Below are 54,519 nucleotides of genomic sequence, written 5' to 3'. Positions count from 1 at the left end.
CTTTCTCTCTCACTCACCCGCGCGCGAGCTTCTCCTCTGTCTCCCGCACGCTCCCTCACTCCTCTCTACCTCACTCACTCTGACCCGAGTCCGACACCGCCGTCGCTGCCGCCGTCGCCGGCGCCGACTGTACCCGCGCGCGAGCTCCTGCTTCTCCAGAGCTTCTCCTCTCTGTCTCCCGCACGCTCTCTCACTCCTCTCTATCTCACTCACTCCGACCCGAGTTCGAGGCCGCCGTCGCTGCGGACGCCGCCATCGCTGCCGCCGTCGCCGGCGCCGACTGTACTGCTTCTGCCGTGCCTTCTCTCCTCAGCATTGCAACGACATTGTTCCATTAGGTTAGTGGTGAGAGGTTTGAGAAAAATCTAATTATTTTTGAAATAGAGTTGATTGTTTCTAAATAATTATGTTATTTTACAGTATTTTATCTATATTTTGAAGTATGCACAATTTTAGATCACATTTTAAGCCCTATTAGGTTAGTAGTAGAGCCCAACACCGAGAATAATGTCGTAGTTGGTTTTTTTTGTGAAGGATAGTGTTTTTTGGGTCATTTAAATTGAATTCATACTGTGGCATCTATAAAACTTAGGATAGTATTTTTTGGATCATTTAAATTGAATTCATACTGTAGTTGATTTAATTCGAACTCTCATATGTAGATCGAAACCAACAAATGATGCTCCGTAAGTTATTAGTGTTTCTAGGGGAAGTGAAGTGCTTTGGGTGAGTTTAGCAACTTATTTGCAGTATCAATTCAGCATTTTAATTTGGTATAATTATGTTTGTTTACAAATTTTATATTTTGTTTAAGTTAGGATGTCGCGTAGTAATGTGGCTATTGTTGTTCATTGGAATGGAGAAATATTTGCGCATGATAGCAATCCAAAGTACGTTGGCGGTCGTAAGAAATTAAGTGGTATTCCAGTGGATATTACATTTACAGAATTCGAGAGAAAAATATATAGNTGTATTTCAGATCTTTCTACATTGAATTTTTATAGTATTATCTAAATTTATTCATATTAAAATGTGTTGATATTGGTATAGCTCATTTTGTATGTTTAAAGTGTGGTTGAAGTTGGTGTAGATGATTTTATGTATTTATTTCTGTAATTGAAATGCTTGAAAACATTGCTTTTTTGTATTGTGTGGGAATTTTGCATAGTTGCTGTGGGGGGGGGTGGTGTGTTGCTTGAATGCGGTAAACCATTTACCGCATTTAAATGCGGTAAACTATTCACCGCATATAAAGCCGGTAAACCATTTACCGCATATGAAGGCGGTGAGTAGCTCCCGCTTTCCCAGTGGGGAAACACAATGAAGGCGGTGAATGGTTCACCGCCTTCATAGTGTTATTAAATCCTCCTAAAAGCGGTGAACCATTTACCGCTTTCACATGAAAGCGGTAAATGGTTCGCCGCTTTTAACCTCTCCTGCCAGCTCACTGCCCACGTGGCAGTTTGGAGTCTATTTTCGTAAATACAAATTTCAGAGGCCTATTTTTAGAAAAAAATTGTTGGAGGAGATTAGTTGGATAAAAAACCCGTTGGTGGGCAATATCAGATATGGATGTTACCGCAGATTTGATCCGAACCCGAATTAGAACCGGAGGATTCAACCGAAAGTAAGATTGAAACCGAAAAATGGTTAACATTGATGCGGTTAGGATCGGCTGGTAGTGTGGCCCACGAAATTAGGAAAGTGGCTGATCATGCATCTAACTGAAAAACGTAAGGTAAAGTTATAAATAAACAGAAAATGCTTGATAGAGAGGTATTTTTTCCGGCGAACAAGAAGACCACTTTTCATATTCTTCGTACTTTACTATTTTCTAGGAGTAGTCTACTTGTAATCTTTTTACTTTTCCGCATCTACTCTCTTATGTTAAGGGTTGCTGCCTGCAATGTGGGTTGGTGAGGGAAGATTGGCACCGGCGGCAGATGCGAGGGTCGACGCANTCGTGTATACCTAATGAAGACGGTGAATCGATTCACCGTCTTATCTTGGGCACAGCAAGAGGGGTTGCCTTTGCACTAAAGGCGGTGAATCGTTCACTGCCTTATTGAGACAGTGAACGATTCACCGTCTTCTCTAGAGCACAACTAGGTGAACGATTCACCGGTTTTGAACTAAAGGCGGTAAATCGTTCACCGTCTTATGAAGACGGTGAACGATTCACCGTCTTATCAAGGACACCATGCCCTAGACTTGAAAAGATTTGTGCATCGGAGTAGGGATTTGCTGTAAAGGCAGTGAATGGTTCAATGCCTTCTGAAGGCGGTGAACCATTCACCGCCTTCACAACAAATATTACAAAGACGGTGAACGATTCACCGTCTTTTTGAGAAATTCCTAACGTGGCGCCCACGTAGCAAAAGAAGGATTAGTTTTATAAATAAAATTTTGATAGAGTCATTTTGCCAATTTCGAACTTTTAGAGGGTCATTTTATAAAAAAAGCCCGTTTGGCATATCAACGGATTCAGATACTCAAAATTTTATTCAAATTCGAACTCAAATGATTTTATTATATTCAATGCTAAATTGATATAATTTCAAATACAAATATTAAAAAAAAATCACGAATTTAAATTTGAATATGAATTTTATTTGCACCCGATCCGAATGTTTGTACCCGATCCGAATCCGAACCCAATCCAAACCCAAATTTTACACTATATAATATATATTATTATTTGATATTATATTTAAATTTATATTTTAAAATTTTAGATTTAATGTAATATATTTTGACATAGGGTAAAGAAAAATAATTGTTCGGATTCGGATTTTTGAATTGAACTTCAAATTTCAAAGTTTTTAGCTGATTCAAGTTTAGAGATGGATTTTTAAAATTCATCGAATTCGGATTTGAATTTCAGGTCCAATTTTTGAAAACGTGCCCGAATACGACCCACTGACATCTCTAGATTCAAGGGATGTGACTAGCTCACCAGAGACAGCAACTCCCACAGTAATAAGTCTACAAGTACTACTGTTCATCATCATTCTATTACATTCACCACATCTTATGGTAACAACGTAAAAATTCTAAATCATAAATATGTTAAATTAGTGTGGTTGACAGCAACTGGTGCATCTAAAATTCTGAAGATGGCAAAGGATTTGACCTTGCTAATGACAAGATTACTACTATCAAATTGGAAAACAAGTTTTAAATCCCCTCTAATATCTGCAAAAACACAGGCCCAGAGAAATCCAAGCAACTAGTATTAAGAATTTCCCCAAAAAGCACAGGTACAGTTCCAGATTCTTCCAAGAGTTAAAACAAATGCAAACAAAGAGCAGAGTTACAAGAAACATTTAAGCAATTATTATTTACATAATCAGCATATGCACTAATAACCCAGAAAAGAAAATACTCTCTCAACTAGAGATTACGATATTACCAAGTCTGATCAAGTAGTTAGGCTACTCCTGCGCACACATCGAGCTACCAAATCTTGTGAACAAAGATTGATACAACCAAGAAAACCACACACCACGGATGTAATCAATATAGCATAATTAGCATCACCTTAGCCTGTCATCTCACCAGGAGAAAGAAGAAAGTATCTATATCTTGTATCAAATTCTCTACCAACTAACAATAGTACAGGCATCTAGGCATGCATAGAATAGATCTTCAGTTCTCCTTGAGGCCGCGATTGCTCTAACTAATATCTATCTCCATGCAGTACTTCCGCTCACGACGATGAATCATGACCGTTAGCAGTGATGGCAGCTGATTGTTGCTCACCCACAGCTGCTGCAGCAGCAGTTCCAGTCTGTACGGGGAGAAAACTCCTAACAGAAGAGATGAATCTAGAGAAAATGAACATCAACTCCTAACAGAAGAGATGAATCTATAAAATCAAAAGGTTAAATTGTGTGGGTAGTTCCTGTACTTATATGAATTGTGACACGGCCACTATTTTACGCTTAAAAAGATTAATTCCTAGACTTACCTAATATCTTTTAGTAACATCCCCGGGTTTATTAGCTGTTAACAATTGTTATAGCTAGTGTGCACAGCTTCCAGTAGACGTTAGAGAGATCTTAGAAGCAGATGGGTACTCAGGGATGTCAAGCAAGTTCAGGGCATTCAGGAACTTCTTTATCTCCCAGAAATAAAAAAAAGTAGACTGAAGATACTTGGAAATAACAAGAGCAGGTGAATTGTATGCAAGATGAGAGAAGAAGACTTGCCCTATCCACTGGTTCTGGAGGCAAAGTCTGGAGTGGAACAGGCGGGCTTTTTGAGAGATCCCTCATTGTACCTTGCCAGAACACCAACAAGAGGAGATATAACATATATGCAAAAAAATATAAAGGTACGCAATATGTATGTACTGTCACCAAATGCCCGAATATCAAAAACCATACAGTAATGTAGTCAAGCGTAAGGAGACCTTCAAATTAAGTAGAAAGAGTATTAGCTTTGTTGATTAAGGTGTAAATTGCAAACCCAAGAGTCTGCATTATATAATTAGTTTAAGTTCATTGTGTGGGTTGGTGAGCTAGCAACCTATATCATGCTGCACAGTCGATCACTACATGCTAACTACAAAAACATGTTCCATGCATCATGATCAATCAATAATTAGTGCTCCTCAATCAATTTGATATCTATAATATCTTTACTTGAGACTTTATTGTTTAGTAGTTAAAAAAGAAAGTGAAATTCTATCTACCAAACATCCCTGAAAAGAGAAATTATCATAATTAATCCTAAATTTGAAGAGGCGAAAACATTGACCCGGTTTCGATCAAACCAGGATTTTGAGTCATTTGTTGGCAAATTATCTACAGTGGAAGGAAAAACGAAACAAAAAAAGCACAGGCAACAAGTGAAAAACAATGTTAACTCTCCAAGTATTTGGTTAATTTACACCAACAAGGCCCGAAACTGCAGACACTTTTCATTACAAGTGATCATATAATAACTAAACCATGCACATATTAACAAGATGAGTAAAAGCACTAATTGTCCTTGTTTAGTTGACCAGTTATTTCTGTAAACATCGAATCCAACCGCGAATTGTCAACCACTAGTTGGAGTCAAACTTGGAGCATGTCATCACTAGAGGTTTAATCCAAAAGTGAATCAAAATCTAATAGACAAAAAGGAAAGAAAAAAAAAAACACAAAAACAAAAATGAATGAAAGTATACCTGTCAGGTGATATGGGAATAAGAACGTAGGAATCCTCCAAAGAGAATACTTGAAGTTTCTTACTTGATGGAGCAGAGTCACCTAAAGAACTTCCCCACTCAAATTGCCTCCAAAGTTGGCACACTCTGCCAAAACAAGCAGATGCAAAGCATTGTTTTTTTCGCATGGATAAGAAGAGTTGACTTATCCCAACGTTAATATCATCCTAGTGTTCTTGTTGGGTCTTCTAAATATATGCCTTAGTGTCGGAGAGTTGTTGAAGGAGAATATCTTCTTTATCATTTGAGTACTTTGTAATTTAGATGTGGTTAGCTACTGATACATTGGTGGCATCGGCAACATATGATTGCTTTTCCTACTAAGTATGTGTGTGCAAATGTCAGAGCCTGGCATAATGTTTCAGATGTCAAATGCGTTGCTTATGTTAGCTTGGCATGTGAGATCATTTAAGCACTTAATCTCAAATTACTGAATTAGTAAAAAGAAAACAAAGATATATACACCAACAATATATTTGCATTTACTGAGTCACGACGTAAAGATTAATATAATATATGCATGATAGAAAGAACTGGAATGAAAAGCCAGGTAATACATGCCAGCTATTGGATGTCTCATACATAAAAGACAATATTCTTCTAAAAAATTCTATACAAAATGGATAATAGGAGATATCTATATTTGACTTATTTATGGTCCAACATAGAGATTCATCCTCACTGGCTAATATGGCAAAATTGCGATAAAGTTCTCATAATCGAAGCATGACGCACTGTCCCCTCATAAGGGCAGAAGATTGTGCAACTCAAAATTTATTTACATTAGTACATACCAACTCCTACCGAGAAGAAAAAGACTATAATATACCAGTGCCAGATAACAGCCAAAGATTCTTGATGCTCTGCAATAACTCCTGAATATGAGAAGGTAGATATTAAATAATGAAACAACTTTCTGATATGAAAAAGAATAACAAAAGCTAAGAAATTCAACTTACATTTTAATCAAACCTTCATGCTATTCCATAGGAAAGCAAGTACTGTACAAATATGATAAAATGGTAGTCGCACTACATGAAGAATAAATGCCATATACGGCAACAACAAAGAACTTAAGATATATCTGAGAAGATAACTCTCTCGTCAAAAGCCGGCAAGATCTATGGAACACTATAGCCTTAGGTCGAAGCATCTTACGATCACTTCCTCAAAATGAGTTTAAGCTCTTCAGCATGGATCATCAATACTTACACTTCACATTTATTGCAGCAGCCATTTTCCTCAACTTTTGAGAAATTTCAGAGAATGATGGCCTCCTAGCAGGATCAGAGGCCCAACAACGTTCCATCAGAGATTTCCATTCAGGATCGCACCAGGTTGGGATTTGAGGACGTAAAGAGTTATTCACGATCCCCCCTATAGAAAGCATAATGATGAAAGTTTCCTCATTAACAGCTTGTTAAAAACTTAAATGAACACAATATAAATAAGATAAGAATACTTTGCAATCTCTTTAAACAGTTATCAGAAAACATGCAGGATGTAATCATGCTAAATCTACAAGCCCTCAAAACATAACTCATTTGCATTTTGTTGCATAAACAGCTTGATTTTTTTCCCCTTTCCTAGAGCATAGTCTGCCTATCTCATGTTGCATCTCGAAATACGAGAGTTGGACTTCATTTAGAATCGACTGATTGTCGATTGGGTAGGCTTCGGAAGAGCCGAAGATGTCTAAAATCCAAAAAGTGCATTAGAGTTGGATCCGCGAGAGCAAACAGTGCGAAATCTGCACTTGGCAAATTTTGCTCTCGGAGACCGGTCCCTGGCGGGAGAGACCGGTCCCCGTAAGCTAAAAAAAAAAAAAAGAGACAGAAGACTTTGCGCGCGATATTTGCTCTCGGGGTCCGGTCTCTCGGGCAAGGACCGGTCCCTAAAGGTCCGGTCCCTCAGTCGAGGACCGGTTCCCGTACGCACAACTTGCGAAAGAGAGGAAAATTTGGCTAAGTCCTGAGAGTTCCACTCTCGAAGACCGGTCCCTGGCAGGGAGAGACCAGTCCCCATACGCGTAGAGGCTGGCAGACAGCCTCTGCTCACAAAGACTACTCTCGGAGACCGGTCTGTCCATTGAGGGACCGGTCCCCGTGCGCGAAAACTGCCCAGGCAGGGCAAGTCAAGAGAAGTAAAGTGGAGGGGCTAAACTGCAATTGTGACTTGAGTTGGGGGTATAGAAGAGAAAGCACTTTCTCTTTCTCTCATTTCACACCCAAGGCCTAGCTCCCTCTCTCTCTCTAAACTCTCTTTCTTTCTCTCTAGAAGGTGAAGAAGGAGGAGGATTTGGTGGAGGAGCAAGCTAGGAGAAGGATCTTTGGCATCTTCTTCTTCCTCTCCACCATTAGAGCAAGCTTCTTGAGGTAAGCTTTGAGAGCTTTCATGGTAGATCCCTCTAGATGGATTTTTATCCTTTAGAAATGGTTTTGTTGGAACCCTAGCTCCTCTAATAGATGGATTATGCTTGAATCTAGAGCTCCAATAGGGGATTCTTGCATTGGTTAAACTTAGGGCTCCAAATTAGGATTTTTGAAAGTGAAGGGTTTTGATCTAAATTGATCATATGTAAACCTAATTGCTAGGTGTCTAAACGCGTGGGAAGCGACGGATTAAGCATTCGTCAAGCGGGCGCGAAGTTATAGCCGAAACAAGTGTTCGGGGCTTCGTGTTGACCCGAAGAGTGAAAGCGGCGACCAAGGATCGCAAAATCGAGTACCTAGCATCGCGATATTACCCAAGAGGTGGGGAGTGTCCATCCCGAAGCAACTGGGCTTCTCTCTATGTCTAAGTATTTCTATGTTGATTACATTTCATACATATATAGCATCATGCATGGTAGGGTGTTTAGATGTTACTTTACTACTCTTGCATGTTCCTTTGTAATGCGGCATAGTAGGCCTGGCATGTGAACTTAGGAATGCATGAGAATGAGCTTTGTGACATAGAACCCTATAGAGATAAGTTAAACAATAACTTGATCTTGCATGGTTGAATATGAGGACATATGACTAGTATAGTCGGGATGATTGCATTATGGCAAGTGACATGTACACCAAGTAGATAACTTGATGAGTGGCATATGTATACCAAGTAAACAACTTGACGAGTGGCATTAGAATTTAGTGTTAAAGAACACTTGTGGCATGGTAGTCCTAGTGACCGGATCTCCTCATTAGACGAGGAATGGATTATACTCACACGTCTGTTCAGCGCTTGTGACGGTCGCTCCGCACAAGTAGTGCGCTCCGGAGTTTGGCACGTGAATCGATTGGGATAGCCTATGTAGGGTCCCAAGGGATAGCCTATGTGGGGTCCCGCAGACAGTCCTTCGGGTGGTTCGAGTCCCCCTTCATAGACGGATTTGAGATGTGAGTTGAGGGCGCGCCTATGGGCCAGCCAGATGATTGGGTAATAAACTCAAGAGAGAGAGTTATGCATGTTGGGCATATTGTGCATATTGAGCATTGTAGAGTTGTATTCATACTCGATGTTGGTATTATAGCATGTTAGCAAATGCATGGCTATCTTGTTCATTCTTGAATCTCAAGGCATAGTAGAATATTGCAATTCTTTCAATATGCATCGTTTACAGTTTTAGATATCTATCTATCTATCTACCTATCTGCTTATGCCTGCTTAGACCTAGTGGGGAGATCGGCGGAGTCAGCGGCCGAACCCACTGGGAACTATATTTATATAGTTCTCACCCCACTTTGTTGCAGGGCCTAGCGAGAGAGCGCCGGCAGAGGATCGTGGTAAGGGCATAGCGCCCTAGTCAGATAGCAGCTTCCTATGCATTAGAGTATCCTGTGAGGAGATGTATTTATACTTTGGGAGTTGCTTATGTATTTTGGAGGATTATTGTATATATATCCATTTTGCAAGTTACAAAATGTAAACTTGATGTAAAAGAATGGTTGAATGGATGTAATAGATAGACGTATCTCTCTTTAATTACTAGTATGCCATACTTGTATCTTGCTCTTACTTATCTGCACTAGTTGTGCTCTTTGTGATCATGTATGTATTGAATTTAAATTCCTGGACAAATTCTTGTACATGATCTATAGTCGAGCCTTGGGCGGGCAGGGGAGGTGCTGTCCGTCCGGCCTCTGTTCGACATGTCCGAACCGGACCAAATTAGTAGCGGGCTCGGGGCGTGACAGATGGCCTCCCGGTAGGATCAGAGGCCCAACAACGTTCCATCAGAGATATCCATTCAGGATCGCACCAAGTTGGGATTTGAGGACGTAAAGAGTTATTCACGATCCCCCCTATAGAAAGCATAATGATGAAAGTTTCCTCACTAACAGCTCGTTAAAAACTTAAATGAACACAATATAAATAAGATAAGAATACTTTGCAATCTCTTTAAAAAGTTATTAGAAAACATGCAGGATGTAATCATGCTAAATCTACGAGCCCTCAAAACATAACTCGCATTTTGTTGCATAAACAGCTTGATTTTTTTCCCTTCCTAGAGCATAGTCTGCCTATCTCATGTTGCATATATAGAACCTTCCGTATTTCTCATTTGACGTAATGTGTTTCATCCAAAAAATTATAGCTATAGTAATGACAAGAGCTAAGACCTTAAAATATCAAAGATAAGCTCTAAAATCACCTTAAACAGTAACTGAAGATACAAAAAAAGAAAACCAGGTGTCAAACTCATTACTTGTATAAGCTGTTTAAGCCCACAATGAATTTCCAGAACACAACCCAAGAGGTTTTAGTTTTTAGCAATCCAAAATAAGTAGTTTGAGTTAAATTGAATGTTGTAATCCTACCAATTATGGAAGCACATCGCATATCAGCATACGGCTCTTCCCCAGTAAGCAGCTCCCACATGACGATCCCAAAGGAGTAAACATCGATCTAACAACAAAAAGAATACAACGAGAAAGAATAATGTATTCTTCATATATAAGACACTAAATTGCTACTTTGACTCAGTAATTAAGAGCATCGACCAGTATCCTAATAAACGATGAAAGCAATGCATTCATCGCCATGATTAATCTTACTTTTTCTGATACCATATTACTTTTGCCACTTAAAAGCTCAGACGCCATCCATGGTAAAGTTCCACGAACACCACCCGACACCAAAGTATGTTGCTTCACCTTGGATAGACCTAGATCACCAATCTGAAAAGGGGCAATTTACATAACCAATCCATAATTATTGTTATAACTCTTGCTTATATATGAAACAAATTTCTACCAAACCGTCCCTAAGATTAATCGAAGAATAAATTGCTCTCATTATCCACAAAAAGCTGCATACTAAAGTTGCCTTGAAACTCACCCCAGAAGATGGACTAATACAGACCAAGTACATAAATGCTGAATTCAAGACTGACAAAAAACTGAAGTTGGTCATACCTTGCAGACAGGTCGATGTGGATCTCGCATATTCACTAGTAAATTTTCACATTTTAGGTCAAAATGAACTATGTTCTTCCCATGCAAATACTCCATCCCAAATTGTCATGCCCTGGACTTCAGCGAAAACTCGCAGTAACGTGCACAGACCCGCCGTGTACACCAACCATCACAATGTACACCAGGCGTCTACAAAGAGAATCAACAATGTAGTAACAAAATCTTAACTTAACTAGGTAATCAGAGCACAATTAGAAGTCTAAACTTATACAACCCAAAACTCTAATACAACAGATAAGGATAGAGTACAATTTACATGATTTCAACATACAATACTGATCAAAACTGCATAAACTTGTAAGGGTTTGTCTATTTAACGTCAAGGAGGCTCTAGCTAGCCGTTGACCCCTCGCCAGGAACCCTAGTCTTTCCCGCTGCGGAAGACTCTGCAAAAACATCAACAAAGAGGGTGTGAGAATTATTAAACAATAGTTCCCAGTGGGTAAGCCGCCGAGAGTGGCGAAGTACACCACTAGGTCACTGCGACATAAGTGGATGATGATGGATAAGCAAGTAAATGCAACAAGTACTAAAGTAGATCAATCATGACAGTCATCTCAAGATATATTTACTAATATGTTTCATGTACTGGTTCATGGCAATAGGTTTTATGATCTTGCCACTCAACAGTTTAACTAGTTATATGTTAGACTGTATACCAAATATCATTAACTAGTTGATGACATTATGAAGTTATTTCTACACTAACCAAAAGTGTAAACATACTGTCATTATACTACTAATTAATCAGAATGTCAACTTTCTAGTAAGTTCATACTAGGTTTACTCGACTAATGACATACAGTCTCTTTACTACTTTGTCCGTCTAAGATCCAAGTAACTCATAATAACCCAATTCATAAGAGACTTACACAAGGTAAAGTCCTAGCCGCGCCGTGCCTAATGGCCCCATGGAAGTCAACACTACCCACGGCAATCCACTTCGGCGCTCAAATCGTACATAAGCGAGCAATCTGTCGCTAAGCCACTCCGGAGCGTTGGCTTGGGGGGCGCGACCCCCACAAGCATGTGCGAAAGAGCACAATGGCATGCAAGCTGTAATCTATAGCATAAGTATCACAACGTCATCATGTCTCTGACATGGAATCTCAACTCGACGCAAAGTCGACACTGTAGTACTCAAATCATAGGTTACTATCAACTACTTGTTGACATACTTTGACCAATAGCTAGTATAACTTAAACAAGTATATATATTTTACATCATGATGGGTTATACCCACACATACTCCATAGAGTCCTCTCCCTATTCTCTATACACAAGGGAAGTAGTTTTCTAAGGTCATGTCAATTGACTCGTGGCACATATTCTATAATTCCACATCATCACTCTTTACTAGGAGTAAACAAGTAATATGCAATTACTCTACTGAATTATACAGATATGTCATCATATTCAACTCTAGTTATTCACTAGATTATGTTCATACTATAACAACCATGTTGTGTTACAATACCAGTTCTAACTACATAATTAAATCATAATTATATAATCCAACACTAGAAATCATTCTGTGATAACAATAATCAANTACTAGGAGTAAACAAGTAATATGCAATTACTCTACTGAATTATACAGATATGTCATCATATTCAACTCTAGTTATTCACTAGATTATGTTCATACTATAACAACCATGTTGTGTTACAATACCAGTTCTAACTACATAATTAAATCATAATTATATAATCCAACACTAGAAATCATTCTGTGATAACAATAATCAACTTGGCAGTACATGTATACGAAGCCTCTTTAACTGTACTGTTAACATGGTTTACATATCATTACATAAACATGTAGTTCACATATATGATATGCTGAAAGTTCAATCAACTTGTCTACCGTGTACAACTAGTGTAATTTAGTTCAAAGACACATTATCTCAATACATCATTCATTCAGCTGTTCAATTGACCAAAAGTCATATTTTTAATTTTACAGTTATTCCACTTTGAAGGAGGTTATACTTAGTGTCCACCCAATCATCCAGTGTCCACCCAATCATCCTTTAACATAACTACATGCTAATCAAGCGAGCAGTTTATATAAACCAGACAATTCCATATAGATAGAGGTTTTATCATATATGATCTATTCGACATTCAGTGCATGTCCCTATACATTCATATATCCATACATGCATGTGAATATGTCACCATTCCAATTCATAATGTCAAAGAAGACATAGAGGGAATTCACTCATTTCGGGAAGGTCCGACCCACCAAATAGTCGACACCTCTTGTCGAGTTCGGGAATGAGATATCCGCGGCTTCTTGCTAACCTAACAAGTAATCCAAAATCAATTAAGAGTTCAACTCATTACTTTATGTCAAAGTGCCTAAGAACCCTGCAATTCACCTAGTTGAAGCAAAATCCGCACTTGAAATGGAGCCAGGGGTAAGATCACCTTGCTGTAGGTTAGAATATGCCCAATCCTAACCTTTAGTATCCACCAAACCTTCAACTGAAAGGTTCCACACTCTACCGAGAATCTGCTGCGAGCAAATACTCAAAATCAGCATTAATACGCTTATATAGTTGCGCAATTGAGGTTAGAATCTCACTTAAGTTCAAAGCAGGGTCCAACCTCTACTTCGACTTGAGTTACAGCACCCTAATCCAGCTTATCACTACTATTAACTTCAACTCGAAATGGATAACCAATTGCTGCGACATAAACCCTTCAAAGAGGTCAATTTTCACCTTGTACGATGCTATAACTCGAATCTCTGTTTCGCTTCAGGTTAATGTACCAATTTCAATCTTCGAAAGCTTCTAAAAATCAGCTGAGAGAGATCAAACGGTCCGCTGTGAACCTGCTGCGAACAATCACCAAAACAGCATTAGTACAATTATACAATTACATAGTATAGGCTGAAATCTTACTTAATCAGATTTCCAGCCAGGAAATCTACTTACCACTAGCTGAAACACCCTCCAAACCAGCTCCCGAGGTCACAATCTCAGCTCAAAGTGATTTTCATAGCTGCTGTCAGCTAATAACCTAAAATCAGCATCAATACTCATTGCTAAACCTTGTATAGCTTCGAAATAGAGTAATTAGTTAACTAATCACCTTTGCCAAGCCTCAATTCAGCTTCTCCCTGAACTAAAGTAGAGAAATCACAGCTAAATAGCTCTTCTCTGGCTGCTTTAAACCTTCCCAATCCTGCGGGTAGCAAGGAACAAAAACCATCATCACTTCATCACTAGCATCAAGCTAGAGAGGGAAAATAAGTTAGCTCACCTCACTAAACTTCGACTCAGCTTCCGACTGAGTTTGAGCTGCGCAAACGCCTCACCCAAGACTCCTTTCTACCCTCTCACAGCTGCTCCAAGACTCCTGAACAAGCAAACGCAAAAGAAGGGAAGCAATAGGCTTAAATCTTTGATTTCCTCTCAAGGAGAGAGAAAATCTAGAGAGAGAAAGTGGATGAGGTGAAATTCCCTTCCTCTGAGCTTCCTTAACCCCCAAGTAACTTCAGGGGTCGAACAGGGCCTGAGGGGATAAGATCAATTGCCCAAAAGACCAAAAGAGACATGCTGCCACGCAGCTGCTGCTACTGATGCTGTTGTACCGGTACAGAATAATGCTTGTACCGGTACAACAATGCAGAATTGCAAAATAGACAGTAGCAATGCATTTTCTCGCTTCCTGCGGCCTGATCACTCTCAAACTTGTCGAGAACCTTACTACAACTCTTTAAAAGATGTGGGTTAGCTTCCAATACCCATCCCACACTCGAATTTCGCAATTGACCAAGTTCAGAGTATTATAGTTGAATAGTGCATTTGCAATGCACTTTTCCACTTCCAGCCACTTGCTTGCTTCAGTAACTTGCTGAAAACCTCTCACAATCCTTCAAAAGTCGTAGAATAGTTCCAATTACTGTTCCATCACTCGAACTTCACAATTTGCAAAAGTTCAGTGTATTACACAAATGCTGCATCCATGGCTAGAATTAATCTTTTTCTTTGATCAATTGTTCTGAAGACCAAAATTAGCAACAGGAATAATGTAACTCATCCAGCTATCTCTGGTGGAGCTATTGGACTGGGTGCTCCTACAAATCCTGGTACTACAAGTTTTTGTGTCCCTGCAATATTATCTATTTACATATATGCTCATGCGGAATCTGATTCTTCACATGAGCTTTTCAAATAATTATATTCTTACATATATACCTTTTAACTTTTAAAATGCCCCGAAGAAAGTGCTTTCTACTACAAAACCATTTTTTAGTACAAAACTGACTTCCTTTATGAGTTGGATGACTCCTCAACTTGAAGTAATGGTAATGGTACTCATGTAAGAAAATGCACTTTTGAAGTGTATATATAGAAGTTCCAGTTTGGCAGGGGTATATATGTGAACAAATTTTTTTGTGGGAGATGTAAATTGGCACTGTATAATTAGTGCGTTTGATTTGATAATCTGACTTATCCTCATGTTTTCCATAGCTGCAATATTGAAGCATCCTAGGACACCTACAACTGCCAACTCTACCATAGATTACCCGTCAGCTGATTCTGATCACGTATCCAAAAGAAATAGGCCTATTGGGATATCTGATGAGGTATCCTGCAAGTCTTTCCTTCAATTCTGTTTCCATTTTATTCTACTTGTTACTATATGAGAGGGTTAATTAGAAATTAAGTCCCTTATGTTTGACCTTAATTTCAATTCCTCCCTCCAAGTTTCAATTTGTAACAATATAGTTCTTGAGATTTGACTTGATTCTAATATCATCCTCAAATTGCAATTTTAGCAATTTAACCCCTAAAGATTTCAATTTCGTCCTCAAATTGCAATTTTAACAATTTAACCCTGAAAGTTTGAGCCCAATTTCAGTTTTGGTTCTCATTGTTTCAGTATTACTAAAGCAAAGAATAATGATGATTTTGACATGGTGTTTTTTTGGACTGTGAACTAGCATGGGGACAAAATTGTCATCTGAACAAACTTCACTGCCTAAATTGTTACAATTTAAACTGTCTAAATGAAATTAAGGTCAAACTTTAAGGAGTAAATATTAGATTAGAGCTACAAATCACCTTTCCTATATGATTTATCAGAGCTACAAATCTCTCATTTAACAAGAAACTTTTCTCTTTGCATGTTTTCTCTACAGAATTAGCCTAATGAGTCAATGCTATTCCGATGCATTCAGTTGAGAGATTACATAGAAGATTACTCCCATATTGGACACAAATTAAAATTCTGATGTATATATATTATGAGAAATTTCTTTATCTATCAATTTAAGCTCTCCGACTTGGCATGTGTTTTTTAACACCAGCACTTTTTTCAAACAATTAATGCTGCTATTTTGGCTGTATTTACAAAATAAACAATGTGAAAAGATATTATTGACTTAGTCCAGTATATAAAAATACACTGTTTGATAAGGTTTGATCATTAAGAGATCAAACATATATATAATTTATTGATCAGTTAATAAATTACACTCTATAAAATTGGTCATAGTCACAATTCTCCAAATGTTGGTGGATTTGATTAGTTGAATCAGAAGTTAATTAAAAATAAAAAAATACTAATTAAAAATAGAAAAAAACTAGGTAAAGATTAATATAAACAAACAGAGTGTATGCACAAATGATAATTAAAAATGAAAAAAAATCAAAAAATGATCAAAACTTACCAAAAAAAAATAGTGAGAAAGAAGGATGATGAAGGTGAACGAACGATTCCTCCCAAGCACTCGGCGAAGGTCCTCTGTAACATGCCGAAACTCGGTAGCAAATATCGAACTTTAGCCAAATTGACTAAAGTATGCGAAAAAGATGGATGGACAAGTTGCAATTAGCATTCCAACAATGTTGGAAGGATTAAAAATGAGTTTAAGAGAGATTAGAAAAGTTTTAGCATCGACCGGCGCGAAGTAGAGTCGAATCGGAGCTAAAACAGCATTCTGGAGCAAAGGTACTGGTGCAACCATCGAGTTGTCACCGGTACAGCCCTGTAGCCCGAGTAGAGTGTGCTCTCGGGTTTGAGAGAAAAACTGAAAGTGTACCGATACACTTTGAAAGTGTACCGGTACAAATGCTACGAAACCGAGAACCTTGCTCTCGGGTTGCCTCTGCACAGAAAATGTACCGGTACAAAATTCCGTGTATCGGTACACTTTGGTCTGGCAGCAACATTGAAGACTGTTGCAAATAGAAAGAAGTGGGGGGCCTGGTTGCTATTGTTGCAACATGTTATAACCCTAATACTCCCTCTCCTTCTCTCCCACAACCATTCATCATCCTCCCTCATTTCCTTCCCTTTCTCTCTCTACAATCTCCTCCAAGAGCTCAAGTGGAAGAGATTAGAGGTGGATTTTTGGAGGATTTGGAGCTTGTGGAAAATCTTGGAGCTCTCCAACAAGGTGGACTTGGGTGAGCTTGTGACCAAAGTAAGGTTTTATGTAAAGTTGAGTCTAGGGTTTGGTTTTGTACCCTAGGGAGCTAGGTTTTGAAGCTTCTACAAGTGTAGAAACCCTCTAATGGCCAAAGAACACATGAAAACCTAGGTTTCTCATGGTGCTCACATGGTGGATTGCTAGGGTTCATGTTAGATGCCCTAGGAATGTTTGGAATGGCTTAGAAATGGTATTAGAGAACTTCTTAGATGATTCTAAGTTAGTTTTGCTTAGCTCTAAGATCAATCTAAGGAAAAATTGCAATATGACATTGTTAGGGCACCAAATTTGGGGCTTTTGCCCCCGATCGTTTTCGAGATAAATTGACCTTGTGGAAACCTAATTAGGGGTATTCTCGACGCATTGGGAAACTCGGTTTGACCAAACAGAAAGGTCTAAGTATAGATATTGAGTAAAAAGCCTAATTTGGCTCTATTTTGGTACAAATGGCCGCAGCACGCAAAATAGGCGCCCAAAAATCACGAGATTTGAACCGTAGCTTCTTGGCATTCCTACAAGGTGGGAGGTGTACACCGGAATCATCGGATTCCCCTTTATGTCTATTTCAATTTTGTTGAGCATATTTATGTATAGAACCATTCATGCATGATAGGGTGTTTGACATGTGATTAATGGTTAGAATTTCAATATTACGCTTCTAACGTAGATGAACATAGTGATTGAACAAGAACCATAATGGACATGTATGGTAGAACCCTAAAGATTGTATGAATGCGAGAATTGGACTTGACAATAGTAAACAAAGGTGACATTGACAATAGAGACAAAATTGGCATTGAGAGATAAATTGTTAAATATAGTTTAACCAATTATGACATTATGGCAAGTGTAGCCTAGAGATTGGCATATATGATCAAGTAGAGACCTGTCATTGATATAGTGGCATAGTGGCATTATGGCAAGAGTAAACTAAAAAGTGGCACGAATAAATAGGTAGAAACCTATTATGACAGTGGCATTGTGACTAGTGGCTATATATCCTCAAGTTGAGGATTTGATCAATACTCACGATTAGTCTTAGCTTGAGGGAGGTAGCTCCCCCTCGGGCGGTGCGCTCCTAAGTTGGTCACCACTGGGCGTGGTAAAGTCCCCCTAGAGGACGGTCCCTAGGGTGGTTCGAGTCCCCCGTTATTAAGAAATTTTTGGTTGTGAGTTATTGAGGTTAACAAGGTTAACCGGTAAGATTGGATAAAAGCCAAAGTAAAGTTATGGAAAGAGCATGCATGCATTTATCATACATATGATTATCTGTTTATTGACCAATTTTCTTGCAGGCATTGTATTAGTAGTAGCATTAGTTGGTTTGCTATCTTTCCTTCTTGAAATACATATGCCTAAATAGACCTAGTGGGTAAGTCGGCGAGGTCGGTTGTCGAACCCACTGGAAACTTTGTTGTAGTTCTCATCCCACTAACCATGCAGGTTATAGCGCGAGCGGGGCTCGTGGCATGGTTATCGTGCTCTAGGTAGCGGACTACCGTTGTATATAGAGACATCCTATGTATATTTCATCTATTATGTTGATGAATGTAAATTGTATATGAAATGTAATTAATTCATTTGAGAGATGGTTATGTAAATTGGAAGACTGAATGTAAAGTAAATGTACAAGCTTTGTAGTTGATTGAAAATGATCAAGTTACAATGTATGAATGTAATAGTTAGATTGCTTTCACTTGTGGTTGTTGTTGCTTGCCCTCGAGCAAGCCTTGTATAATTGCAATCTCGTTGTTTGAGTTGCTTAATTATACTTGTTGTTGGAGCCTTGGGCGGACAGGGGAGGTGCTGTCCATTCGGCGTCTGTTGACGTGGCCCGAATCCGACCAAATAGGCGGAGCTCGAGGCGTGACATCCTCCCAAGCGGTGATCGCGTGTGACTCGACAAAGGTCCTCCCAAGCGACGATCGCGTGCGAGCTCAAGAGGAATCACCTCGGCAAAGGTCCTCCCAAGCGACGATCACGTGCGAGCTCAAAGGGGATCACCTCGGCGAACGATCCTTCCCAATCCGACCATCGTATGTGAGGTTGAGAGGAGCGGACGAGTCTAAAACCCTAGAAAATGGTTGAGGAGAAAACCCTAGAGAGGAAGAGGTTGGAGGAGACGCGAGGGAGAAAGGGCAAGGTGTCGGGTTTTGGGTCTATGTAGAAGAAGGAGAGAGGGAGAGAGAGAAAGAGAGAGATAGGTAATTAATTTGGGCCTAGAGAGAGAGAGAAAGAGAAGGAGATGGCTAATTACTTATAGGCTAGGCCCAGATAAAGAGAGGAGCAATATATAATTTCGGCTACTATTTTGGGCCGGCCCAATTCAAAAAGCCGTTAAATAAGTGTCGCCTTTTAACTAATTTCCTGTAGTGGTGATTGTCTCCATGTTTAGCCCCACTCAAACTGTGGGTACAACAGTCCTCTCAGCAATTTTCTTAGGGCAAGTCATACAACCAGGAAGGTATGAATGAAAATCACATCTAACAACAAGATCATTAGAATTTTATTTCTTTATGATTGGGTGAGAATAATAAGAGAGGAGATAACAAAGTAGAGAAATGAAGAGAAACGAAAATGGGTCTTTAATAGTGTTGTTATTACCTATTCTCTCCACTATAGGAGGAGCTTATTTTCTCTTCAGTTATCTTCATTTTTCGAGTCTCATTCCAAATAGAAAAGCTGAAATATTCTTTTCTCTTCCTCTTTGCTGTCTCCAACCAAATAAAGAGATCTACAAGTCAAAAAGAAAGTATTAATCATAACGCTTTTGATCAATATCGACTAATTGGGTATGTCATGCTGCAGCTTAGCAGGAATACTAGTTCTATTTTCCGGCCTGTACATAGTTCTGTGGGCAAAGAAGAAAGAAGGATTACTTCTTCCTACCTCAGAAGAGACTTCAAAAGTATCAACACAGCAAACTGAGGACATCGAAAAACCGCTTCTGTCGTAAAACTTGTACTGTAGTTTTCACCTCATAGTTGCTCATTTCACTTACTGTTAAGAAATATCATGCAAGTAGTTTTTTTTTTTCCCTTTTTTAAGGAATGATCATATAACTTATGATTTTGATTTTTGGAATTCCCTTTGCGGAAACTTTTGTATTGTAACAGTCAATTAGCGAATGCAACAAAATAAGAGAACCCCAAACATACTTCAGAAACTGCAGAGAATTGCAAGAGCCAGAAATGTACAATGTTGTCACCTTACAGAATCGAACAATGTAGATATCTAAAAACACTTTCTACACCATGAGTTCGATTAATTTAAGGGGGCAAAGTGAGAAGAAAAGCATGTTGTGGCCATGCTGAGAGAAATACTAGTATGACGAACTTTAATGCACACAGGAAACAACATTTTAGGTCAAAAGAACCAAGTTGCTTCATCATCCAACTTATCCTGCTGCTAGGGTATTATGTCGTGTCTAATCATCAATAGGAGTGGAAGGAAAGCAGAAAGAGGTTCACTATCACACGATATATACCCGAAGAAAGCGAAAAATAACAGAATAAAGGGTTTTTATAGAGATAATACAATTAAGAGTAAAAAATGTTACTGCAAAGCAGGGATTTGTTTGTGTACAATTTAACAACTGAGAAAGTTTGCCACTCTCATATGAAAGAATAGGCATCAACGAGAGATACCAATTTGATTAAACTGCCTAGATGTTATGCATTACAGGATACAAGCCTTCTCGTGTACAAAAATGTGCCTGCATAATTTTTAAACTGCCTACAAAGGAAATATTCATAAATCCAATAACTGTTGAAATCACCTATTCATAGTTCATCATAGACATGCCGAATTTCTGCATGAGGAACTGCATTATCCTGGGTTCCCGCTGCCAATCTCTGGACATCTTGAATGACATGTTCATTTGCTATTGAACCTGATCTAATAGCATCCACAAGTTTCCTTTGTAACGTCAACAAGCCAACCCTTTTCGAGAAAACTAACAACACCGCAGACAAGAATATGAGAAACCCAATTACCAGAATGACCCTGTTACATGGAAATGACAGTTAGTACATGTTGATTGCAAATGGGACCCATAAACTGAGTTCTGATTAAAGTATCTTCTCACTATAAAAAATTGTCAGCTGCATGCATAAACTTGGCTTATGAAAAATTGAAAGGCGCTAACCTGTCAATAACATCCTGACGCTGCCTTGTGGAGAGCAAGCGGCAGGTACGCATAAGCAAAGAGCGATGCCCTTTGTACTCGCTCTCAGCCTTCCTTAGGACACTTGTTGATTCCTCTGATAAATGAAAAAGAATGCAAGATAAAAGTGCAGCAGTTAACTGTGGTTCAATAGTCGTAAAATATAAAACTGAACATTATCGCCAACTTACAAATGCATAAGAAAATGAGCTGTCTTAACATGAGTTGCAAAAGAAGATCTTAGGCCTATCAAGCTATATTGCACAGATACGGATACGGGGATACGGATACAACACGGCACAGATACGGTGATACAGCACTTCCTAAAACTTCCAGGATACGATACGCGGGGTATATTTGTATAAAGTATTATTTAAATATACTTAAATATATATTGATTATATGTAATGATATATTGATAACAAGTAGGATATCTGGATTATATTAAGAAATATATTCTAATATACAGTAACTTGTATAATTGTCCTACATTTGTTCATATGAAATAATAATTCATAAAGTATCACCCAATTATTCTCCAATTTGATCAAATGATAAATAGATATGTAGTCACACAAACTAGATAATTAACCATTCAACATATATGTTTGTTCTATTAGTTTTATTATTAAAATAGTAATAAAAGAAAATATGCTAGCAATTTAATAAAAAAGAAAAAAAAATCATATTCTTTATAGCCTTTGTTGCTTAATGCTAGGTTGACAAATTAGATGAAAAAGAGTAAAAGAGAAGCAGTGAAGACCTAAATCATGGCTTAATATTGTGTAGAGATAGCACGAGAGGGAGCGCTTTCTACTATTCAAGAGCAAAAAGATAGAAGAAATGACAAACTAAATAGAGATTGGTGTTTTTCTCACTCTTGTCCTTATTTTCAACAGGTTTGGATGTGGGCTTTTAAAAAAATTTGAAAATTCCGATCATTTTAGGCCAAAAAAAAATCTGGCCGTATCCCCCCTGTATCCAAGCCGTATCCGATATTTTTTTTATTTTTTAAATTGCCGGATACTTCATTCCCGTATCGGGCACGTATCGGGCGCATATCGGTGTCCAATATGTATCCAATACGAGTACTGCATGAAATTTGAAGTATCCGTACATCATAGCTATCAAGTAAAATAGGAGAGATAAACATCAGAAAGCTCAAGCCTAAGAAGTTTGAATGATGTCCAATCAATGACATATTATAAAGTCATGGAACTATTACTATCAAGGAATGCCTTCTGTCACGCCCCCGCCCCGAGTCCGCTACCGATTTGGTCCGGTTCGGGCGCGGCGAATGGACCGCCAAACGGACGGCAACTCCCCTGTTCGCCCAAGGCCTCAACGACGAGATCATGTACACAAGCTCCCAGGAAATGCACTTGATTACATACATGATCAAACAACGACGACGAAGCACAAACAGTGCTTATCAACCAAGAGCAAGCAACACAAGTAAAGCATACAAGTGATAAAAGAGAGATACTTAACTATTCTATTACCTCCATTCAACTATATACAATTATTTCATCTTTTACATTCTTCCAAAACATATGTACAATGACTCTCAAAACCTCACCCTATACAACATCTACTCTCAATATAAGTACAGGATAGAGCTAATGCAAAAGGAAATAAAGCTAGCTATGTACATATATCACTAGGGCGCTATGCCCTTGCCACGATCCTCACGCTCGCCGGGGACACTCGAACTCGGACCTGCAACAAAGTGGGATGAGAACTACGAATAGTTCCCAGTGGGTACGGCCGCCGACTCCGCCGATCTTCCCACTAGGTCTAAGAAGGCACAGATAGATATGCAGATAGATAGATATATACGAAACTGAAAGCATTAACGAGGAATAAGCAAGTATATGTATGAGCATCTAACTATACCTCAATCTGGAATCATGCATGCATGTCATTCATACTGAATTCGTAGCTACCATACTACTATCTCAACAATAAGGATTGTTCATTACTTTACCCAATCTTTCGATCAATCCGGCAACACAATCTCACGTTTATAGTCTCATAGGGAAAAGCCTCGCTGAACTATTCCCCGAGACCGCCTGCGGACAGATACACTGACTGTCCAGGCAGCGCATGGCGACTGCCCCTCGAGTGACAAATACTCCGGAGTGCACAGCCTGTGGGGAGCGACCCCGACAAGCGCAGACAGGCTATGTGAGTATAATCTGAACTCACAAACTGGTCCTACCAACTAAAGTTGGTCTCATCATAGAATCAAGCATTCCAATACCCAAGCTCATAGTGTTTTGACTACACTAGGGTTCTCATATTCAACGTCAACTAGATGCCACTCGTTTGTGTTCATAGTTAACTACATGCCACTCGTTCTTTTGACAAGTTCGCAATATGCTAGTCCACACTGTACTAGGTTTCCATGGCTACATGTACATCCACACATATAGGGTTAACCATCTCATATTCGGCTCATGCATACTAGGTTCTAGTGCTATATCAACTAAGCCACATTACACTAGCATGCAAATATAGATATGTAACAACTGCATAAAACACCCTATGATGTTATATTACAATATGTAATGGATCAACGATAGAACTCAGACATAGAAAGCAGCTCGACTGCTTCGGGATGGCATTCCCCCACCTTTTGGTAGTGCCGCGTAGTTAACAAACTCGACGTCGCGGTCCTTGTACGTCGCTTTAACTCCTCGGGGCAAAGCGAACCCTCAAGTATCAGTTTCGGCAATATCTTCACACTCGCTCGTCGGATCGACGAACCGTCTTCGTCAACGCGTTCAGAGACCTAGCAATTAGGTTTGCGACCCATTAAAATAGATCAAAACCCTAAATTTCCATAAATCCCAAATCCGTGCCCTAAGTTGGCAACGATAGGGAAATCCGTGGTGCGAGCTTCAATTTCGAGCTCGAGCCATCTCCTTAACCTCAATAGGTTCCATTCGAACCATCTCTAAGCAACAAAAACCCCAAATCCTAGAAATACCATTAAAGGGTTTAGAGCTTACCTCTAAACAAAGCTCCAAGCTTGAGGGAGAGAGAGAGAGAAGACGATCTTCTTCTTCTTCTTAGTATTCTCCTTCCTTTTTCCCTTCTTTTCCTTCTTCTTCTTCCTCTCCTTCTTCTTCTCCTTCTTTTCTTTCTAGAGAGAGAGAGAGAGAAAGAGTATAAGAGGGAGAGAGCAAATGAGAGGGATGTGAGAGAAGAGAGGTCCCCCAGCCTCTCATATAAGCCATTTTGCAAATAAACCCCTCAACTTTCCATCTATTAAACAGCCTTCACTGGGCTGATTTCGCAGCGAGCGACCGGTCCTAGCTCGGGGAGACCGGTCCCCAAGAGCCTCCTATTTGGGCAGAGGGGATTTCGCATTCGGGAACCGGTCCCAGCCTGAGAGATCGGTCCCCGGCAGACCGGTCCTTGTTCGAGAGACCGGTTCCCGAGAGTTGGATTTTCGGGACTTAGCCAAATTTCGGCCTTTTTCGCTGGGTTAACGTTCGAGGACTGGTCCTTACCTGCGAGAGACCGGTTGCATCAAGGATCCCCGCCAGCCCAGCCTGATGGGACCGGTCCCTCCCTGCCAGGGACCGGTCCCCGAGAGCAAATTCTGCTCCAGTGCAGATTTTGCACTGCTGCTCTCGCGGACTCTTCCTTAATGCACTTTATGCATTTTAATCACCTCCGGACCTTCCGAAGCTCATACCCTCGACAATCAGTCGATTCTAGACGAAGTCTAATCCTCAGATTTCGAGAATTCACTTCCTTACACCTTCTTTAACACATTTCTTCTTGATAGTCCATTTTTGAGGTTTTCTTCACAGACTCTTCCCATTGTAAACTTTGAAATACAGCAAATAGTTTGTTTCTTATTTTCTATCTTCTTATTCAATTAATACATACCAAATTACAAACAAGTAGCTCCTCTACGCTGCTAGGTTTTTCAAAGTTAAATTTATCATCAACTTGGATCTGTAATTACGAGATATGCAAGAGTTCTACAAAGATTGAAGAACCAGAAATTCTAAGTTGAATAGATATACTTGTAGGCATGAGACACAATCATCCTCATTAATTGCATGGAGCATTAACAACAGATACTAATCAATTTGCACAATATTGAAATCCAATAGCACTCGCCACTAGGCACCATACATTCTATTAGGAATCCTGAATATCAAATTTGAGAAATTATTAAGTCATTTGGCAAAGGAACCTTGCTGAACTTCTCGAGGCAAATCTCATACAAGATTGAAAGGAATAGTCATGGTACTTCCAAAGCCTTTTTCCAACCTACAAAAATTTCCTCTCATTTTTTTCCAGGGAAACAACGCTTATCTGCTTCCGGATTACATAGTCAATACATCCATGCTATAAGTCTTCTTTAACCAAACCATGAGAAACCACAGCAAGCTAATATTACTTTCATGGAAGCATGTGATTAGCAAGTAAATCTACTTAGCAAAAGGAGGAGTCATACCAAAGGTTGCTAATGTGCTAGAACTTCTTTCCACCTCCTGCAAAAACATTTGAGATTAATACTAACCCTGAGAAAGATTATAAAATTTCAAGGAGAGCTTGCAGAGCTTATTTTACCTGAACCATCAGCTGACGAGTCCGGCAGAGGCTCTCAGTGATACTTTCTGCAGCAGAAGTCATCCCAGCCTTTGTCCTAAATAAGCATCGATAAATGCTAATCATGGTTTCTCACTTGGCAACAATAAGCCAAAGAGAGCATTTTTCTACCAAAACTACCTAACATTGAACCAAGTATCTAGCGATTTTTTCAACAACTAAATTCTCAAAATCACCCTAAATGAAGCCGATGATGGAGATCATCAGGACTACCGAGCATTAAGAACCTTCTACTTTGAATTTCCTCAATGAACCATTAAAATCATTTTATAGCTGACAGTCAGCATTAGAGCTGTTGCTATTGTTGAATATTTTTAGCATTCCTAGAATGGTTATTAACAAGCGACATTGCGTTCCAACTGCCATGAACAACGGAAATTGTTCTGGTAGTGGAAATAATCCAAATCAACAAGTTTGTAAAATTCAAAGACCAAGTTAAGGACGGGTTTCGCAAAAAACATTCGTTCGGACTACATGAACATCTAAATGTTGCAATTTTAAATGGGAAAATTTTCACTTGACAACTCAACATACTATAAATTACGTCTGCGGATGGTAGACTCTTCCCCACCTCCTAAAAGCAGCTCTCTCTGTGAAAAAAGAGTTTGATACCAATAATTAGAATGATCTTAGATACTCCGATGGAAGAATGAAATAAACAATTTCATTGGACTACACAATTAAATCACACGGACATATCCCAGTGAAAAATTCAACAATAGTGAGCAAAAGTGAGTAACCCAGACATACGATTAAGATGCACATGGACAAAATTATACTCCAAAACTTAGTGGTGGACGTAAAATGACATCATGCATCTCAATATGCGGCGTCTTATGATTTCCAGGTTTAAGAAGAGAAACTCACTTCTTCTTGAGCAGCTTTCCTGATGTTCTGCTTCGCCTGCAGATTCGCATTCCTCAAGCTCATATGCAGCCTACAAACATCAACATAGGAAAATTGTGAGAAATTAATCCATGAAAAACGAGAAAAAAATAGAAATGTTGGGCCTGATTAAACAAACTTCAGCCGGATTATACTTACTAACCCGAACTTCAAAAAATTAAAAGAAAAACTATACGAACTCTCAATCCGTTTCAATCAGCCACCTCACTCAAACCCCCCTAAATTCGTCCAAATTTTATCTTACGATTCAGAGAGCAAAGGGATAAACATGAAATTATAACGGCCAAATGAGTGTCACGGACCATAATTAGCCCCAAAATCTTGCAAAAATTATGGTTGGTTTTTCTTTTTTCCCCTCCAAATTTCCAACGATTAAGAGTGTCAACGAGCAAAAATTCACTAGGATCTTGAAAAAGAAAAAGGGAAAATAATAAAAATAATTTGCAAGAGGAACAAACATACTTGTTATACTGTTCCTTCCAGGACTCTAGAGTGGATTGGCCACGCTGCACTTCGTTTGGTGTGGGCAACTGCTGGGCGAGTAGATCGAGCTTGCACTGCATCGATCTGAGCGAGGCGAGCCCGTCCTGCGCCGAGGCGTTCAACCGCGGGAGCGAGTTCGCCTCCTCCGTCCCCCTCCCGGATCTCCCGCAACCCTCGATCGCTGCGATCCGCTCTCGGATTTGCACCGCGGTTTCGTCCCATTCCCCATTCAGGCCCTCCACAGCAAACGCGACCTCGTCCATGGCGACCTCGTCGGAGAGGCGACGGCGACGACGACGACGACGACGACGACGATTATAGTGCGGAATCGCAGGAAGAGAGAGAGAGGGAGAGAGCGACAAGGTTACGGAGTTGTACAAATACGGGCCTTTTTAGTTGGAAATGATGTGAATTAGGGGGCCTCAAAATAGGCCTGCGTTGGGCCTTTGATCCAATAGCCCAATATGGACCACATTATTGCAGGGCTCTATAAAGTAACCCATCTTTTCTTTTTTATTATTAAGAGGTTATTTCAAATCGACCGTAGTCGCAGCAGCTAGGGCGTAGCACTGGTTGCGTTTGGACGTTGCCAAATCCTTCCTCTGGACCTCCCCGACCTGCTGCAACCGTCCTAGACCTTCTCCATGCTGGTGAAAATTTTAAAATTTCCCAACTACTATTATTTATTCTTTAATTCTCTAATTCTTTTATTTTTATTTTTATTTTTATTCTCTGCGGACGTTACGGGCTCACGCTACGTGCGCGCCCGCTCCGCGCACGCTCGCGCCCTGCTCGCGCGCTAGATGCGCACCCGTTCCGCATAGAACGTGGCAACATCCTTTTTTTCTTTTTCGCATGCTGTGTATATATATATATATAGGATGAGCCTGTGAAAGGTGCATAGTGAGAAAAAGGAAACAGAGAAGCAAAAAGTGTTTGTCCAGTAATTTTTGAAGCAAGATTATTTAGAGATTTGATAATATTTTTTATTTTCTGTGATTCGTTTATCACCTGGTGTTGAAAGAGTCTCCGTCAACCTCTTCCGCGTTCGTGCTCGTAGGAAGTGGAATTCCGGTCGTATCTTGGGGCGGTGTTTCTGGTTAATCCTGCATGAAGGACGGGAATACGTCTTAGGGCAGTGCTTCGCACGCTTCCGGATCAATTAAATTTTTATTTGGAATTTAGCAATTATCTGTAAGTTGATTTATTTATTTTCATCACAAAATTTAGTTAGATTTAAATCACAATCAAATTATCTAAAGTTTTTCGCGGCGACACTATGCCGCCGCTAATTATCTAACTTTTAGCGGCAACAAATTGTCGCCACCAAAACGTTCGGTCCCGGTTTAGGGTTCTGTCGCCACTAATTATCTAACTTTTCGCGGCGACAACTTGTCACCACTAATTATCTAACTTTTCACGGCGACAGTATGTCGCCGCTAATTATCTAACTTTTATTGGCGACAATATTGTCGTCACTAAACAGTTTTACCGACAGGGTTTTAGGCGGCGGTATGCAGCGATGAATTGTCGCCGCCAAAACATTTTTCATGGCAACAATTTTGGCTATGGTGGCGACATTTGTCGCCACTAAATCTTGTACTAAATGTCGCCACTAAATTTTGTACCTATAGTAGTGGGACTTTGCCCGTATAGGGCCTTCCTGCAATGGGAACCCAACCTTTGTGATAGGAGATCCCTTGAAGAAGGTTCAATATGGTAAAAATAAGCTGTTAGGTTGGCCAAAGAGCACTTTCTACAATTTATTTAGAGGAGCTTTAGCTCTAATCCCACCCCTATGGTGAGTAGTGCTCTGTTAGTGGTTGAGGTTGAGCTGATAGCTCTTAATGGAATCCAAGACGATAATTTCCGCGAGATGTGACTCTACACACATCCCTGGAGGAAACCACCTATATAAGAGTATCCGTATGTGGCTGCGGCTATGTGATGTGGGCTGTCTATATAAGCTCTTATGAAAAATCAAGATATTATGCATGGCCATTAACGCACAGACCCGCGACGGAGAATTCTGTACTGTGTGTGTGGTAGTTGAAGTTAGGGTCAAAGGAACGTAGTTCAAGACTTGGTTCACTCCGATTCTTTCTGATGGAAACTATTTACACTAAGTAGGGTTAATTCTCTTAAAGACACATCGCCTATTGCATAATATAAATATCCGGTGATTAATTGATTTATTTATTTAATTTATTTTTGTTTAATTTTTATATTTGAAAATTTTGAATTTTTGTGGGGGATTGTTCGTGAAAAATTCAAAATTTCCCAACTACTATTCTTTACCTTGTGGAGCATGGTTAAGGTAAGCACCACCCTCCGCTGATTACTTTCGTTGTTGGGTTCACTAAAAATTCTTGCTCTTCTTGGCTGGTTCGCAGATTGCGATGAATCATCGCGCGCAGGCTGCGGCAAGGCATTGTTCGCGGATTCGCTGTGCAGCGAGCGCGACTCCCGTTCGGGACTGCCGTGGGAGGAGTCCAGCGCCTAAGGATCGTGAGGATTTCATCCTTGCTGTGTTTTTGAAGCCCCTGGAACAACGGTAAGGCTGTAACTTCGTAGTTGTCGAGAAACTATCGCACGTTGAGATCGTAGTCAAGCGTTTGGGCTCGGTTTGCATCATAGCGGTGTTTTCGCATCGTTGATGCTGTAGGCAGCATGCATATTGAAATATTTGTGTCCTCGTTCATTGTCCGATGCCCACGAACCTCGTGGTTCAATTAGCAAGGCAATTAGCGCTTATATCACCATCATTTGTGCCGTCGGAGCCTCGTTTTTGGCTTTGGTTATAGGACTCGTGTCGCTGCTGGTCACACCAGGCGTAACACTTCGTGTGCTACCGTTAATGAGCCTTCGAGACTCACGAATCGACGTTTTGCAATTCGGGGGCTTCCGGAGCCAAAATGGCAATGATCGGGACCCCGATCGTGGCATAGACCGCATTGGACCAATTGCTTGTCACGCCCCGGGACCCAGTGGAAGCCCGCCCGGCACGTGCCTAGACCCGCCATATGTCTAAAATATATAAGGCGTCTAAAACAAAACGATAAATAAGGCAATAAAAAGAGAACATCTAGATGTATCAGAGCAAAGTGTATCTAGAAGCTACAAAAGGAAAAGGAACATAAAGTGAAATCCGCTAAGTACAAACATAAAGTAATACATTAAAAATCCCAAAAACGAAAGCTAAACAAGGTACACAGGTGGTCTCTATACATGGTACAAAACTCTCTCTCTCACAAAAATCAAAAAGAAGAGAGTGACCACCTAGGAGCAATAGCGAGCTCCGCTATCTAGCTATACGACTCCCTTGCCGCGATCCCGTGCCTCCGCCGGTGCCGAAAGCTTTGAAATAAAACCATAAAACAGAGGGCGTGAGAACTATTGAATAATAGTTCCCAGTGGGCAATTACTGGCTTCAGTGAAATGCACCACTAGGCCCAGACTAACAAGGGGTCAGTAAGCAGATATAAACAAGAGCGAAATGTACAACAAGTAAATAAGTATGAATATTTGTTACCACATGATATCTCTACTTAGCATGATTTAGCATAAGTAAGAAAAGCTATTCTCGTATGAATGTACCCAAGTATCGCTAGTATGATGTCCATAAGTCAAATAGTAAAGATGTTATTGTTTACTATTCTAGTTAATGTCCACATGGCATGATGAATGCTCCAAGTCAAATCTGAAGAGACCCGCCGCCAAAGGCTGTCTGGCCCTGAGACCCACCCGTAGGCTGTCTGGCCGGTGCCGAGCCTAATGGCCCCGTGGTAGTCAACATCCTCACTCTAGGAATGAGCCTAGCCCACGGCAATCCACTTCGGCACCCAATCCGGCACGGCGAATATGTATCTCGATGGCCATCTCCGGAGTGCCGGCTTATAGGGAGCGACCCTCACAAGCATGTGCGAATGAGCACAATGGCAAGTAACCAAAAAATCCGTCTCAAGTACCAAGTCCTCATGTCTAACAACATGGAATATATATATATCGAATGTCCCAAAGGCCTATCTCTATGTCATCATGTCTCTAACATAGAATATAGCAGATATTCAATGGCCTATCACTATGTCTCTATGTTGCAATTTCACAGTTTACTATGTCAAGTGCCCCTTTATGGCATTTTTGTCCGCTAAGTCCAAACATGAGTTTATTATTTGCAAATGCATAATTTGAGCAATTTCTAACATAATAGACATGTTTCCAAATCACTAACACGAACACTTCTCACATGCATGGAATTTACTCATAATGCTCTATTATATAGAGTGAAATTTTTATGATATATAAGGCATGCATTTTAAGTGTTCTAAAATTCACATAAATCCTATCTAGCATGGATTTGCATTCAAAAAGACGTTACGACAAATATAGCAAGCGTAGGGGCCATTTTGCCCCGTTCTCATGAAGCCAAACCCACCATAACTCTTGCGCTCCTTCGTTTGCTCCAACGAAGGTGTCCACTAGTCTCCTAGCACCCTAAAAATGTAGGAACAAGAGTTAAACGAATATTACGAACAATACTAAGCTCAATCTTTAACCATCTAGGTATAAAGGGCATAACTCACCTCTCGTGTAAAAATCCCTTCACAAGCTTCCAAAGAGAGCTAGAACCCTTCCAACCTAACCTAGAGGAAGGTTCTAAACCAATCAATTGGGTCTCAAAGCCCTCAAATCAAAAATCTCCAAAATAAACCCTAAAATCCAAATCTAGGGTTTCATCTAGTTTATAGCTTCAAAACTAGGATATAGAGGAAGAAAACTAGCCACTTACCTCTAAGATGTTCCAAAACAAGCTCAAAATCCCTAAGGGTAGAAGATTGATCCACCACAAGGCTCCAACCACAAGCTCCAAGCCACCAAAGGTGCGAAACGAGGGAGAGGAAGATGCTCCAAGGCCTCCAAGCAAGCTCCTCTCCTTCTCCTTCTTCTTCCTCTTCTTCTCCTTCTCTTTCTCTCTCTAGAGTGCAAGGGAGAGTGTGAAATGAGGGAGGGAGAGAGGTGAAATGGCCATTTAGGCCATCTATTGTAATAAAATCCAGAAAAAGCCCCTCAACTTTGAAACTATTGCACTGCCCGAACTGGGTAATTTTCGGGCTGAGGGACCGGTCTCTCCCTGCCTCGGACTGATCTCTCGGTTCATCCGGCAAATCCAACGTTCGGGAACCGGTCTCTCCCCGCATGGGACCGGTCTCTCCCCGCGTAGTCGCGCTCGGGGACCGGTCTCATCAGCCAGGGACCGGTTGCCTCAAGTTCTGCCGCAACACTGTTCCGATGGGACCGGTCTCTCCTACCAGGGACCAGTCCCCGAGAGTGAAAACTCTAGGACTTAGCCAAGATTCCAGAAATCGAACTTTTAGGTCGGAATACTATCTACGACCTTCAACCAAGTGTGGAAAAGCTCGGAATCCAAGTCAAGCACTCGAACCTCGCAATTTGCACTGGTCCAGTGTGTTACATTGCTCTTCCACCAAACGAGGTGCTGCTATTCCGACACCCAATGGCTAGTGTTTCGGGACAGCAAGTAAGTTAGGATTAAATCCGGAATACTTCGGCATGCTTCGGGGCTCGACGGAGCTCGATAACGTGAATTTCGGGCAGTTTCGGGTGCGACCTCACGTCATATTTGTTGCTGCTGTTCACAACAGGTTTGTGGCCGATTTGCGAAGTGCCAGGGGAAGGTTAGAGATCCTGGATTGCAGCAAGAAAGCCATGGAGGGTTCCGGGACCAAAAACGGCACCCCAAAAGCCAAATGGCTAATTTCCGAAGCCCCGACTTTCCATTTTAGCGCACACATTGTGCGGCTGTCCCAAGGGCACTAAAATGATGCTTTGGGACAACAAGCAGTGTAGAATAGTTATGAGTCTTACTTCGGGTCACCCCAGGGGTTGCTGCGACATTTTGTCGAGTTGGGGTGACAATCGGGCTATCTTTCGGTGACCGTCAGCCGAATTCCGAAAATTCGAGTTGTCCAATGGTTTGTCATGCCCCAAAACCGCCAATTTGATCGGTTGCGGGCACGCACACAGACCATCGAACGGACAGAATCTCTCCTATACCACCCAAGGCTCAACAACATCATGTACATCAAGTTTTGCCCAAGTAAAACAAACAACATACATGATTTGCGCAAGGGCAATATACAAGAGCAAGAGAGAAGATTAACTAAATTAACTATTACAACCATTCATTTACTTATCCATTTGCATCTCACCAAAATACAACCATCTAATTCATACGTAGCCATCCTCACTACATGTTCTCTCCAAAACATAAAACGTCTCTCACATAAATAGGTACATGGTATACTAATGCACGGGAAGTCCACTACCTAGGGCGCTATGCCCTTGCCACAATCCTCGGCCGCTCCGCTAGGATAGGGATCCGCAAAATAATGGGGTGAGAACTAAAAGAAGTTTCCAGTGGGTTCGGCCGCCGACCCCACAAATTTTTTCACTAGGTCTAAGTAGGCATAAGTAGAAAGGAGAACAAGAGTAAGGAATGCTAACATACTACTGTGCCTCAATAATATGATATGATGAATAAGTAACCATTATGCTCATGATGCATGCCATTCATATGCTTGTAACCCAATCACACCGGCTAACCCGAAGGTTGAGCCCAACTCACAACCAATCCCGCAGATGAGGAGACGCCCGCTACACTCATCGGGGACCGTCTGTTGGGTAGATACGTTAACCCAGTGTGTGACCACTCCGGAGCTCACTTGTAAGATAATGGATCCTCGTCGAGTTAAACCACTTTTGGTCAAAATGATTAAAACGTGGCGAGAGATATGGTTGGACACGGTCCATACGACATTTCAATAATGTCGGAAGGGTTAAAGTTGAGTTCCAAATGAGATTAACGAGTTTTAGCATTGCTCGACGCGAAATAGAACTGAGCTCTACCAAAAAAATGCAATCTGAGTACTGTGTACCGGTGATGGCCCTGGGTGTCACCGGTACCAGGCAGGCAACCGAGAGCAGCAGCTCTCGGGTTTGGGCATCTGGGGCTGTGTACCGGTGACAACATTCGGGTGTCATCGGTACTGGGGCAGTGTACTGGTGACAGCCCTGGTTAGTCATCGGTACTCTGCAGCAACCCGAGAACAGCATCTCTCGGGTTTGGCTGCTGCTGGATGGTGTACCGGTGACAAGAGCCCGTGTCACCGGTACACTGCACTGCGAACAACAGGTTGCAGTCTGCTACAAATAAAACAAAATGGAGGGCTTATTTGCAATTGTGTGAACATATAAGAGGACCCCATCTCCTCCTCTCTTGTTCACAAGCTGAGAACACTCCTCCTCTCTCATTTTCTTTCTCTCTCTCTCTAGAAGCTTCTCCCTAAGGGTGATTGGTGGAGATTGGAGGGAATTTGAAGGAGATTTGAGGCTTTTTGAATGTGAAGAGCTCTCCTACAAGGTGGAGCTCGTGGTGTTCATAGGCTAAGGTAAGGTTTCTTGTAAGAACTTGTTTAGGGTTTGGTTTTATACCCTAAAACACTTGGATTTGATCTTCTTACATGAAGGAAAACTTAGAGAAAACCTTGGGATCACATGATGAACTCATGTAGTTCATGCTATGGAAACCCTAGGGTTGCAATTGGGGTTTTCATAGATATGAGGTTTATGGTTAAATTGACCCTTTGTAAACCTAATTGAAGGTAAAATCGACATTGTGGGCAACTCGAACGGGAGTTCCTACGGGCATGTGGCACGGTATTGAAGAAAACGATCGTTTTTGCTTCGTTTCCGCCTGGAGGGCCGAGGCAACGTCCAAAAATCACGAAATTTGGTTTCTAGCATCTTGGCATCACCAAAAGGTGGGGGGTGCTATCCGAAGCCATCGGACTTCACTTTATGTCTATGTTCTAATGTTGACCATGCATCTTGTATGTTGATTATGCATTGTAGGGTATTGGTAGTTGCATTCCCATTTCCTTATATGCTTCCTTGATTGATATAGCATTGTGAGTTGAACACATTACATGTTGGATGCTTGAGGATTGGGTCTTGACATGGAATCCTATAATGTCGGTAACAAATGATGACATAGACGAGTGGCATATAAAACCATGTATGATGACATAACGAGTGGAATATAACTAGTGTAGTAGAAGCACTAATGACATGATGAATCTAGGAATAGATGAATTTTCCTAGTTATGGACAAATGACACGTGAACTTAGTGTAGTTGAGACACTTGAACATGGACATTGGGACAGTTGAGTTCCCGAGTTGTTGTTAGCTCTAGTTGGTAGGGTGTCCTCAGTTGACGAGGATTGGATCATACTCACATAGTCTGTTTTCGTTTTGCGGTGGTCGCTCTACCCAAGCAGCGCACTCCGGAGTCATCATACTAGGGGCAGACGTGGTTGTCCCGTAGTCGGTCTCAGGTGGGTTGAGCAGCTAAGACTCCTCACCTATGGGATTTGAGATGTGAGTCGGGGCGAACCTTCGGGGTAGCCATGTGGATTGGGTGATGAATTAATGAATGACATACTTGTTGAACATAGTAGCATGATAGTTGACTTCATTACTATGTAGTTCTTTCATTCAATTACATTGTTGAGATATACTAGCATGATAGTTGGTTTCATTGCTAGGTGAGCATTTCATGCATTATATTATTGAAGGCATAGTAGCATAGTAAATTGATAGTAGATTTCATTACTATGTTAGCAGCTTTTATTATCATATCTATCTATCTATCTACTCATGCCTACTTAGACCTAGTGGGAAGATAGGCGGAGTCGGCGGCCGAACCCACTCACTACAACAAGATTGCCTTTTAGCGGCAATTTAATAGCATCGATTATTGGACAGCCGTTAATACTTTTTATCAATATATGTTTTAGCGACAATTATTTTAAATAGCCGTTAATTTTATATTAAATATATTTATTTGACAATCAATATAATCTTACCCCTAATTCTAATTCCAACCCAAAACAGCACGATTGGGCTCACAAGAGTGCACCTCCCACCCTAACCCTATTCGCCCCCCACCTCATTTGCGCCCCCTCCTCCCACGCGGAGCTCGACCTCGATCGAGCTCTCCCCATCTCCTCCACCTCTTCTGTCGCCTCCCTTTCCTTCACATTCACCTCTCCGATCTTTCCTCCACGCGCTCCTCAGCCTCGCCGCGGCGGGGATGCAGGCCCCACCCTCGACGAGCTCCTCGCTGTGCTCGCCCCCGCGGGCGGCGCCGACGCCACCACAGACGACGTCTCCGCCCTCGCCGCCCACGTCGTCGGCCGCGTCCTCGCCGACGCCTCCGCTGCCGGTGGGCCCCGCGTCTCCTTCGCGAATGGGGTCTGGGTCGACTCCTCCCTCTCCCTCAAGGCTGCGTTCGGGGAGATCGCCGCCTCCGCTTACAAGGCGGATATCCAATCCGTCGATTTCCAAACCAAGGTTCGAATCCTCGCTCTATGAGCTTTTTTTTCTTTTTCTTTTGCTTTTTGTTGTTCGTTTATGAGTTATAGGTTCAAATCCTCACTCTATCGAGTAATATATCATAATTTATATTACTCGAGTAATATATCATAACTGTTGCTTGAGCAATTTCATCTAGTCGACAGAAATCGAGTAGCAAGAGAGAAGTTGATCCTCTCAAATTTGTCTTCTTTGCCCTATATGGGAAATAAAAAGTTGGCCGATATTAATCATGTAATAATAAATTAAAATTTTAGTTTTGCCATTAAGAAGTTTATTTAACACTATTTGATGCTTTCTTTGTACTCGTTTGTTCATTCAATCCAGAGAATGTCTTTTGACCAATATTAATCATCGCAACATTAGCCACAGTAGTTGGAAGCCAAGCAATTATATCAGCTACCTTCTCCAAAATCAGCTAGTGTAGGCCATTGGGGTGCTTTTCTTGCATTAAGATCATACACACATCAAGTCACGTCCATGGGCAGATATACATACCGGAGGTGAATTGGCTTTTGATGCTTCTTTGTCTAGCCGTCACAATTGGATTCAGGGACACCCATATGATCGGAAATGCCTATGGTATATGCTTCATCACTCGGCTATTATCTTACCCATAAGTCCAACTTTTAAACTTAAGAGATACTTACATATATCCCCATGCTAAATTATCTATTTACTTATATGCCGTATTCTCTTATAGGCCCTTTAAAGCTTAATTTCTTAAATATACGCATCTACAAGAATGTCCTCTCTTAAAGATCTTTCTTAGAACAGAACCAACTTCGCACTTGGAAGGGGCATATGTGTAGACACTAGACAGATGATTTTGCATGGATACATATGTAAAAGTCCTAAATGTAATGTTCCAGTGTATAGTTCAGTATGGTTACAAATTAATATGGATGGTGGGATAGTTATGATTTCGAAGACAAATTGTTTATGAAAATCGCAGAGTTCCTCGAACAAGAAGAAGAAGAGTTATGGGTTAACAGGGAGATGGCGGTCATTGGTAAGCTATCCAACCAAGTGGTGAGTGCAGTCTCGCAGTCTAAAGAAGTTGAGGAGAGCCGAAGGAAGGTAAAATTTGAGGAGGTTTTAGTCAGAGAAAAAGCGAAGCCCGAGATGAGAGAGCTGATTGCCGTTTTGTAAAGAACTTAATTATTGCTGCGGAAAGTTTGGATTTTCATATATTGAATACAGGAAATATTACAATCACTTGTTCTTTCATCTTAGTATGTTTTTTAGTCACCGTAATTGCTCGCTGCATCTTCCGAATAGGACTTGTTTTGTTNTTTAGTCAGAGAAAAAGCGAAGCCCGAGATGAGAGAGCTGATTGCCGTTTTGTAAAGAACTTAATTATTGCTGCGGAAAGTTTGGATTTTCATATATTGAATACAGGAAATATTACAATCACTTGTTCTTTCATCTTAGTATGTTTTTTAGTCACCGTAATTGCTCGCTGCATCTTCCGAATAGGACTTGTTTTGTTGCTGATTCCTGTGAATACTATCTGGTTTTACTTAGCATGATCTCTTGAAACAGGGGACTACAGTGAGAGTAGAGTATGGGGATTCGACGACAACCACCGATTCATCTAGCGCGCATGTTATCGCCCAAGCGTTTCCCCACACTTTCGGGCAGCTGTTAGCTCATTTTCTGAGGGCAACATCGAAAGTCCCCGACACGCATATCATTGAGGACCAGCCACCTATCAGGTTTATTGCAGTTCTTACCTCTCAGAAGATTTAAACTGGACAAAAATGTTAGATTGCTGACCTCCTCTATCTAGACCAAGAATTTGTTTTGCTGGACTGTCATTATTATACACATCATTTTTTGGCATGTTGAGCCACACTGAAGCTGCCAGCTGATGCTTAGAGCTCCAAAACCTGTTGCTGTAGGGTTGGGGTTGTATTTTCCAGAAGACAATCACCATGAGGCCACAACGTAATTTGGGGCCTTTACGATGCTATAAAAATTCACAATCCTGACAATACTTTTGCTAGGATTTGTTGGTGAGCATTTTTCTTTACGAGGTAGCATATCGTTTCTTCAAGTTTGACTGCCGTGTTTTCTATTCTAGGCTTGTAAGTCACCAAAATAACATGTTAAATCAGCCCTTTTAGTTTAGCATACCTTTCTTCCCCTTGCAAGCATGTAATTTTCTTCGATAGCAATATGTTGTATGTTGTTTTTTTTGCGATTAGCTTTGATTTATCAGAACGCTATGAAGCATGTGCAGCGCACATAAACACGGTTAGAAAGGAGATCAGATATTATTTGTGAGGATTGGAAGTTCCATTTGTGGAGTTGAAGTGATTAGTAGTCTTTCAAGTATACTCGCTGTTATAGATTTGTTGCCAAAGCCAAGTTCTGAAGATTGCACTTTAATAACAATTACACTTTTGTTTATAGGCTTCGACTCTTCTAGCTCAACTCCAGTTCCAAATTATAATATTCTTCAGCATTTCTTGCTCATTGCTTCTTCCTATTTCTGGATATAGGTGGTACAGAAGGCTTATTTGCACAGAAAACCCTGAAAATCACAGATGAAGTTCTTTCTACGTACAAACACCAAGGTTTGCACGAAGTTGCCCTTCTCTTTTTCTGTTTTAGCTTCAGTGTTACCTTATATATATATATTTTGTCGACATAAAATCTTTTGCTTGTGAAGGTGGTTTCGATATGCTTGGTCGGAGTGTGGATCAAATAAGAACAACTAAGCAAGTGAATGTTGCAATGTCGGCATGCCAAGATCTGAAGTTGGATAGTCTTGTCATTACTGGAGGAATCCGTTGATCCACATACAGGTCGTTAATTATTTTGCTCTCAGATTGATTACTGCGGCTTCTTAATTGTTTTGATTTGTCTATGAAGGAACAACTTCCAACACAGATGCCGCTCAGCTTGCAGAGACATTCACCGAATTAAAATGCCCAACAAAGGTATATAATTTTATGTAGTTTATCTATGCATCCTGAAATGACTCGTTTTATATCAATAATTCGTGATTGCCCTGAATTTGTTCCGGATCTTTTATTTTATAAGATTCCTTCTTATAAAATAATTTTTTTACTCCATGGTAACCCAGATCCATGTATAGTTGTGGAAAATATTGTTGAATTCCATTCATATTTGCCAAATATGATAAATGAATTTAATAGTGGACATTTTTCGTAGTTCTTTTTTCTATATTTTTTTTATTTTTGCTGAAAAATATTGTTTTAACAATCAACATCTTTTCTTCATAAATGACTAGTATAGTAGGCTTTAATTTTATATACTTCCAGATCAACTCGCAGCTCATCAGCAATGTTTGCCTAGATGCCATCTCAGCTGGCAAGGTATGGATTACTATCTTATGTTTTTGAAACCGTTGTTTTTATATAGGTTATAGACTGCGTGAAATTTTTTTTTTTTTTTTTTTTGAGAGATAGGTAGCACGCTACCCGCTTCGTTTATTTCATTTAGAAATAAACTTAGCTAGAAATGTGAATCAACTAGGATTCGAACTTGGGACCTCGGGTAGCAACCACCAAGCCCTTTGCCACTTGCTCTAGGAACGGTCGGTGACTGCGTGAAAAGTTAATCTTTTGGTTTTGAATGGACATAGATCATGGAGAAACCATATTGTGTAGAATTTGCGGGAACATCTTTCAGTCATTACACTGCCTGAATGATTTTTTTGAACAGAAAAAAAAATCGCCACTAAAGAGGATTTTATTATTTGATATTGGAGAAACATTTTCCAAATTGATTAAGTGGATCATTAGAAGAAGATCATCACTTGTTTAGTGTTTGCAATTAGTAGTTTTATTTTTGCGATCACTCTTTCTATTTGAATTTCGTGCAATTATTAGTAGAGAATAGTTCTTATATGGCGTGAGATGCGTATCATTGTTGTGATGCTTCCAAGTATTTATCTTATGGTTTCTGAAATGAACAAATTCCATTTTATGTAGTACTATCACTTCATACGGTTGATGGGTCACAAAGCATCACATGTGGCTTTGGAGCGTGCACTCCAATCACACTGAAACATGGTTTGATTTCATAGCAGATGATTCCATTCCAATAAAGTCGCATTTTCTTTCATATCTTGAATCACTTTAATTTTATATCAGCTCCTCCTAGGTGAGGTGGTGGCATTGTCTAAACTGACTATTGTAGACATTACAAAGCATATTTGTGATGTGGTCCAAGCTAGAGCGAAGAAGGTTGTTTCCAACTCTGTTCGGATTCAGCAGTTAGCAATGTCATAAGGTTGTTTTATATGTCTATGTACTTATTTCTTGTAATTATGTGCAGATTGAGAGAGAGAAACTACTAGGCACTTTGGTCGAAGCAGAAATGAACGAGCGAATGGTAGATTTTACTTTTTTAAAATTTGTGTACAAGTTAGGACTTCAAAGATTCAGACCTAACTTATTGTACATAGTTGATAAAGTCTTAAGGAGTACTTTTTTATCCGCAAAACATGTATCTAATTAATCCTATCATTTGTCTTGTATTTCTTGTTATTTTCTTTGAACATTTCTGTGCTTTGTGCTTTAATTCTTCCAGAAACAAGGGGCATATAAGGGGAAAAAGTTTAATGCCATATGCCACTATTTTGGCTATCAAGCTCGGGGATCCCTACCATTGAAATTTGAAGGTGATTATGCCTATGTGAGTTTCAATTTTGTGGGAATCTTCTTTTTGAATGTCAAATTCATGTCATGAGCAGCTTCCACAAGCTGAATACGTGCAAGTTCTCGGCCATATCTATTGTCGTATGCTTGCAGCTGGTTTGAACAAATATATAGCAACTGTAACGAACCTGAAGCACCCAGTTTACAACTGGAGATGCGGCGCTGCTCCACTCACGATAGTATTTCATTCTCATAATGCTCTAATGGACTTGACATGATCATTTTTGGCCATTGTAATTAATAGCTCTTTATAATCTTAATCACAGCTTAAACTCTTCGATAATTCAGCTATTTGCAAATATATGTGCATTTGGCATATAATCTGGTGTAGAAAAGCCATTCATAATGTCTGATTGATTAAACATATATCAGCTTGGATTTTTTAGGCAATGATGACTGTGAGGAGATACTCGCGTGTGCCTGGGGTCATTTCTATTTGCGTGCCCGCCATTTTGCTGCCGTCCAAAAAAATGGCTTGAGCACTCAGAATTTAGGATTTTTTCGAGATAGTTTGGCTAGAATTCAAACAAGCATTCTGTAATTGAAACTCATGTATGAAATTTATTTTTAATATTGAAACTATGATTTGTCGCAAATTATGATTGCTTTTTGGTAATGCATGTTTTCTAATTTCAATTTATTGGAATATTTAATTGTGGATCAAGTGTTTTAATATATATGGCAATTGCCGCTATAAGTCTTATTTAGTAATTATTTAGTCTACTTTTAGTGGCNATTGAAACTCATGTATGAAATTTATTTTTAATATTGAAACTATGATTTGTCGCAAATTATGATTGCTTTTTGGTAATGCATGTTTTCTAATTTCAATTTATTGGAATATTTAATTGTGGATCAAGTGTTTTAATATATATGGCAATTGCCGCTATAAGTCTTATTTAGTAATTATTTAGTCTACTTTTAGTGGCAATTATAATTAATTTTGATGGCATTTATAATTGTTGTTATTGGGTAGGATTAAGCGGCATTTGTTTAGACTTTTACCGACCGTCCAAACAAATGCCATAATAACTTTTACCGACCCCACCATTGGTAGCAATTACTACAATTGCCACTAAACTATTTAGCGGCAATTATAATTGCCAGGATTTTAACAAATAATCACCATTAAAACTTAGTTTTGTTGCAGTGACTGGGAACTATTCGTAGTTCTCATCTCACTTTGTTGCAGGGCCGAGTTCGAGCTGACCGGGCGAGGACCGTGGTAAGGGCATAGCGCCTAGTAGTTAGCAGCTTTCCTTTATGCATTAGAGTACCCTATGCATGTGAGAGACTTGATGTATTTTGCGAGAGGTTACTTTTGGAGAGTTGAACATGTAAACCTAATGTATGCATTTTGGGAGATGAAAATATAACCAATGATACAAATGGTTGAATGGAAATGTAATAGCTAGTACTCTCACTTTTTTGCTCTTGCTTGTTTATACTCGCAATGAATCATGTATGCGGTTAATGTTTCCTGGGCAACTATATGTACTTGATTGTTGTTGAGCCTTGGGCAGACAGGGGAGGTTCTGTCGGTTCGGCGTCTCTTCGGCGTACCCCAACCGACCAAATTGGTGGTTGCGGGGCGTGACATCACTGCTTGGGTGGAGCGACCACCACCAAGCCGATAGACGATATGTGAGTACAATCCAATACTCCAACTAGAGGATACCCTACCAACTAAGAGTAACAATACTCGAGGATCTATCCATCCCTAACATCTAGTGTCACGTGTGCTATCAACATCACAAGTCCAAATGCCACCATTCCATGTCATTATATTGTCTAAGTCACATTCGGTTCATGGCACTATAGAGATTCCATTGTTCAGGACCCAATCCTCGTGCATATACATCTATGTTCCATCTCATATTTTCTACATTTACCATAAGAGCATGCAAGGAATTGAGTATACAATACATACTACTCTACAATGCATGAATTTTACACATGTATATAAATGGCCAACAATAGTAACATAGACATAGGAAGAAACTCAACAATTTCTGATAACACCACCCACCTTCGATTGATGCTAAGAGGCAAGAAATCAAGTCCCGCAATTTACCGACACTGTTTTGGCTCAACCCAAAGGTAACGAAAGCAAATCGGTGTTTTTCTCCAACGGTACGTCGTAGGCTCGTAGGAACTTCGTTTTAAGTCTCCCAACATGTCGATTTATCCTTCAATTAAGAAATTAAGGGATCAATTTCATCATAAACTCCATATCTACAAAAATCCTAATTTCAACCCTAAGGTTTCCAAACCATGGCCATAAACCAAACACCATGAGAAACAATGGATTATTCTAGGTTTCTAAGCCACAAGAATCTCAAAAACATGGATTCTAGGTTAACCTTAAACTTACTAAATCTTACCTTGGCCACTTCTACACCTCAAGCTCCACCTTGAAGGAGAGCCTCTTCCACTCCACAAAAACTCCAAATCCTTCAAAACCCCACCAAACGACCTTGTTGGAGAGTTTCTAGAGAGAGAAAGAGAAGGAGATGTCAAAAGAGGAAGAAATGAGGGTGTTCTCAGCTGTGGAGAAGAGAGAGGGGTGTTGGGACTATATATAAGTTCCCACAATTGCAATTAGACCCCTGAACAAATTATATTTGTTGCAGTTCAAAATCTGCCTTACGCAACACTGGGTACCGGTACTCAGGCTTGAGTACCGGTACCCCCAGGCTAATGCCACAACCCGAGAACAGACTATCAGAGTTTTCTGTTGAGTATCGGTACGCGGGCTCCAGTACCGGTATGCGACGTCCCCAGTACCGATACCACCCACCAGGTATCTCAACCCGAACGTTGGTTATTTGTGCACTCTATAGAATACCGGTACCCGACCTCTGGTACCGATACACAACCTTCCAGTACCGGTACTCAAGGCCATGTTTCCCAAACCCGAGAGCTAGCATTTCTGCATTCATGTTAGGTATCGGTACCAAGCTTCAGTACCGGTGCACAGTGCAAAGTCTGCAGCTTTTTATTGCTTAAGTCTGATTTCGCCCCGGATAATGCTAAAACCACTCAAATATTATCCAAGGTTACTTCTAATGACTCCGAAGCCCTCATGCCCATATATGAAACATGTCCAATAGCTCTCTTTACCACGCATTGATCAATTTGATCAAAGTTGGTATAACACTTCGGGGAGCCAATACCTTGTACTCCCCACCCCTTAAAAAGAGTTTCGTCCTCAAAACTCAACTCAAACTCAACTCATACCTCAACTTAGATCTTCAAAAAGATGAGGATGGTGCTCCCGCATCATATCTTCAAGTTCCTAAGTGGCTTCACGCTCGTCGTGATTGCTCCACTAGACTTTCATATACGGTATCGTACGATTCCGCAATTCCATAACTTCTCGGGCGAGAATGCATACCCGAATTCTTCGTACGTCATATCCTTATGAAGTTCCGGCGGTTCAAACAAGAGGACGTGATTTGGATGATAAACATACTTGCGGAGATTGGACACATAGAACACGTTGTGAACTCTCGCAAGTTTGGGCGGCAATGCAAGTCTATACGCCACGGTGCCTACTCATTCCAACATCTCGTATGGTCCGATGTATAAGGGGCTAAGCTTTCCCCGAACTCTGAACCGCTTTACACTACGCATTGGTGACACCTTTAAAAAAACACGGTCTCCCACGGCGAATTAAAGGTCTCGCCGGTGCACATTTGCATAACTTTGTTGCCGAGTTTGCACTGTTAGAAGCCTCTAGCGAGCAATGCGAACATTCTCCTCCGCCTCTCTCAACACATCGGGGCCAAAAACAACTCGCTCGCCAACTTCACCCCAATGTATAGGAGATCTATATTTCCTCCCGTAAAGAGCTTCAAACGGCGCCATTTCAATACTCGCTTGATAGCTATTGTTATAGGCAAACTCAGCCATTGCCAAATGATCATGCCATCCGCCCTTGTAATCTATTACACACGCCTGAAGCATATCCTCAAGAACTTGGATCGTCGTCTCCGACTGACCATCACTTTGAGGATGAAATGTCGTGCTAAAATCAAGCCGTGTGCGAAGCGCATCTTGCAAACTCTTCGAAAAATGAGATGTAATCGGGTATCCCGATCTAATACAATAGTTGTCGGAACTCCGTGGAGTCTTACGATGTCATCAAGATAAACTTACACTAATATATCATCAGCCCAAGTGGTGTGGATAGGTAGAAAGTGCGCTGACTTTGATAGGCGATCCACCACCACCCAAATCGCATCATGACCACCCTGCGAACGGGGTAGTCCCACAACGAAATCCATGGCTATGTCCTCCCACTTCCATACGGGAATTATTAGGCTTTGAAGCTTTCCCGCTGAAAATCGGCGCTCCGCCTTGACCTGTTGGCACACAAGGCATTGCGCCATATAGTGTCCGATGTCCTTTTTTATCCCCGGCCACTAGTAATGTATTTTCAGATCCTTGTACATCTTGGTGCCGCCCTGATGAACACTATAGGGAGACTGATGAGCTTCTTGTAAAATAATCTTTTGGATTTCCTTGTCATCCCGCACATACCAACGATTTCGGTACCAGAGTGCACTATCAGAGCCCACACTAAAATTGCTGTGCGCCCGTTCTCGATATCTCGCCGCACCTTTTGGAGATTCGGATCCGAGGATTGCTGATCTTTAATTCTCTCCAACAATGTCGATTGAACAACGAGGGCAGCAAGCATAGCCGGGACTTCCGGAGCCACAACTTCGAGATTGAGCCGCCCCATTTCCTTCCACAACGATGGCTGATGCGTGATGGCCATTGCAAGATTCTCCACTAATTTTCTGCTGAGCGTACATCCGCCACCACATTGGCTTTTTCCGGGTGGTATAGAATTATTACATCATAATCCTTTAACAATTCTAACCACTGACGCTGCCTTATGTTCAGTTCCTTCTGTGTGACAAATACTTGAGGCTCTTGTGGTTAGTGTACACCTCGCAACGTTCGCCGTACAAATAGTGTCTCCACAATTCGGGTGCAAAGATCACTGTAGCGAGCTCCAAATCATGAATAGGGTAGTTTTTCTCGTAGCTCTTTAACTGGCGTGAGGCATATGCAATAACCTGCCCGCACTGCATCAAAACACACCCCAAACCTTGATAGGATGCATAGTTGTACACGACAAAACGTAGTCAATCTCTCTTTTAACTCTTTAAAACTCCGACCGCACTCGTCACTCCACAAAAATTTAGTTCCCTTGTGTGTAAGGCGGGTAAGTGGAATAACTATCTTTGAGAAACCCTCCACAAACCACCGATAATAGCCCGCAAGACCAACAAAACTGCATATTTCCCATACATTCGTCGGGCGAGGCCAATCCTTTATTGCTTCAATTTTTCTTGGGTCAACCGATACACTACCCTCGAAAATTACGTGGCCCAAGAAGGTGACTTCGCGAAGCCAAAAATTGCACTTCTTCAACTTCTCATAGAGCTTCTCCTCCCGAAGGACTTATAGCACAATTCTCAAATATTCTTTGTGCTCCTCGTCGCTATGAGAGTAGACCAATATGTCGTCTATGTATACCACGACAAATCGATCCAAGAAGGACTTGAAAACATGGTTCATCAAATCTATAAATGCTGCAGGGGCATTTGTGAGCCCAAACGGCATGACCGTGAATTCGTAATGTAATACACTGAACTTTAGCAAATTGCAAGGTTTGAGTGTTTGATTGGTGATCTGAGCCTTTTTGGATTTTCGATATGGTCGTTAACTGTGTTCGCCGAGCTGTTTAGCATTAACTCATTTTCGATGCATGTAGGATGATTGGATGATCGGGTGTGTCGTTTTGAACACCCTACTTCATAAGAGATTTTTGTGTTCAAACAAATGGATTGGCCCTACTTGTTATGGATTAGTTGTGAAGCACTTTGTGTCCTTGGTCGTGCGAGCTGAATTGACTCGCTTTGAGAACTTGAGCACGAAATAGTGCATTTTGAGGGTCTAATCTCGCTGTCTGCGAAGACTACCTCCTTACCTAAATCAGGTAATTATTGGAGAGGATTTGGGGCCTAATTGGCCGTTAACTTTTGGATGTTTGAGAATTCTCGGAATGAAGGATATCTTCTGAGAAGTTGTATAGTACTCCCGACTGAGTCACAAATTGTGAGCTCGACTAGCAGAGAGGCGTTTATGCCTAATGTTTTGCTTTACGGAAAGCGCTCTCACTTGTTGTGAGACTGGCTAGGTTGTTTCGACTATGTGTTGACTATCGTGATCTAAATTGAAACACAATTTGGTATTTGGATTATTGTAGAGGTTCATTGATCTTTTCAATTAGTCTTGAGATGTAGGTATACTCAATAGATTGGATTACAATCTGAGTATGACCGTTTTGTGCTGGAGTTTAAGGTTGTACCTTAAATGGATCCTGATGTTGGGCAGAGACATCACGAAATTATTGTGATGCCACCTAAGCTTTTAGTGCCCCACCAGTTTAGGGACTTGCTGAATGATAATTCCAAGCCCTTCTGGATGGATTTGTGGAATCAGTTGCTGATGGCCGTGAAGTATTCTGATGAGGATCTACGACGGATGACTGCGTAGGCAGATTGATGTGATCGAGGTGTGAGACCCTCATCGTTTGATTGAGTGGTTTGGAAAACTCAGAGAGGGAAATTACCAAGTTACTTGTTTCCCTTTTTCCGGTTCATGCACAAAGAAATTAAGTTCATTGGATAGAACTGCATAAAAGAGTTTATGGGATTGACACTCTGGTTAATAGTCATATCTAGATGACAACGGTAGAGAGCTTATTAATGAAGAATGAATGGATCCCTCTCTATCGCTTTAGTTGAGCTCGGTGACGACGGACACCTTAAGTATCAAGTACTAAGGAAGGTATTAAGGGTAAGACTTTGATTGGCTCTACTCGAGGAATCAAGTGACAAGTGTTATGTGATATTCTATCGGCGGCAAGCCCGTCGTCTAGACTGGTGAAGGATTTAATTGGACATCAAAGTTGAACAGGTGAGGAAATTTCTCGCAGACGGGATGGTTATGATTCGCCCTATGATTGGTATCAACGAGTATTGAAACTGAAGAGATGTCCTTAGTGGAATTCATGGAGCTTTTGAGCACCGACCCTAAGCAGCAATTATAGAGGTGAAATTGAGATTTCTGCCCTAGTGGTGGAATTGGAGATGGCATGGATACATTGTGATTCGAAGCCGAATGTTTGATCAAGTAATCACCTCTGGTGTGCGAGTTGGAATGATTCGTTTGCTTTCGTTGCTATCGAAAGAAATTTTACCATGGATGTTGATTTTGGACTGCTTTGTGGTCAAACGGGATTTGAATTGTGGAATGTGGCAAATTGAAGCAACATGGAAAAAAATTGCACCATGCTTAACTATGAAATAGAATTGCACCCAGTTGTGCAATTTCTTGACGAGTTATGACCCTTGGATTTGGAGGATCATCGTTGGGATTTGGGTCGACGATTGGATTTTATATCGCCTCTTATTGGTAAGTGACAATCATTTCGAGCACTCCGGTGGAGTTTTGTTGGGTTATGTATCGGGTATAACCGGTGGATTCTTCCTATGGATAACACGGTTTGAATCCTCCTGAGAAGGAGATATTATGGAACTCTATTTATAAGAGCAAATTAAAGCAGAGCTAGACTTCGCCCTCGACCTGGTTGAGGAAGGTAAGAAATGGAATTTAGCCCTTTGAGGGCAATTGGCTTCATGTGGACCAACTGAAGAGCTTGTTGAAGGAGCGCGGATTAGAGATGGAACTTCCCTATGAAGACTTGAGTTCGAGGAACTATTGTGGAAGATTGGCTTGCGATATGCCGAATCTTTGGAGCCGCGGGATCTTGGTGTGGAGATGCCTTGGAGCAATCCGGCATGCTCGAGACCTTTGGAATCTAATTTGTGCGCTGTTGGAGCGCCTCTTCCATCCTCTTCGGATGGGTTTGTAGTGTGGTTGATTTGTAGTTTTGCGGACGAAACTCCCTTTACGGAGGGGAGAATGTAACACACTGAACTTTAGCAAATTGTAAGGTTCGAGTGTTTGATTGGTAATCTGAGCCTTTTTGGGTTTTCTGTATGGTCGTTTATTGTGTTCCGACCTATGACTCGCATCCCGAGGAGCGAGGATGAAAACTTAGCACCAAAATCTCTAAATTGTAGAATTTGGATTGCTCTCGGGTTGGACTCTGCAGGGCAGAGTACCTATACTGTATTGCCTGAGTACCGGTACTAGACCTAGTACCGTTACTGCATTGCGCTGGTACCAGTACCCAGTGTGTTTTCTTGCCAACTCGAGGCTCGGGTTTACGCGTGCTGCTGCATGGTACCGGTACCCCATCCCGTGTCACCGGTACGCAGTGCAGATTGCTGACTGCTTGTTCTTGAGGGATATTTTTGGAATTGTTACTACTCTACAAATACCCCACGCCCCCTTTTGTGTTCCCTGAGCCTGGAACCTGAGGAGAGAAGGGTAAGGAGCCTCTCCTCATCCCCTCTTTGATTTCCTTCTATTTTTGCTTGGATTTTGGAGGATTAATCACCTCTTTTGCTTCTCTTTGCATTTTGATGACCTTTCCACCATTAGAGAAGCTTTGGAGCTTGGATTGGAGCCTTTTGGAGGAAAGATTTCTTAGCTTAGCAAACCCCTAGCTTGGTTTGGAGCTTGTAGAAAGGTTAGTAACTTTAATCTTTTCTTTAGATTATGTTTTAGTGGATTTCTTGAGATGAAACCTAAATATGAGATATTAGGGTTTCTTTTGGGGTTTCTTGGTTTGAGGTTTTGGAACCTAATTGATGAGTGTAGAATTCTCCTTTAGGTTGGATTTGAAGATCCTTTGGGTTGATTTGAGCTTTGGACAAGTGTAGCTCGATCAAAGGTATTTTTCACCTTATTGTGTGTGTGTTTTTCGAAGATTTTCGAAATAGTAGTTTTGGAGTTTCTAACCCTTTAGAATTTCTCTTATGGTGTTAGAAGTTCGGTGGACAACTTCTTCGAAGGAACGAAAGGGTTCGAGTGCTTTCGGTGGGTTTGACCTAACCGAAATGGATGAACTCTCCCTATGTCTTCCTTTTGGTTTTTAGATATAATTAGATGCTTTTTCATACTCATTATGACATGCTAGAATTTATGAGAACATAACATATATATGTTATGTATAGTGAGAATCTATACTCTATGTAGTAGAGGCATACATGTGGATTTTGGCACTAAATGACACTTCTTGACAATTTATCTTTTATGCAACCCTAATGGTAGAGTATGAATGATGATATAATCCCTTGAGGGTACCTAGTGAATGGGTTAAGTAAATAATTATCTTACATGATGACAACATTATACTCGTTATAGACAAAGTGAATGGAACTTAGCATTTTTTACATTATACTTGTTGTAGACAAGGTAGTTGTGATAATGTGACATAGAATATGATAAGGTCATCATGAAACTAAACTTGGTATATTTAACCTAGTTGGACAACTAGAACTTAACATGTGACATGGTAACTTGATGCATTAAGTTAGTAGAACAACTAGTATTTGCCATTGCGACATTACATGCGATCTAGGGTTTGATAGTTGTATTCCATATGTTAGACATGAGGAAAAGAGAGTATAAAGCCCTTGGGGCGAACCCTAATAGAGATGATTGCACGTAATACTAGTGGAATTAATTATCTGCATCATAATACTTCTACTCCATGTAGTGGGAATGTTAGTGGAAAGACATGTGCATAACATACATTGTGGTACTTGTGGACATTTCATAGTTCTCTTGCATATGGTATTAGTAAATGTTTCTCTTGACAATTGTTGTAATTGCATGTCATGAACCTTGTTGGAGTAGTGAACTATCCTAGGTAGGATATTGTCATATGAACTATGCATACTTTAGGCATTATATGTGTTGGTAGAGACATAGCACCCAAGTAGTTGTAAACAAGACATGATGTGACATGAATAATCTAGTACCCGACTGTCGAGTCGATGTGTAAAAATTTCATGTTTTAGACATGATGATTGAGTATCCCAAATTGTGAACCCTATACTATGATCACGCTTGCTTACCCTTGTGCTCATTCGCACATGCTTGTGAGGGTCGCTCCCTGCAAGCCGGCACTCCGGAGTTTAGCCTTGGGACGATAGATCGCCCGTGCGGGATTGGGCGCCGAAGTGGGATGCTGTGGGCAGAGTCTCTTTTCTTGCAGGAAAAATGATGACCCCCACGGGCCACTAAGGCACGGCACGAGCCAGGACGTTACCACGTGTACGTTCCTTGTAAATTGGGTATTAAGACTTAATTTGATATTGTACATCACCATAGTTGATGCATACATAATAGATGTTCATACATGTGGTTTGCTACCTTATACTGCTATTTGATGCATACATAGTAGTTGGACATTTTGTGGGACATTGTGACATTGATAGCTTTAGTGGTAGTAAACCTATATTCTTGTGCTAGTACGTATGCATGACTAGAATAACAATGAAAAGCACAATTTACTCTATGTAGTATCATGGACATTATGAATATGCATGTAAATGGACATTGGCATACAAATGAATATGCATGTAAATCGACATTGACATATAATTGATCAGATGAAAGTAGAACATCATATACTTAATAGTTAATTTTGTAGTGGAGGCATGACTATGATTCAACATGTTTTATTTATTTACTTGCTTTCATATATGTTGTTTATTTACCCCTCTATAGCATGCCTCAGTTGACCTAGTGGTGTATTTCGCCACTCTCGGCAGCTTACCCACTGAGAACTATTGTTTAATAGTTCTCACCCCCATTTGTTGTTGATTTTTATTTCAGAGCCTTCCGCGGCTGGAAAGGCTAGGGATCGTGGCAAGGGGTTAGCGACTAGCTAGAGCCCCTACGGAGTTATTTAGATGGACCCGTTATCATCTTTCTTTTTTGCATTTTGTAGAAAGATGTATTATGCATTTGATTTTAGAGATGTTGTTAGTCTTTTGGATTTAGTTGTTACATTTTGTATATTTGTGAATCTCTCTGTGCTAGAACATTAGTGATTTTATATTACTCGCTCTGATAGCTTTGTTAGGACTTTACTATGTTCATTTCTTGTTTTGGTAGACGCCTTGTGTGCATTTTGGTTGTCTGGTGTACACGGCGGGTCTGTGCACGCGCCGTGCGGGCTTCCGCTGGGCCATGGGGCATGACACGTAATGTCCATATCGCGTACAAAATACGGTCTTGTGAACATCCTCCGGCTTGATCCTCAATTGATGGTATCACGACTGAAGATCAATCTTCGAATACACCCGAGACCATTGCAATTGATCAAACAAGTCGTCGATGTAGGGCAATGGGTATTTATTTTTGATCGTGACCTTATTCAGCTCACGATAATCCACACATAACCGGAGCGATCCGTCATTCTTCTTTACAAACAGCACTGGGGCTTCCCAAGGTGATACACTCGGCTTGATGAATCCCTTGTCAAGAAGATCTTGCAGCTAAGCCCTCAACTCTTTCAACTCGGCCGGTGCCATCCTATATGGAGCTTTTGAGATTAGCGCCGATCAGGGAACCAAGTCTATCACAACCTCGATCTCCCGATCGGGTGGTATTCCAGGCAACTCCACGAGAAATACATCCGAAAACTCTTGGACCACTGGAATGTCTTCGAGCACCGGAGTCTCCCTACGAGTCTCCACCACAGTTGCTAAATAAGCCACGCAACCACTACTAATCAACTTTTTTGCCCACGACGTCGTCACCATCATGGCAAAGAGCGAACTCCTACAACCACGATAGGTGAACTCCTCTTGTCCAGGCTCACGAAAGGTTGTCACCTTACTATCGCAATCACTCGTCGCATAGTGCATCGAGAGCCAATCCATACCCAATATCAAATCAAACCTTTTCAACCGCTTTAACATGAGTAAATATGCCGGTATAACCCAGTCGCCCACTTGTACTGGACAAACCAAACACTCATTCTTAACACTAAACGTATGCTCGGGGGAATCAACCTATCAAGTATCCTCGTTCACTTGAACCTCTATGCCATGAATACTAGTAACTGACTGGCAAATAAATGAATGCGATGCGCCCGTGTCAAACAACGCCCTAGATCTGATTCCATTTATCAATACAATACCTGCCACGACAACATCGACTGCAGCAGGTTCCTCCACTTGGGCGGCAAATACGCGACCGCTAGGCACCGATCGGGGTCCTTCAGACTGACGCGGTACCAAGGCACTTCCAACAGATGCAGCAGAAGGTGGAGCTCCAACTGTCGAGTAGCCGACTGAGCAGAAGCAGTCGAAGGGGCAGGCGAGGACCCTCCTGGGCACTGACGGCTGAAGTGTCCCATCTGACCACATCTAAAACATCTCCCCTCTCGCTGCTTGCAATTTATCGGTCGGTGCTCTCTGCCACAAATAACGCATCGTAGGGGTCCTGGACCCTTGGACTGTGCTCGCGGGTACTTCGGGGGCCTCTTGGAACTCGACTGTCCCCCCGAAATGCTCGTAGTTCGCTTCTTCCCCTTGTCCTTTTCAAATGCCTCGTGCTCCTCACGCGCGAACGCATTCCCATGCTCCACCCAAAGAGCCCTGTCCAACACCTCAACAAACTTCTTGATCTAGAAGGGGTGCACCACTCTAAAGATCTGGGGCCGAAGTCCTCGCTCATGAATCGACGCTTTGCGATTCGGGGTCTTCCGGAGCCAAAACGGCAATAATCGGGACCCCGGTCGCGGCATAGACCGCATTGGACCAGTTGCTCTTGCACCAAACGAGGTGCTGTTGTTCCGACACCCAAAGACGAGTGTTTCAGGATAGCAAGTAAGCTAGGATTAAATCTAGAATACTTCAGCATGCTTCGGGGCTCAACGAAGCTCGATAACGTGAATTTCGGGCGATTTCGGGTGCGATCTAGTGTCGTATTTGTTGCTGCTGTTTGCAGCAGGTTTGTGGCTGATTTGCGAAGTGCCGGGGGAAGGTTAGAGCCCCTGGATTACAGCAAGAAAGCCATGGAGGGTTCCGAGACCAAATATACAAA

At 40.9% G+C, this 54,519-nt stretch overlaps 1 protein-coding gene, 3 long non-coding RNA genes and 2 pseudogenes across 4 annotated transcripts; 2 read left to right on the top strand and 4 right to left on the bottom strand.

The window, feature by feature from the left end:
* Nucleotides 3,296-4,202, bottom strand: LOC109726460. Its single transcript, XR_002220525.1, has 2 exons — nucleotides 3,971-4,202; nucleotides 3,296-3,809 (listed from the first exon to the last, which is right to left on the bottom strand). It is a non-coding gene; the product is annotated as an uncharacterized LOC109726460 (long non-coding RNA).
* On the bottom strand, nucleotides 5,723-14,679 carry LOC109726457 (serine/threonine-protein kinase STY8-like). The gene is made up of 6 exons (XM_020256042.1): nucleotides 14,643-14,679; nucleotides 10,615-10,715; nucleotides 10,255-10,377; nucleotides 10,018-10,105; nucleotides 6,428-6,592; nucleotides 5,723-6,090 (listed from the first exon to the last, which is right to left on the bottom strand). Coding segments are annotated over exons 1-6 (492 nt in total). The 5' UTR covers nucleotides 14,656-14,679; the 3' UTR covers nucleotides 5,723-6,088.
* Nucleotides 14,716-16,262, top strand: LOC109726458. The gene is made up of 2 exons (XR_002220523.1): nucleotides 14,716-14,777; nucleotides 15,163-16,262. It is a non-coding gene; the product is annotated as an uncharacterized LOC109726458 (long non-coding RNA).
* LOC109726456 lies at nucleotides 20,646-27,698 on the bottom strand (annotated as a pseudogene).
* LOC109726459 lies at nucleotides 22,761-24,360 on the bottom strand. The gene is made up of 3 exons (XR_002220524.1): nucleotides 24,306-24,360; nucleotides 23,927-24,085; nucleotides 22,761-23,010 (listed from the first exon to the last, which is right to left on the bottom strand). It is a non-coding gene; the product is annotated as an uncharacterized LOC109726459 (long non-coding RNA).
* LOC109726319 lies at nucleotides 32,831-42,004 on the top strand (annotated as a pseudogene).

This window comes from Ananas comosus, linkage group 21, assembly GCF_001540865.1.
Source record: "Ananas comosus cultivar F153 linkage group 21, ASM154086v1, whole genome shotgun sequence".
In the NCBI taxonomy this organism is placed as follows: domain Eukaryota; kingdom Viridiplantae; phylum Streptophyta; class Magnoliopsida; order Poales; family Bromeliaceae; genus Ananas; species Ananas comosus.
The sequence above is the reverse complement of the archived record's forward strand: the minus strand, read 5'-3'. Positions and strand labels throughout refer to the sequence as shown.

Coding starts and splice junctions, on each gene's coding strand:
- LOC109726457 (XM_020256042.1), bottom strand. Junction 10,106..10,254: donor GTAATATGGTATCAGAAAAA/GTAAGATTAATC, acceptor TTTTGTTGTTAG/ATCGATGTTTACTCCTTTGG. Junction 6,593..10,017: donor GCGATGTGCTTCCATAATTG/GTAGGATTACAA, acceptor TGCTTTCTATAG/GGGGGATCGTGAATAACTCT.